This window comes from Aplidium turbinatum, chromosome 11 (assembly GCF_918807975.1).
Source record: "Aplidium turbinatum chromosome 11, kaAplTurb1.1, whole genome shotgun sequence".
NCBI lineage: Eukaryota > Metazoa > Chordata > Ascidiacea > Aplousobranchia > Polyclinidae > Aplidium > Aplidium turbinatum.
Window position 1 is genome coordinate 8,423,137 of NC_137482.1, and position 71,430 is coordinate 8,494,566.

The following is a 71,430-nucleotide window of genomic DNA, read 5'->3' on the forward strand; positions in this document are numbered from 1 at the left end:
ACTGGCGCTGACCAATTGAGCTATCGGGGCGGACAAAAATTAAAAAACACAAAGTAAAAAAGACAAAAAATCCCAAAAACACTCTCAAGGGTTTTTCTCAACTTTGCTTTTGCTAACCCTATGCTTCCCCCTCCCGAACTGGAGAATAATCAACTTTTATGATTTAATTTAGGGTGCTTTTAACAGAACATTTTTGCACGAAAAGCATTAAATCACCACTTTGGGCCCCAAATTCGCGCGCAATGCACTCGATTACTTTTCTGGGCCCTTTTGCTACATTACGGCCCCCACGACTAAAGAATAACAACTTTTATGCTTGAATTTAGTCGTTTAGGATGGTTTTATGCATGGTTAATGATGGTTAATGCAAAATTTGTAAACAATTTTATGACAGAAACAATTCGGAATTAGAAAAGCTACGAGGCCCAGTTAAAAAAGTAGTACAAAATTGGATAAATGGTACTTCAGCAGTAAAGAAAAGTAATGCTTCCGATCATATGACATCGCGCGTTCATGAACGGGCAGTTTTGCGTCTTCAAGCTTAAGCTTCAAGCGTCTTAAGAAATGACGTTGTAGTCATTTCTTATTGGGGATTGTTGTTACGCAATAAGTGGGGTAGTGTGGGTATAGCGTTGCTCGCTTTATCGCTACTTTTTGTATTATTACATCACAACAAATCAAACAATGCGGTCTTGATAGACTACTCTATTATATTTTTTGCTTCTCGTTTTACATGTTGTGGTAGCGTACAATTTTTTCGTAATAAACGTTTACAGCAATTGCCGAGGCAATTTCAACTTTTGCCGTTTGGCCTCGGCAACGTTTTTGCCAAAGTAAAAATATGCTAATTTCGAAGACTGAAGACTGCTTGACAAATCATGTGTCTATGCATAACGTTCCCATCTCCCTCTCTTCTGACAAACTGAAGTGATCAATTATAGAGAATTATCAGAAAAACACTTTTGTAGGAGATGCCTGTTTTGTGTATCCTGCGGTAGATGTTGAAATTTTGTGAGATTTGCCTTTTTACAATCACTCTAATTGAAACATTTCTATTCCAAGTGGGTCAAACCTGAAAGCACCATGACCATTAAATTGGAGGATTGTAAGTAAAAATTTACTTTCTTTTAATATAATGCATTAATGCATGTGCAGCTTTAAAGCAGCCAGTGCAGCCTTAAAGCAGCCAGCGGCCAAGTAGTGCTTGAATGACCACCGGTGCTACCTCCTCAGTCGGCCAAGTTTGGCCGCCGGTTTCTTCTAGCCAATTATTTAATTTTGCATTAGAATGATTGTGAATTAAATGTGGAAAATATGTAGTATCAAAGAGTGATACAGAATTAGGTCAGCGCGGCATAATCACCACTCTTGTATAGCGCGAGAACATTTGCTATTGTATGTAAATGGAATATATCCAGTTGCGATCACCAGCGCTGTAAGTCTTGTTTGCAATTCCCGACGTTTATTTTAACAAAGTGTTAATCCGAAGCGCTAGTTTACATCGGCTGGCAATATTGTCGTTTTTATATCGATTCAAGGTTGTCGGACATTGAATCGTTGTTAAAAAGGAGAACTAGGTTAGTTGAAATCGGAGGGGAAAACACGTGTCATCATAGTTGAGAAATGTTCCCGCTGTGGGTTAGTGACTTCACACCCCCAATGGTGACATCATTCATAACTGGGTATTTCTTTCGGTCATTGACCGATTTTTTTAGCAAAATGTCAGAAAAAAATATAGTCAATTTGTCCAAAATGTCCGTAATACTACATATATAGTCAATTTGGTGCAATAAAAGATGTCTGCGGCCGGGTGTTGCAAGGTTGAGTTTTGCTGATGAACGTTGAAGAAACGTTTGTCTGTTCTAACTTTTCTCAGATAAAACACGACAACGTTTCTCAGCGAAACTTAATGTTGTAGCAAGTCAGGAAGTGCAAATTTTGGTTTGTATCAGCTACTTGAAAGGAAATATTTTCATCAGAAAAAATGATCGAAATAAATCAAAAATAACCGAATTTTTTCAAGTCATTTCGGACAAATGATCGAAAAGTCTCAGCGAAAAAAAAACAGCATCATAACGGAATAAATAGTCAGGTTTTATGAAGGCGGTAGGCTATGCAGTTGAAACAATCTACTGAGCTGCGAGAAGTTGCAACAATTTAGTGTCGTTAGATGGTCCCGCAATAGCAGTTATTGCGTGGTACAGCAATTCTATTGCAGGACGCCGCCAAGACTTCAACAACGCCAAGTGATCATTTTAACACTGTAGCAAGTTTAATTCTATTTACTTGTGCTATCGTTATTTGTATTTTGGCCTCCAAGCACTCAGATTTGGCCGCCGAGAAGGAGCTCTTGGTAGGCCACGATGGCTGCCGGGAAAAAATACGAGTTTTAAGGCTTGTATGCTAACGTACATGGCTCGACTCAAATACTGCTAAGTCACACCACCTGTAGGCTACTCACATGTACCAAGAAACGAATGGGTAGCTCTAAATTATCTGCCTGCACTGGTGTTGGTTTTTTGAAACACAACAGCCATCCCAATAACAGTTGATTAAGCGCTTGACTTTGTACACAAAGAACTACAAAATCAAGCGGTGTTGGTTTGGCTCTCAGGGTGTGCAGTTAAACAACACATTTTAGGACTGTTGTCCATACAGTGTCACCAATAATCTCAATGACTAGGCCTGTGATAGTGGTTTAAAGCTTGTACAAGTATGCAACACTGCATGGATTAAGTTCTCTGCCTTATAAATAAGAATAAGCTATGCTGAGTTTGCGAAATTATAATTTTTTTATAGTTTCATCAATGGTGCGAGACCTGCAAGATTGTAACAATCGTCTTGCAACTGATGTTTCCCATCCAACAGATGCTTGTGGCATTATTCAGCAATTGAAAGAAGTTTTAATAAGGTAAATAATTATATACATAGGTTCTTCACAGGTTTAAATCATCAGGTTTTTCTATATATACATTTCATTTTTAGTAAATAGGCTAGTACATTACCGTACATCATAGGCAACTACATTACATCAACTATAATTGTGCCAACGTTTTTTCAAAAGAATTGACATGTAGAAAAGAGTAGGCTATACTGTATTTGTAGAATAATATTTCACAATCTCTTTCATGAACCACATTTTTATGTGAGGAGCAAACAGTTGCATGCGCTTAAATGCTATAATTGTGTTTTTGTTGTTGCGACTTTTAACTTCAAATGTTATATACGGTATGTGTTTAATTTTCTGTATGTACAGTACTGTTTTTGAGTCAGTACTGTTTTTGAGAATATTAACACATTGCAAAAGTTTTCTGGTGTAATGCCAATGTGAGAAAAGTTATACATCCACAAGATGCATCTATAACACCTTGACTTCTAGATAACCACATTGTTTTTTTGGTGCCTCCATAATGTAGCTTCCATATGAAAAATATTATATGTTAAATTTTCTGCTATTGTAATGAGTGGAGCTATGCTGAAATAAACTTGATTGATTGATTGTAAACTTTCCATATCAACAAGTGGCGTATCATGACCATTTCTTGGGTGTTCGCTTTTTTCAGCAGGCTTTGAACACGCACTTGGTGTGCGCTGTGCAGTTTGCTCAATAACTGTTCAGATCATATCAAAATAAATTGATGTGATATGATACAAAGAGTCACTGTGCAAATCAAGCATGTGTTTGAAACTTTCTAAACAAAGCAAACACTCTACAAAATGGTCACCATACACCACTTATCCCTTTTAAGGGACAATGGTACATATGTGTACCATAAAAGTTTTGGGCTTCCGCAACTAAAATAAACATTTTTTTGTTAATTTTACATTTTTATGGTATTCTGCTACATTGATTGTTCAATATAAAATTAGAATTTCGAAACTCTGGATCATTTTTCACACATTTCAGAGGTTGGTTTTTGAGCAGTTAGCGCAGTACCACGGTGACGTCTGTTCATGGTATGTTTGTGGAAACAACAAGCAGCAGTTTGCTCTATTTCATTCCGAAACATGAAGGATAGTTGTTGTATTGTAATCATAGGCGCCGAGTTTTCAAAATAGCTGGGCGGGCGAACACATACTGACACGTCATAAAGGTTATTTTGTGCGTTTTTCAAAAGGGCGATTTTGCTGGGTTGTTGGGCTAGCCTAGTTTTACATTTAAGTCTATGTCTCTTCTAACACGATTTGGAAACAAGTAATAAATATAATTGGTACGCAACAACGTCTGGTCCTGGTAATTCAGTTCCGCATGTTTTTTTGTAATTGGTACGTGCGGGTTGCAGAACGAAAACTGCAATACTGTACTAGTTCCATAATTACATTACTATTGTTGATACAACACGATAACACACACACAATACATCGGTGGGTTCATACGATAAGTCGCTCCTAGCGGGCGCACAGATACGACACAAGAGATGCTGTAATGCAACGCAGAAGCGATTTTACGGCAATTCAGCCAGTGCTTCCACTTTTACAAAGCTAGATTACCACTTGTATTACCACATTTGTCCTCAGATTACCACATTTTTGCCGTGATTTTTTTCCCGATTTTAACCGTATTTCGACTTACTTTTCCATTAACAAAGTGGCTATTTTTACCCATTTGTTGCCATGGTTACAATCAGGTGTACTGTTGCCAGAGTTAGGATTAACGTTAGGAAGGGTTAAAGTAAGGGTTAGACTTAGGGATAAGGTTAGGGTTTTCATCTCTTTTCCCAGAACTAAAAAAAAATCCAAAATGCAAGTTTTTGTTTTCAACAGCTTTAAACTTTTCTCACATTAGGACAGAATTTCTTCTCTGGCAACGCTATTATTTAGCTATATTTACACTATTAGTGTAAAATATGGTCTAAAGCAACTACCGGTACTCAGTTTATTAACAGTACCGGTTATTAACAGTTATGAAAACGTCCGAAATAAGTATGGTAAGCAAAGTACTGTACTTGACACCTTGAACATGCTAGCCGCATGCTATTATAAATGTTTTTTTGCATATCTGTTTGATTTCGGAAGACAACAGTTTAAATGCTCTTATTAATTGATAATATTTTATGTCAAATTTTCAAAATTTATAATTTCCACATTTTGGCAACATTTCCACACAAAATTTCCATATTACCACTAAAATACCACAAATTTTTCGTTACCACATTTTTACCACAAGCATGATGAAAATTCCACAATTGTGGTAATTACCACAAAAGTGGAAGCGCTGAATTCAGCTCCCGAGAAGCCATCTAGCGATAAACTGCGCTATTGAAACGAGCTTACATTGAATCTACAATTAGAACAGTTATATAACAAAGGAGCAGAATTGCAACTTATGACAATCAACGGTTTCATCCGGCCAAACCAACAGGTGTGCACACTTTAATATCAGTGACGTAACAGACGCAACTGTGATGACTGAGAACACAAAATAGAGCATTTTGGCAACAGAGTTAATTGATAACGTCGTTTGAGAGAAAACTACTCCTTTGAAGAACAATGCTACAGTTTTTACAACGATTTAACATCTGGCGATGTTAAAACGATGTAAAAGCAGTGGAAATTGCGGTCAGACTTTTGCCGCAAATGAAGTTCCTCGCAGGTTTGCGCAATTTACTTGATTTATAGCACTGGGCTACGAGTGGCAGAGCGGAGACAAACGGCGCGGCCGGACACTTTTGCTCGTTTAACGGCGAATCAACGTTGTTTAACGTTGCATGAATGTAACAATGGCAATAATTGACGAAAATTAATCGCTTAATTAGTAGGTCTAGTAGGGCCTATCATATGGCGACAAAACTCTGTGAATAAGGTAAGTAGGCTAGTATCAGAAGGTGGCAGATGGTTACAGATATTTTGGGACTTAAAATTGCATTAATTTTTTTTTTTAAATTCTTGAAATGTCCGGCGGGCGCGGCCCGCCCGCCCGGGACTCGGCGCCGGTGATTGTAATATATAAACGTTTTTACCATTGTTGAAAGTATTTTAGTATTGAAAAAAATCATATAAATTTTATGGTACATATGTGTACCATTGTCCCTTAGGGGAAATATCAGATAACTTTTCAGATCTTATTGAGGTGCTTGTAGGCAGTGTGTTTTCGTGTTGTTGCTGATTCGTAGCTCTTTAATATTATCAAATGTTAATAGCCTATGTACATATATGCAAACATTGCACCAGAAAAACACTCTAAAACAGAACAAGCAATATGTGTATTGAGTGTAGTGTCCACCTGTGCTTTGTAAATGGTAGAAATTGCTTCTCGTTGTACCATGAGTGTGGCTAACTTTACTGAACTGTCACCATTATACTTGGAAGATGTTTCTGTATGAATGTGGGAATTTCTGGTTTCCATCATCAAGTTATTTTGCATGGAAACAACACTTTCATAATAAAAGTGGTGAATATGGGGCTGAGTTGCCCCCCTATGGCCTATATGTGTTGAGTGCAATGTCCACCTGTGCTTTGTAAATGGTAGAAATTACTTCTTATTGTACCATGAGTGCAGGGCCGTAGCCAGACCGCAGAGCAAGGGGGGGCCAACTTTTCGTTAGGGGGGGCCGAAAAAATTTGAATGATTTTGGCATTTTAACCTCTTAAACACCGGTATCCACAAAAATTGCAATATGTCAGTTTAGTGTTAAGACCAGTAGCGTAGCCAGGAATTTTGAAAGGAGAGGTTTTGACGGCCGGCGGGCGAAGCCCGACGGCGTGTTCGCCTAAGACGACACCCAGCGACGGGGGGTCTGGGGGGCCTCCCCCAGAAAATTTTGAAAAATTACTTTGAATTTGGTGCATTCTGAGAGCATTTTCAACAAAAATGTGGGTATGAATATTCCTGTAAAATGGTGCTGTCAGGTGGCATAGCAAAAGGATAAGATCATGTTTTCTTCAGCATTTTTCGGAAATAAAGCTAAGTCTCTATGCTTTCTTGTTGCTAATTCCTGGCTGAGATGTTTGAATGTTAGGTATTGGCACAACTCGCTCTTTTAATGCAGTTTTGTTTAAAATTAGGCAAATTTTTTTAGACTGAAACATCATGCTCAAGCATAAAGAGACTGAAAGCATCATTCTCAATATCGTGACGTCACACGCGTGCCAAAGGGGGGGGGGGGTTGTAAGCCCCCCCCCTTTGGCTACGCCACTGGTTAAGACCAACACTGGTCTCTTATCACGGCAACCATATTACAATGACCAACATAACAAAGCAATTGTTGACTTGTTGTATAAATAGCGGTACTTGTTACGAGCAAAAACTTTAACTGGCTCGAAGAAGCTAGTGCCGAGGATTTTGATATATATGATTACATTCCGCCTATGCAACCGTGAGCTAGTCTATTGCAATTGCAGTCGCGGATGTTTGGATGCAAGCCGTCTCACAAACAAGTCTAAATCGATAGATTTCGATATAGAATGTTCAAAGGCCATAAGCACTAAGTTTGCCTGTCTTGGTTGTAACATGCTCCGTCTAGTGGGAGCGTCAGCCCTTGTTAACACTGAGAATCCACACTCACAAACGGCAGTGCTAGATTCAAATGTAGCAATATCTGCTGCAAGGTTGAACACTTCACAGATCAGAAAACTAGAAACAAAATTTATTTACACTGATTGGATTGAAGAAAAAAAATAAACACTGCTTAACTGCACAAATTTGGTTTATCACTGCACAGATTGGTTATCACTGACCCTTAGAATTAAGTATGGTAAGTAATGGGTATGAATTAAGTATGAATTAAGTATGGTAAGTATTTAAGAATGGTAAGAATTAAGTATAGCCTAATTTGTACCGGTTTGTAGGCCTGCTGGAAATCCATTCCCTCTTTGTTAGGTTATCATTCTTTCCCAAAACATTTTTATTTTACACAGTTTCTGACAATTTTTTTACCAACCTAACACGTGTTGGCCTTGGTTGAATTGAACCTGTTGAGGTTGCCAAAGGAGGAGTTAGGGGGGGGGGCGAAATTGTTTAATCATCATAGCTGTTAACTAAACAAAACAATTGTAGTTAATTGGGCCAGTTGGAGCTGTGCAACGGGAAAATGGGCAAAATCATTATAATTGCAGCTGTTGCTCAACAATGTTGGGATTTTGCCAGGGGGGGGTGAAATTTTTTTCAGGGGGGGCGAGGCCCCCCCTGGCCCCCGGCTGGCTACGGGCCTGCATGAGTGTGACTAACTTTACTGAACTGTCACCATTATACTTGGAAGATGTTTCTGTATGAATGTGGGAATTTCTGATTTCCTTCATCAAGTTATATTGCGTGGAAACAACATTTTCATAATAAACGGAGTGAATATGGGACTAAGTTGACCCCAACATACCTAACATTGAATAGTCGTGTGGGTAAAATCTTTAAAATCACAAGACTGTAAAGCAAAAGTGCTTATGAAAAACAATAGGGCTCCTCATATGAAGCAACTATAATCAAAAGAGCTATCAATAAAATTTCCCCTAAGGGACAATGGTGCACATATGTACCATACCGTTTTATCATAAACAAACAAGCAAATTTAAAAAAAAATTCTTAAATTCAAGTTAAGTTGCCATTTTAAACTACAAAACATATTTATTTGGAAAAAAACTTTCTTAGAAATATTATATCCCTTAAAGCAGTGGTTCCCAACCTGGGGGTCGCGACCTCCAAGGGGGTTGCAGAGCTTTTTATAGGGGGTCGCGAAGCTGTTGCTCATGCAACAACAAAAGTGAATGTAAGTAGGCCGAGGTACCGGTCCGCTAGTAGTATGTGCCAGGCTACGTTTACATGACGTTTTATTGCGCCCGAAATGAAAATTTTCCGTTTCGGTTAGTCTGTCAGACTCTTAGTCTGTTTGCATGCGATGACCGAAATGAGATTCATGGCGGTCTGGATTTCATGTCGGTAGTTTCAACAGAAATGAAACCGAAATAAAGCGGTTTCTGGTGATGTAAACACATCGCAATGAGATCCTACAACGAGATTAGCCCTAGTGCTAGTAGTTTGTGGTCTGTTTTAAGTATTTATTTGTAGTGTAGGAGGAAGAGAGAACTTGAACATAACATCAGTGCAATAGCTTCGTGTTTTTGAAATCATAATGATAGATATTTTCAACTGGGACTGGAATGCTGGTTGTTTAATTTAAGTGAGCAATTAGCAATTGCGAACCAGCAATACAAAGTCACTCTCTCAAGTTTGGTGTAAAATGTATAATTCATACCCACAGATTTCTAAGCTGGCTTTTCAAGTATTATTGCCCTTCGCTACGACGTAGGCCTATCTAAGTGAGAGTGGTTTTTCAAATCTTCTGCATATGAAAACGAAGGAAAGAAATAGAATAGATGTGGAAGACGACATGAGACTGGCTCTGTCTAGCACGCAACCTCGAATTTCACGGTTAGCTGCAGACCTACAAGGTCAACCATTGCATTGATTTGTCAATAAATGCAAGAAAAACATTTTTAGTGCTGCCTTTTGTTGTATTATTTGTTAATAGTATATATACTTGCATTTAGGAAAGAATATAAGTGGGGGTCGCGGCATCTACGAAAATTTTTAAAGGGGTCACCAAGACAAAAAGGTTGGGAACCACTGCCTTAAAGGGTTATAACAACAACAGCAATTATTATGTTACAAGGATAAGTGAACATTGTGCATTGCTATTTAATGGTGCAATAATCTTTTTCTTGTTGTTGTGAAATTGGAAAACTTTTTAGTTCATTGAGAATGATTTTTTATCAATATCACTGTTTAAATTTTATCAAGCCTCCTTGAAACTGTGACACAGCAAGCACAGGGGTCGCCTCATCTAAGAGTAACATCGGAAAATCTTCACACAATTCCTTTGGACAAGCGTTATGTCTTTCCACCAATAAGCTATTGTGGACTTCATGAAACCCTGACTAATATAATGCGTAAACTGCACAAGCTACAAAATCAAGCTATTGGTATGTTTTGACTGGTTATACGGCAATTCATTTTTCAATTAGAAGTCCCTGTACTGGTATAAGTCTGCAATGATTACCTTATTGTTTATTTTTTTAGAAAAACTATTGACAAAAAATGTTAAGTTTTTGTAAATTCTTAAGCTATTCAAAGATTAGGCCTATACAGTATGTGAAAGCATTTCCTTAATTTGAAAAGCAAAATGCACAAAATGTTTCAACATCTGGTCGACCTAAACAAAAATTTGCAACGATTGCTGAATATTAGTTTAGTAGCTTATCTTCATTTAGAGCTCTTTTTTTTATTACATTAAAATATACAAATTTGCACATATATAATAAAAAAAAAAGTTGAACATAATTTAAAACTGAGCACAAAGCTTTGTTAATTGTACAACTAGATATATTTGAAAAAAAAAAGCAACTGATGCCCAAACACAACAAATTTTTTTTTGCAGAAATGACTGAATCAGTGTTGGAATGCCTATGCTTTACTTCGGTGTTTGTGGAAGAGAACATGCGAGTTATTTTGCCACTGCAGATTGCCGGCGTCCTGTCCCAGTTCAATCAGTCTGATTTGCATGATTTTATAAAGGAACGTATCATGAAGGCTTTGTGCAAGACAATCATTCCAGTTTGTTTTGGTAACATGCATTTTTGTATTGCAAATTGAATATTGATGTTGAGAAGCAGTGGTGCCATGATAAAACTACTGAAATAGTATTTGATTGTGTTGTGTGTACTGTGTATATAAAACTGTAAGCACATACCCTAAAACTGAGGAGTGAGGACCGTATCCCAAACATTAGAATATGTGAAGTAAAATGTTATCTTACTAATTTTGATTTGAGGACATTACATGTGTATATTAAAAGTGAAATATTACAATTTCTTTTCAATTAAAAGCTGCAATTTTGAAACTATACTTTATTAAATCTGTAAAGAATAATAATCAACAGTTCAAAGAGATATTTTTCTTGTGTGTTTATTGTTTACCTGGCTGTTACATGTACTCTCTCTGCATATTTAAATAACTGTCATCTAATTTTTTATTTTTTGAGTTTGTTTATGAATTATGCACCGGAATATATACCGGAATTTGTTTTAATCTTTGGGCGTTTAAATGATGTTTCCATGATATTTTGCTATTTTACATGTAAGAGTACAAAGTTGCTCTCAATTTCTGTGAGGTCTATGCATCAAATGCTTCTTTATTCTATATGCTTCTCTTTTATGGATTGCAGGGGTTGTGACAGACGAATCCCGTAAAAGTCTGAGCAATATCCCAGGGATTGTTATGCTAGTATTGGAATACGTCAGTGATGTGTCATTTCATTTTCAATTGATGGAAACACTGATGACTTGCAAAGAAAACTTGTGGAGTGTAAGAATGTTTTATGCCATAATTACCTACAATGTTTAATTGTTTATCCGTTCAAGAAATACAACTTTAATGATTTTAACTTCTTTTTTATTTTGTGATTTCTATTTAGTGAAGCTATCAGATGTATATTTTTGAACCTATCCATCAGTTGGATAAACGCCAGGCTTTGTAAATGAAGAAATGTCAAGATCAAGCAACTATAGTTCAACTCCCCAGGTGTGCGTTGAAATGAACAAATTAATTTAAACAATAGCAGGAATTAGAAACTTCATTTTGTCAGTCTCTTGAATCCGGGCTTACTTCAACGGTTTAAAGCTTCCGTTCCCATGCGATACTGTTAAGGATTAAGGTCTGAAGCGTTTTTTGTACTACCAACATAAAGATTCACACAATTACTCAATTTTGCATTTACTTTTTCTGTATTTTCGCAGGACATCATGATGGTTATTTCGTATTCGGACGGGTTGGCTCGTGTTTATGCAACACAGATCCTCTTCCACTACTGGCCTCATTTGCATTCAGCATTGGCAAATGAGCACCATCTCGCATCACACTGCAGTAAGTCTCCGTTTCATTAGCACAGTGATGTCATGGATGAGGAAACTACGCGTTCACGTTAGTTAATGTGGATTCTTTTCTGTTTTTCAGTACATTTAAGTTTTCCTTGTGAAAATCCAAGCTGTAAGTCGGTGTCAAATACATGCACTGCCACGACGATGATACTGGATGTTACTTTTCCAACTAGAATAGCAAAGAAACCTGCTCTGTTGTACTTATGCCACAATTGCACGCAGGTTAGTTGAGTAAAATGATTGAACATTGCCGGTGGTAAAAGCACCTTGTCTTTGAATGACATAAATGCATAAGTGTAGGTTTTAATTGTACCCGTTGGGAAAAAATTTGAAGTGTGGCCTGACTCTCATATCCGGTTTAACTAAGACAGAAAGCATCAAGTCTTGCCCCAAAATCCACCAAGTGTTTATTCCGCATAGATAATAATAATTTAAGAGCAAAATTATTTGAACCCCTGGTTCACCTAAACCAAAAATAAAGTAACTAAATGTTTGTAGCTCTGAAGATGAAGGTAGTTGAGTTTTCGAAACGTTTACTGAAAATAATCATTTATTTTGCAACAATTGATAGTGAAATAGCGTCAATGAAACGTTTCTACAATTGACGATATTTAACCAGTTCTTTACTGCCGGTCATTGATTGAAATCTTTGTATGAATGGACTTGTCGACCTCTTAACGTTTTTTATCGAAAATTTACGCAATTGAGGTTTAGTTGCAGTAGGTCTATCGGAACTCGTGTTTTGTATCGAAAACGTTAACACATCTAATTCGTTAAAGCAGAGGAGTTTCACCAACGATACTACTGTATTCAACAAGTTAATGTAAATTTACTCAGTTTGTGGGAGTTGAAAAAAGGTCTGTGTTAGTGTAATTTAGAATGGAATCAAAAATTTGAAAATTCTTTTTGTACAGTGAATGTTTTTCAATTGCCATCTGATAACATGTATTGATTTTTGAAAACAGCTTCAGCTCAACATGGAACCCAGCTCGCATATGGAATTTGCAGATGTGATTTTACCGACCAAATGCATCAAACATCAGTGCGAGAATAAGGTTCGAGGCATACGCGTTAATATGATGTCCGTTTGCATTGTCACAACAATGGACTTCACTTCAGCTACGTCTTGCAGAAATTAAAACGTGTATTTTTATGACTTTAAAATGAGCACAGAGTGCCTAAAAGTTCAAATTGTGATCTTTAAAATCAACCAGAGAGTATGAAGAACATAAAATTTGTATCAAACAAAATGACAAATCAGCATGATGCCTTTGAAGAATTAAGATTTTAACACAAAAACCAACTAGTCAGTTGGTGCACTAAAAATCCAGACTTCTTTTTTTTTAAATGGCCATATCCTACCAACTTTAAATGTGAGCTCTCAATGTAACGCTTTTACTCATGATTTCAGCATTGCTTGTCTAAGGATTCTCTTGCTTCTGTGACTGTATTTGGAAGCCACTCTCGGTCAAGTTTAAAAGAGTTCAAACATTCCATGCAAGTTCAAAAGCACACTCTGTTGTGGCATTGCGACCGTCAAATCATGCGCTACTGTGAAGAATGCTACGGCAACTTGGAGCATCTGTTCAAAGACCTAAACTTGGTTGTGCAGCTGCCTCCCTCCTCAGCATGGGATCAAAAAAAATCTCATCTTTCCAGAGTGATGGTCAATGCGATCGTTTGGTAAGGTTTGCTTAATTTTTGCACTTAACTAACGTAAATGTAAGGCTAGATGCACCAACAGCAGATCTTTCAAGCAGCCCATATTATCTACCACTGTCCGATTTTTACTCCACCAAGGGCAGTTGGTGTATCAACGCTGGAGGACTCTACCATCAAGTGGCTGCTCGAAGAGCGCCCGAACATTTGACCCCGATGTAATATAGTCGAAAAAAACAACAACTTCTCATACGAATGAAGAAGAAGCAGCTATCCGTCTGAGTTCACCGAGAATCAGTTGGCAGTTTTTAAGCAGTCAATTAAGTAAAGTGACAGATTAGTTAATCAAGAATTAGTTGACGTTAATTTTGTCTGCAAATCACTAATTTAATCAGCAGATTGCAGGTTTGAGAAGCTGGATATATGTAGGTTAAAGATTTTTTTACGTTCGTGCATGTTTTATGGATTATATGATTATATAATATATGCATGCTGCATGGTTCAGTATTATATGATTTTTATACCAAAACTTATTACCTTTTCACAGTTTGTTATCTGAAGAAGTGGACTTTTATCCGAAAATAGCAGTGAATGGCATTGCAAAGTTTGCTGCTTACGAAAATAAAGAAAGCTTTTCTTCCGCCGGCGAAAACTCGTACACTGAAACATTTGGTAAGTTACTGTGTCTGTAAAGAAATCGCCGGCTTATAGTCTTTCAAAGATTTGATTAAGTTTTTCCCGAGGTACCAAAATAAAAAAAATATACGATTGAATGCATCGCAAACGAAGCCGTCTTGACCTCAGCTTGATTTTAACTGCAGCGTGAACCTAATTTATTTTTAAAATCTTACATGCAGCTAACTAAATGGCCAAAATAGTATTTTGCTTTCCTGGCTAGTCAGATTAGATTACACTGGATAACAACAAGTTTTAATCAGAGACCCGATTAGGCAGTTTTTGAAGGGTTTTTGACGCTGATCCCGAAAATGTCCTTATTTTTTCCCCAGTGCACCAGGCTTTTGAGATATTTGAATTTTTGTAGTTTAAATTTGACCTATAGCGACGCAATTTGACATAATAGTGACAATTTTGACCTCAAGCTTGCGCAAAGCGGATTTTAGAACGCATTATGATGCATTGTGCTGTTTTTTTTTTATAGTAAAATACATAAAAATACCTAAAATATTAAAATAAAAATATTTTCAAAACCTGATGTGCTAGAAAAAAACGAGTTCAGATTTGGAATCAGCGCCGCAAATTCATCTAGAAAACTTTACTTGCGTCTTTGATTAAAAGGTTTAGTTAAAATTTGTTGACCAGTGTTATGTTCAACACTAAGCTTTTTTTAACGTTTCTCTTTGTGAATTGTATGTTGGTGATATAAGCTTATTATGTACTATTACACTATACGTAGAATCTGATTGGTATATCGTTATTCTTCTCTTTCTCGCTCATGTTGATGCGAAAAAACAATTAATAAGTGACACAGGCTTCGTTCGGGGATTAGATGCCCCTACAGATACAAACCTTACCAAGGTGCTGTTCCAGGGGTGTACTCGTGCGGAGGTTGCGTTGAAAACATGGGATCTCAGACTGCTCCAATTACTTTGAGACACTTTGGTGTTTGGCTTCTTGTTTCTCTTTGCCCGCCTCAGCCAGATATCGACCAGGTATTGTTTATTTTCTCTACCCAGTCATTTGCAGTTGAAATGGGGATTGTATTTAATTGAAATAGCCAATGACGTCATCTTACGTCGGTTCACTAAAGCACTACATATTGATGGCATAGAAGGTTTGGCCGAGTTTAGAGGAAAAAACGTCCTCATGCAATGTGTTAGTAACCAGTAGTAAGTGAAATACATTAAAAATATATTTTGGATCAACATAAATTCACTGTTTGTATCTTTGTTGAGTTCATCATTTTTTCTTTATAAGTACACCACAAGAATGTCTAATACATTAACTCTCATAATTGGGCTGATTTGCTTATAAGCATTTCTTTGAGAAAATGGTGTTAACATCATTGGCATTTTTTTTTGCAAGTATTCCCTGGCTTTCATTCTTACTTTTTTATTACATTTCCAGGAGTTGGTATGCCAGCTTATCGCTGCAGTGCTAGTATGGTATAAGAACAGCTCCTTGCTTTCATCAGGTACATTTTCTTTAAGTGCTTCATAATTTTCAATTTTATTGCGTTTTGTGAAGCAACAACACCAAAAACCTCTTGTTAGCGCAGATGACTTTGGGACCAGACTGGAGAGTTTAAAACCGCTGGTAATAGCTTGAATGTTGTATCAACAAATGTTGTTGTCTCACACGAAAATTGTGTTTCGTACACACGTATTGATGTTGCTGTAGCTGATGTGATGCTATTGTCTAATTGATTAAATGCGAAATTGTAGAAATAAGTGAAATAGCTTTCGGCATTTCGAATCGGTCATTGTTGTCATTGTCATTGTTGTAACCACAAATCAAGTTAGTGTCGTAAAGTTACTGTGATGACTTGTTGATAGCGATTGTATCATCTGAGCAATTAAGACAAAGTTTCGAAATGATGGAGCAAACACGTATTTTTTGACTCATTCAGTTTTGCTGAAGCTAAAAGCTCCATAGTGCACATGGTATGCTTTTTTCGGTTCAATTGCAGTAAATCAGTGTTTCTCCACATTTTCGCATGTAGGGCAGATAGCTGTTTACAAACGAAAAAAGCAGAAGGCCAATTGTCTTGTTAGCGTTTGCTTACCTAGTGAGAATCCTGCTGCTGCAGGGAACCAAGCTCATTTTCAACCAAACATCTTGAGCCGATCATAGGGCTGCTTCTGTCGCTGGTAGTTTCAAGAGCGAATATACAGTAGTTTTCTTTCGAAAACTCGAACAACTTGACTCTTACGCTCAGTCGGATGAAGCTAAAGTGAAGCCAACAGCTTTTTGACATTCCGAGAGCGAAGCTTCGCTCTTTCGCGTCACAAATAACCAGCTAGAAATAACTACTTAATGTTCTGGAGCAGTTTCAACTTATTAGTTATGTAGAATTTAAAATATTTCATGGTAAGCGTTCGATAAACATGTTCAGCGACAGCATACGTTTCACTGAATCGTTGTGAAAAATTGTGATATTCAATGAGCGCATATACAACGTAAAATTACAACTCTTTATTGCATTCTTTCTTCAGTATTTGGATGCTTGGCTCAAAGAAATGTGTGGTCTTTACTTCAAGCAGTTTGTCATGTGTCTTTTACCTAACCCACCAACGCAAGCTAGAGTTGCAGGGCATTGGTAATTTCCAAATACATACATTACAACTAAGTATTGCATGATGAACCTGAGTAGTTGATCAACTTGGTGTAAGTTTTTTTCTCTCGCAAACTTTGAAATGTTATTTGTTGTGTGCTGGGATAGTGCTGAGAAACAGTCCGCAGGTCTATCGTTAATGATTGTATCCTACATGAAATGGATCAGGGGGGGGGGGGAGTATGGTGTTAGGTCTGCTACTATTTGGAGAAGCCGATTCGTAGAAATCCGAGTTCGGAGAAAGCCTTTTTCGGAAAATTCTAAAATTCCGCAGCGGCATTTGTTTATTCAAAGGAATTAGCTCTGGGTTTTTTTTTTTCGGTTATTTATTGGTCATTGACCGATTTTTTAGCAAAATGTCCGAAAAAAATATAGTCAATTGACTATTTGAATATTTGATTCTATTTGAATAAGACCTTGTGATGATCCTTTAGGTGAAACAGGCTGTTAAGGCTTCAGATATTAATAACTATAATATATTTGATTTATAGTCAATTGACTGTATATGACCAAAAATGACCAAAATAAATAAAAAATGACCAAATTTTTTTAAGTCATTTCGGACAAATGACCGAAAAGTCTCAGCAAAAAAAACAACCCAGAATTAGCTTATAATAGAGGTTAACTAAGTAAAGTGTATTTCTCAACTAAAAAAAGCAGTTATCATACGGTGTTTCATGATTAACGATTAGAGGTTAATTAAATAAATTCTCAGCCAAAAAAAGCAGTGGTCAAACAGTAAGTACAGTACAGGTAAGTAAAGTGTCAGCGAAAAAATCTCAACTAAAGTCTCAGCAAGTAAAAAAATAAACAGTTATCAAATGTTATATGGCCTTCGAAACTACCGCGCCGGTAGGCCATGTTAGACCGGCTTCCATAAGCCAATATTTCTCCATTCTGTTGGTATTCGAAATTTTTTTTCTCTTTACTCGCATTCGCATTATTTTTCTACCAACAAGACAAAGTGTAAGCGTCGCTTTAGACTAGCTCTATACCGACGTGGGAAGCAGTGCATTTAAATCGGGGATATAGTGAGTACCGGGATATGAAATCACGTGACCTCGCGAGAGCACTTCTGCGCACAGTAGTGTCACTATTTGGCAAGTATTCAAAGTTTAAACAGGGCTGTTGGTGATGATTAGGCTGCACGTGAAGACTAGTTAGTAATGAACTTTCGTTGTGCAATAGGGATAGAAAGGCTAATGAATGTCTATTGCATGCTGGTTTTCTGTAGGCTATCTGCAAATACACATCTAAATATTTTACATGTAGATTTAGGCTAGGTCATTATTTGGTATTGTCCATTGAAGCAAATATCTGTGATCAGTGTTGCTTTCTGTGCAAAGTGGAATATAAGAAACAAAACAGGCAGTTCTGAGATTATTAAGGTTTCTTTTTTGTATTAAAAACATGACTGAGGTCTGAGGATACTTTTTGTACAAATGGTTAGTTTGTTGGCCTACGGTACATTGGATATGTAACCTTGTCATTGTAGTGAGAGCTTTCAAGAGTTAATTTGTCAGAACAAGAGCTAGTAGTAAATAAGTAAGAGTATGGGTTAATTTCAATACATCACACCATCCATACACTGACTAGTATCATTGACTAATCCAATGTAGCTTTGTGCATATTAAATTGTGCTAGGCCATAGGCAGGTGAAGCAGTTGCCCAGGGCTCTATCATCAACAAAGTCACTAATTTTGGCAAAAATGTATGTAATTAAGCAATGTTTGGGAAACTACAAAACTAGCACCATCTGATAAAGTAGGCTATGTTAATTTGTTGTTTGTATGCTACAACTCCATAACAGGATAGCAATATTTGTACCCACAGACATGAAATCATTTGTAAACCTTTGTGCATCTGCCCAAAATAGAAATTTAAATACAACTGTAAATATGTTTTAGGTCATTGTTTGCGTTGTTCTCTGATTGAACGCAAAAATACGATATCAATTAACGGATTTTTATAAAACAATTTTTTAACGGATTTTTTTGTTTTGGCTGCCGGGTGATAGAATTTGGCCGCCGGGAAACAGCTCTGGTACGCCATGCTTGGTCTCTGGAAAAATAAACGAGCTTAGAGGCCTGCAAGAGTAGCTTAGTCACTCCTACATCGAATCCGATTCGATATGTTTCCGCCATAGGAAATGAAGCAAACGCAACTAAAGTCAATGTTTTGTTTGCGACAACAGATTATAGCCTCCCCATTAAAACGAACATTTTTTTGCAGTTGTACACTGTGTATATTTATTTAGGAAACGATATTGTGGAAATAAAATACGGTGACATAACCAACAAAAGGAAAAGGTGGCAAAGCCATAATAGTTTAAGACAAGCATGCAAAGACCCAATTCCAAATTGCCTATCCATACTTGCTACGCATGAATCATTACCACGGTCGACATACCAGTGTCGAATCTAGCAATCGCTTCCTTAAAACATAATAAATTAACTTTGTTAGCCCAGGCAAGTTTGTTGCTGGTGGACAGCTTCATAGAATCAGAAGGTAAATGTGCATCTACTATCCGCATATGAAGCAAAAATTTGATTCAATGTTCATTGTTCAGTCAACCTCGTCTTGAGCTACTTGGTCTAGCACTTATACTGGTTGCAGTCGCTCTTGCCAGCTACGCTGATAACAAAAATACAGCAACTTGAAAGCTACCTTATACAGTTTAAGCTTCCAAAAAATACTAATTTTGACCAAGCATAGCACTGGTTGCGTATTAGCATTAAATTACTCTTGGGCACCAGAATTACTAGGAAATGATTGTTGGTTTTTCTTGTCAAAATTTCTTGTTGACCGGTGTAATAGGTTAAGTTAATTCCCTAACCTTTTGTATGGGTAATTGGGTATGGAAAGGTAAACACAAAAATCGCCTACAAATTCTGGAAAATTCTCCGAATCAGTTTTAAAAGCTATCTCCGAAATAGGATTTCCCCGAATTGGATTCGCCGAAACTTTCAGTTCTTTAATTTTTACGACTTACTCATGAATTTGATTACAGCGGTGACAGGAATAGCTAGTATTATTAGCTTCTAAAACTGCGACTGAAAACATATTTTCGTTTTCTTTCCGCATGTTGTATTTTAAGTGAAAATTTGAATGTGACACTGGTACTTGTTCTGTCTAATCATCAGTGTTTTCTTTAATCCTCATTTGTATGAGGTTTGTGTTAAATCACGTACAGAGTTAATACCTTGCAGGGATTCAATTCACCCTCTTTGGTGGCATTACAAAGAAGGAATCAATCTTCTAATATGTTTAGCATCGTACTCCATCATCAGGTAATGAGGTTGCTTTTTTATAAGTGACGTATCGTTTATTTATCTCACAACGCTTTTAAATCTTATGAAACTGAAGTCAACACTCCATTGTACATTTAAGAAGTGTGCTTTAGTGCAGCATGACACTACGAGTTTCCAAATGCAATGTTGTCACCGGGTGGTAGGCTATTGTAGAAAAGTAAATGAAACTAAGTTGTTGTTCAGCCTAGAGCTGTGGGAGTGTGTTGTTCCATGCTGGATGACTGCCTTGTGCGAGAACCTTACTTCCAATGAACTAAAGAAACTGAAAGATCCTTTAAAGTGAGAGATTCTATTTGAATAAGTTTGAACGACTATGACATGTTACTTGCATAAAAACGATTTCCAACCAAATGAGCTTGAACTAAGTTTCGTGTGAACGAAAACTTCTCGATTGTTGAAACTTCAAATTTAGTAGTTAAGATCCAGTGCAGTTTGTTTTTTGTTTGTTTGTTTTATTATCTTTATCCTGCATTGCGGGAAAGCGGACTTGAGCGCTATGCATCGGTTTACGCCTTCCGACGTACACCTGACCCACGCTGCAGCCGACTGCAATGTCTGTTTCCGGTTGTCCGTGACTCTATTTATGACTTAAATTTGGTACTACCCATTACTCGAAATCGATCACTGGGTATAGGCAATTATCGTAAAGCTTCTTGCCCAGAGAAACAACAGCAAGTGCGGGTGGCTGGAGTCGAACATGCAGGCTCTCGACTGCGAGCCCAACGCGCTAACCACTCGGCCACTGCTGCCGACATCGGCCACTGCTGCCGACATCGGCCACTGCAGTGCATCGCAATTTAATCTTCATTTTCTGTTATTTTTCCAATGGGAGTTACTTAGGCACAAGTAGTTAAGCTGTTGAGCTGGCAGTCAAGAGACCACTGGTTCGATACCTCTCTGACATAGATTGAATACTTTACAGAGCAATAATTCTTTTTCAGCGCATTGTTTGACAAGGATCTATCTCCTCTCTCGTTTCCATCCGAGGACACTTTTGCCTTCCTACGTCACAGTTTTGCGCAGGCACAGCTCATGGACCAAGAGAATGCACTGGAATGGCTTCAGGTGTTTTTTTATGAACATTACATTAAAAAAACAAGATAGAAATGAAGATAGAAATATCACTAAACCAAGTCAAACGTATCTCCTTATGAGTGACTATTGCATCATCCCCACCTGGTCTTTTGATAGTTGCTTACTTTACCCGACGTAAAGACTTGAATTTTTGAAAAGAATGTCTGTCACACTGATGTACTAAAATGTAATCGCAACGGCTGTTTCACCGAACTATAAGCTGCTGTTATCTCTCCACTCTCTTCTGCGGAGCGGTAGAACAAACAATGCAACGCATACTCCACGAATGTTCCATCTTACGGCCCCCAAGTGGAATCACTGGTATTCGACAACTGGACCCAACTACCGTATCTTGGCTGCACGAGGAGACGTTGCCAATCTAAGCTACTACAAGTCAAACGAGAGAAGAAGATCTCTCCACTGATCGATGCGTGGTTCTGTTGGTGCTGTTTTAAAAACAACTTAACATTGACTTTCAGATCCTGTGTGAAGTGGGCGTGTACATCCCTTTCGACGAGATACTTCCAATGCTTAATGAATTACAATCTGGTTTATTCTCACGCTTTTCATCTCATGAAGAATCGGAAAAGGTTCTTTTTCATCTATTTGCTCATATTGCCTTTACAATTGTATTACATAATAAACCTTTAATTGCATTTGATGTTAAATGAATTTTTTTATTTGAATTGCATTCATTCATTTGACATTGATCCGATGATGTTGATGTCTTCTAAAATTGGGACCGAGTCGTCTAGCGACGTTGAAACGATGTAAAAATAGCAACTTTTGTTGGCAAGGTAGTTAAGCGAAGTCACTTTTATCTGTCCACTGCATGAGTGCATGTTCTAACGAGTCCGCTATTTTTGAGTTGCTCACTCAAATCCTCTTATTTTAGTCCAATTGTCAGGGAAAGTACGCAAAAGAAGGTCAACACCGTTTTCCCCATTTGTCAGGTGAGCTTGCTTTCATTTCAAGAATTATAGTAACATTCCTCAATCTTTCCAAAACGTTTAGAATGATTTAGAAGTTCACCTTTTCTTCTATGTTCAACAGACAAAGACTTCAAGAGATTTCTTGCCCGATCCAGCCAGCCTGGTGTGATGTCACTTGATGACGTTATGGATGGACTGAATATCCCATGCACAGGGACTTGGTACTTGCGAATAGACTTTTTTTTACACAAGCTGTAATTCGTTTATTATTTATTTATTTTTTGATGAAGTGATTCTGGAAATTAGTTATCACGCGTGAATAGCCTGCTGAATATTTATCGCAGATAGAGCATTAGAGTCTGTGAATGAAATTATAAAAATAATTAATTAGTGATAATTTAATATATTTCGGGCTGGATGCACTAACATTGCGTCATTCACCGATTAAGCAAATAAGCCCATTAAAAAACTTGTTTTGAGGACTAAGTTTTCTTTATGCATCAACCGCAATCCACTAATTAAAATCCCCAATTACTGATCGTCCGATTAACTTTGCATAAATTAGTTCTCGATTGTCTAATCAGACGATTATATTAACTTAATCGACCGCTTAAAAGATCTGCTGTTGGTAGTGTTGGTGCATCCAGCTTTAAGGATATAATTTTTTTTATAGAATACCTTAAAAATTATCGAAAGACGTGTTTTGAATGCGTTTACAAGTGATACATGCAACGTTGTTTGATTGAATAGCCACGACAAGGAATGCGATTTCCGACCTGTTCGAAGCGTCACACCAAACGAGAACAAGAAGTCGCTTCGACGGGGTGGCTCCACCCGTCAAGCTAAGGCGAAAGTATCCGCGCTTTTCAAATCGAAACGTTCAAGTGAGTCTTCGTCACTTACTCGACTGCTTATCATCTCTCCGTGTTTTCAACGCACGATGACTGCTTGGTTCAAAGCAGATGTTTTATATGTTATGTTGACTGCGTAATTTCATCACCGTCAGTAACTAAACCTATATGGAGATGGTCAGCACGAACAACGGCCCTTCGGCTTAGACAATCTTCTTAGGGCTGTCTTGCTGACTATCTTAATTTGTTTGGCATGTTTCAACTTGCTAAGTCAAGTTTTCATCACAGTTTCAACAAATCTTTTTTGTCATGACATGTAATAGCTTACTTGATCTAGTGATGCGAACGCTTCAACACATCAAAAGACGTCGGTTCGATGACCGTATAGAGCACGCGAGTGTGTTTACCGAGGCACTCATTGAACGCTTTAAAGTACAGATAAAGATCGACCCTCTCGGCTACCCGTCTACTTGGTTCACTTCTTCAACGGTCCTACCCTATCAAGACTCAAGAGCCTCAAAATGACGAAAGTCCATTATCAGGAACACAATTACTTTGTTTACAATTCTTGAACCACTTTTCAGTTCATCGCCGCAGAGAATCGAGTGTGCCTGAAGCGGTGGAGATGGAGACGCTTCGAGCGCCATCTAACGCCTCCCTTCCTGAGGCACATGTGTGCGTTGCCAGCAAAGCTCCCAGAAACGTGAGAAAGTTGTCGCCTGAGTGGAACAAATCAAGGATCATCGCTTGCTACGTTGAAATACTGGACATCATCTACAGCCAGGTGATTTTCTTTGCGTCAACGAACAAGTCAAACAACCGGCATCATCAGTAATATTTGTAAATTTAATTTTCCGTTAAGAACCAGAACAATTCAATGAACTATGAAGAAATGCAATTTACATTTAAATGTTTTTTGTTCTGATTCTTAGTTCGTCATACAAAATCGCCCTCAACATGGCGGCTTGGAAGACGGTGGCTCAGCGCAGATAAGCAAGATCGTTCTTTGTATCTTTTCCCACGTGGTTGGAGATAACGAGAAAAGTGAACAGGATTCAAAAAACAAAAGTGACGTTTAGACAACGTTTTTTTAATATACCTTTAATTGATATATCTGTCTCTAAGTTGAATACCATTGCATGATGATATTTACATAAGTTTCTTGAGATGTGACCGCAGACCGAAGGGACTCTAGGTTGACCCCTGACAAACCAGAAACAAAACCTAACACCGATCAATTCACAATGAACCAACTCAAAGCTAGCTTCGTGATAACGTTCTTTGTTTAAGTTTGTTTCGTTACTGTGTAGTCAAAGTTGATGTTCAGCCATTCTGCAGACGTTGGATCAATGTAAATAACAACTGATTTGCTGCATGGGTGTATTCTGCATTAAATGATTAATCAGCCCCCATTTATTTGTAGGTGGTTGCCTGGAGTGTGTACAGGTTGAACTCCAGCTGACTGGCGAGTTTTTTGAAGGAGTTGCAAAACTGCTTTCTGTCTTACTTCCAAAGCAAGCAATGAACAAGGTAAGTACAGTAGATGCTGAGTAGTGCCAGCGCACTACCTAAAAAAAGGCCTAATGAATAATTTATTGTATGCGTGTAGCTTTGATTTTTTAATTCTTTTGTCTTGGTTGTAATTTTTTTCCCAAACGAAGCATTAACGCAACCCCTGTATGATCTTGGGTGTGAAATGATGCTATTTTTCAGTATGGCAGTGAGTTTGGGACAAAATTGATTGAACTGTCTGTTGTCGACGAGCCGAATACGAAAACGCCACTGACAATGGAGGATTTCGATGACTGCGAGATTTCTGTACAACTTCTGTACAGACTAGTCAAAGTAAGAGAATATGTGAAAATTTTGCAGTCTTTCACCAATTTTTCGTTGACAAAGTCTTCTCAAGCTATACACTCTGTTGCACTTCTTTGACAGTTAATGCCTGATTTCGTTTATAGAAGCGAGGTTTGTGCGTCATTGTTATGGAGAACCTTACACCGTCATTAAAACGTTTGTAGAAGATAACATAACTTTGTTTTTTCTCTAGTTGTTAGAGAATTACTCCAATGACCGAACAGTGACAACCGAAATAATCAGCTGCATATCACCCCTTTGTCTCCGTGGCAATCTCTGCCATGATCTGTCCAAGAACAACCAGCCAGCTGTAGAAGAGTTCATCTCAGAGATGTTCCTTCCAAGGTGAACATGGTCGTGTGTTATTGATTTTTTGTATCAGTTAAGCTTTTACCACAGCTTGCCCAAATCGATATTTCTTTTAAAAGGCTTCAGTCACGTGACTGCGAAAAAGGCATCGAAATATTTGAAGTTCTTTCGTGACGCGTGTATTGAATTAATGCATTTCCATTTGCTGGCTCACTGCAAGTCCGTTTAAAGTGTCAACTCTCAGGCAACGTCAAAATAAAACGTTTGAGATCGTATACGCTTTTGTATTTTTGAAAGTAAACTATACTGAAATTGCGTGTTTAGGATTTATATAGTTTCTCTAAATTTCTTTCAATCGGACATTTGTAATAATTTACACTTGTAACTCACTTGAAATGATCACCGAAACTTACATAAAAAAGTAACTAACTTATGTTTCAGTATATGGAAGCAGTTGTCTGTATATCACTCGGACGCTTCGAAGCAACTGGTTGCAATTCTTCTTAAAGCTATCAATGTTATTGATGGGGCTTTTGAAGCTCTGCTTGCGCTGATAGACGGCGCGTTTCTTCAAGGTTTCAATATTGCCGAAGCATATGCTGCTGCTAAACGTGAAAAGGCGAACCAAAAAGAAGCAAAAAAGGCTCTCAATGAAATAAAGTGTCGGACTGAAGGAAAAACACTTGATGATCAGGGGGACAAGAAAGAGAAGGTTGAGGAAGAACCAATTGAGAATTGGAATTTACAATTTGAAACACGTACGTTTCTTTCCATATAACCTTCTTTTTTGAATTGTTAAAACAAAGTTGGAATAAAAGCTGCCCAATTTAACACAGTTAGTATAAGCTACTAACCGAAACGAAATCTTTATGCACTTGAAATCTGTTTCCAATCCCTGTTATGTGGCCTACCAGTGATGCTGCGGCTAAACTGTTTACTTTTGTATTTCGTAATCCAACGTTTTAATTATAAATGGTCTTATCAGTCTTACAATGCACTTCCAGTGGATCGCATTCAAGCGTTTTTGATCTTCATAAGCGATAACAATCAGATGTTGGAAAAGCGGTCGCCTATAACGCACGTCATCGCCTACATGTTTTCCGTCGTGCTGGCCGCGTTACGTCTTCCCAACCCAGCTTTGTATGTGAAGGCAAAATTTATTATCGATTCTCTGAGCCATGAAACTCTGCAGGTTTGTTTTGTTATCAATGTTTCTTTTTTGACATATGGTTGTGCACTCGATAACTTTTCCTTCTGCTGACACCTCAATGGTGTAATGAAGCATTCTTTAATTTGCTGACGGAGAATTTAAATCATAGTATAACGCACATGTAAGATTGTAAGTTTGAAAAAATGATTTTTAGATTTCCTATCTTTGCCTACAACACGAATTCGACAAGTCTCTGCGGGACCGTACATTTGTGACGTCACAATTGCTTCTGGTTCACCAGTTGCGCCCGCACAGCTCTCCCCTATCGTTCACTCGGTTTTCACACTTCATGGATGTGCTCGCCAAGGAATCTATGCTCCGGAAACGCCTCGGGCTGTCCTTTGCCTTCCCCCCAAGTACGTCTTTTCGTTCTTCAGTCATCTTACAAATAAAAAGAAAAATTGCAAAATGATTGTTGTTTTTAAGTCCTGCAGTCGTCTAGCGTAAAAAGTAACCACGGCGTTAAAGCATACGCCCGTTACAGTTTTTTTCAACTGTTTAATTTCGGAAAATGTGACATTCTCTATGACTAAACTTTTCGTAAAAAAATCGTCAAATAACGTCACTGTCTTGCTTTAGACGCGTGCTCACAAAAAGATCATTTACGGTCGGAACGAAATCAAGAAGAAGATCTGTTGGCAAATCAGAGAAGCGGGACTCTAATTACGTTTTCGCAGAAGCTTGAGGGGGCAAACCTACTTGTTGGTATTGACGATGGTAAGGCTGCCATGTGCATTTTATGATCAGCGTTCTGAAGCGCGAATTTTGTTTTTCTGTGAAATTGGAGTAGTAAATTTACGGTGTGCTGGGTTTTAAATGCGAAAGCGTTTCCACAACTTCTTCATCTGTTTTCAACTCCGCAGATTTTGTCAAGAAGTGTCAAGCTGGCACGGGGGAGAGCTACATGAGCGGACAAAATAGTTTGTACGAGTTTAATTTCGGAAGCCAAGCTGCAGGTATCATTTCAATCTTGCTGTTAGAGTAATATAATACACATTTGATTGCAAAGCGAATATTCACTCTCTGACTGAGAAAGCCTCTTCTGAGGCTTGATCCCCACAATTTTGAATACTCAGTTAGCAAAAGTTTTACATCGTTTGAATGAAAATAAACGATGAAATGATGAAAATAGGTCAATAATGCACGTAGCTGCGCCTCTGTATGGATGTGCTGTTGTCTTTTAAAGCTCTGAGAGCATTGCGTGTCTGCAATGGACCCAGCACTACTGAAACACGCATTCTTATTATTACTGCACACGCACAGAAACATAGATTTCTTCGACTTGCCCAAATCGTTTTCGCTTTGCAAGTTGCATCAATTCCCGCTCATCACTCTTCAATCTTACTTTCATAACACGTTGTTTAACATCTTTAATATTATTCTAAACCTTTCCTACTTTTGTTTCAAGATGGTTTTTGTCCGACAAAGATGAAAGAAGAATCGCAGATGAACAAAGAAACCGTGAATCACGTGATGCTCGTCATCTGCAAAGTTAGCATTGGTCTGCTCCCTTCGTTTCTGTAGTTTTCGTCTTTTCAGCTCAAACTAACGCTCGTTAGCCATAAGCCTTTTTAAATACCTCGAATTGAGTTCTACCATTCGCAGTTCTGTGTCACCCCAACATTGTTCTAGTTTGTGTTTCAGATCGAATTTTCTTAATTGTTTCCTTCTCTTTTGTTTTCATTCTTTTTGTATCAAGGTTATTTAATTTTCTATTCACGGCGCTAGAAATTACTTTCGCGGATATTTTACCACTTTCTGTCGCTTTTTTATTAATAAATTCTAATTTTTTAACCAGTACATGATTGGCTGTGAGGAGGAAATCATAGAAAAGTCAACCACGAAAGAATTTCACGCTTTTCTCCGGCAACTTCAAACATGGCTGAGCTACAACGAACAAATTGGTTATTTCACCAACAGCCCCTCCATGCTACGCTCCACTGTCGGTGTCAGCACCCTGCTGAAGAATTTACCCAAGGTAAGAGTTTTAGCAGGTGGGTTGGCTTGGTTTAAACCAGGGGTTCCCAAACTTTTTTACACCGTGGCCCCCCTATTTTTTTTAACCTTTTGAAAAAATTAAGAAACGTCATATTAATTTAAAAAAAATATATATACAGTAGCCTAACCGGTACCGTAGTTAGAATGATAAAATGATATAAATGCAACACACAATAAACATAGTATAGTACCAGAGCCACTATAGTACATTAATTAGTTATTACATATGCAGTTAATAGGATGGTTGAGCTGTTGTTGTTGCAAAATGTAGGCGTACTAGTATTTTTATTAAATTTTAATTTATTTCTTTTGTTATATAGTGTTGGAGTGGACTTAGAGATGATAAATGTAAAAAAATTATTATTTTTTAATTTTTTTCCATGGCCCCTTTGAAAAAGGCTCATGGCCCACCAAGGGGCCATGGCCCCCAGGTTAGGAACCCCTGGTTTAAACTCTGAATACGTCCAGGCCAGAATCTCGCTTTGCTACTATTTCACCATTCAATTGATGTTAAAGACTTAAAGTTTTTTTAAGTTAATAAGGCCATTGGCTGGATTAGATATCCTTTGTGGTTCAAAAGATTGTCTGTGGCGTATATTATATACTGTGCGTCTATGACTATTTGAAGATCTACTTGTCAAGAATTCCTTATTTTCGAATGTGTGAACTTAATATTTACGACAACAGTTCTGTTTGTAGGTGTTGGACTGCAACCATACCTTGGGAAACATTCTGCTTCCTATAGCGCTCGCTCTGTTGGAGCTGGTGGTGAAAACAAGCGACGCCAATTGCGGACAAACCCCGCCAAGTGATTGTCGCGAGTTCGATCTCGACATTTTGGCTGAAACTGATCAGCTGGCTTGGTTGAAGACCCTGCAAGTCATCATGTACAAGGTGCTTCGTAGAGATAAATAATGAGCTTAAAATTGCGGTTAGTTCTGGTTACATCAAAAATAAGGCGACGAAAGGTGACTGGTAATCTGTTAAGAATCGTTTCATTATTTTAGTACTCGGTGAAGGAATGCATCCAACTGGAACAGCTAACTCGCCTCTTGTACATCTGTTTGAAGACATTGCGACAACAGTTTCACATCTGCAACAGTCACATGGTGGAAATCTTTTCAGGTTGGTATTTACTAAACTCATTTCAGTTAAAAAGCTTTTTAAATGTCACAATGGATGAAAATTGCACCTGAACACGATGTATCGTGTATATCACAGTCGGTGCGACCTTTCATGAACCAGAAGCTGAGCTGGTAGATTTAACCAGGGTTGCCTAAATGATTTTTCATGGAAATGCAGTTCGCTGTCTGCCATCGACAGTTAGACACACTTTACAAGAAAGCGACCACCTAAGCAACGATCTTTATCTTTTTTTCTGATAATGTTTTTTCAAGAATTTAAGTTGTCGACAGCGATCCTACACGTAACTTTGCAACCTCATGTAATGTAGTATTTTCAGAAAAAGACAGAAATGAAACGAAAAGTGGTCCGAATGCGCTGACAAAAAAGAGGTATTGTGTCACAAAAAATTGTATTTCTTTTCGAATTTCTCTCAGTGATGAACTTATGAGATGAAGGGGGGCACGATGGATCAAAAATTACTCAAATCAATAAACAATCTACTTTTTGCAGCGTTGGCAATGTGAATCTCCATGACAGTTACTGTTAGGCGTGTGTTTTACTTCAGTTCCATCCGCGACATTAAAGGAGAGATTTGGTTGTCCAGGATTTTCCTTTTATGGCGCTTCTCGGTTTTCATACGATGATATATAGGTAGTGGGTGTAAGAAAATATAAAGTTGTCTAGTGTTTCACTTTAGTGTGCGCAAAACATCAGTGAAATATTAAAAACTTCACCCGTGTCTATTTTGTACATGTTTTATTTTTAGTATGTTAGTCTTGTGTATAAACGTTGATGTGTTGATGAATGACCCCGAGTGACACTGCATCTTTTCTGTATTAAGCGAATGTGTGTTGTGCGTAGGTCGGACAAGCATTTGTCGTTGGATATGGACAAGTATGGGATCCGAAGCTCTGGGTCGTTTGGGAAAGTAAGTCTCCATTTTGTGTTGTTGTGCCAACTCTCCATTCAGAGCCTTTTTTCTCGTTTCAAAAAGCTGAAAAAGGTTTGGAAGTGGTTAAATTTGCTCCTGCTGATGCTAGTTGTGGCCGTGTCTCTGCTATTTTTCTCGGAAAGTTTGTAAGAAGGATTCACTAAATGTCTTTTTACGTTTTTCAATGCCTCGTCAGCCTTTACTATTGTTTTGTAGAAAATTTATAAGTCAAACATTGCTAAACACTTATTTTCAATGCTAAGGAAAGAGGAGGTGATGAGGACACCTTCCCACTGCTTGGCAACTTAACAGCAGCCTCCAGCCGCCAGGATATAATCAGCATCGGAACATTCAACGGTCATGGCAAGTCCAATGAACGTGTCGACCACAGTAGCAGCGTGGAAAATATTTTTGTAGGGTAAGATTTTTTTAAATTTCGATTGTTATTGTTAATGGGAAGCGATGGAGGGCTGTTGTGGAAGTACGCAGTCCAGGTACTTATATCGCAATTGCTGCTTTTATGTTTACTTTTTCGGAGATTAAGTGAGCGGAGAGGCAACGAAGTCAATCTTCGTGTCCGCCTTTAAGTATCTTTCCAAAGACAGAGCCGCATAGTCATGCTCGTGAGCAGTGTCGAACCGGCGCCGTTTCGAGCGTCGTACAAGAATTCTCACCACTTGGCTATGCACTCAGTATGCAGCCGACATATTGCTCACTGACTTGTATGGCAGTGGGTAGTAAGCATCCTTTGCATGTCGTGATCCTCTTTTGAATTTTAGCAACGATCCCGCTCATTGTAAGTTTATACATTTCAGCGGAGAAACCGGGTCCAGAAACGGCAATGACGCAACTGTTGCAAGGAACTCTTTAAGCAGTAAGTTTTAGTTTACCACCTACCTGCTCTGTTTTTGCTGCACATATTTTCTGTGACTTCACAATTCCTTTGTACTGCAGAAGCACGCAGTGGGGACAACACTATTGACAAGCAGCTTGATTGTAACGCCAACGAGCATCTTTACTCAAGGTCGGTATTTAAACACTGGTTGCTGGTTCAGTTTTGTTGTTTTTATTTGTCATTTTGCTTGTGCTAATTATTTTCCAAAAAACTTCGTGCATCGCAATGTTCCAGGTGTAGTCAGTGCAAGGAGGTCATCAAGGATTTTGGATATGAAGCCTTGTCATTGTGTATTGCCAACCTCTGCCAGTTCGTGAAGTTCAACCCAGCTCTCGCTGTTCCGCTCCTTCCTCGACTCCTCTCGCAAGTAGGCATGCTGTGGAACGTGCACTTTGCAAATCACTTGCAATGGGTTCAGTTTAGCCTGAAAAATTTCAATGTTTTGTGAAAAAAGCCGGAGAAACTCTAAAAAAAAAGAAAAAAAAATAGGTTGAATACTTTAACATATTAACGTCCACCTTGTAGAGTACAAGTCAATTCAAAGAGAAACAAGAGTTTATTTACTAAACTTCCATGTTTGATCAACTACACCATTAATAGTTTTCAAAGTTTTCATGTCCAGCTTGAAATTATCTTGTTGCAGATCGCGATTTCGGGTATTAAACCCTCTTCAGTACAACTATATAAACAGGCAGCATAGTACAGTAAAATTTACAGCAGTTCACTTTAGAAAATGACAAAATTGTTATGTGGTTGCCAAGAAACGAATTAGTCTGCGAAATTAGTCTACGAGCAGTAATAATGACAATTTTTATGCAAATTATGAAGGTAATTGGGTCATACAATGTTCAAAGAAAATACATTAAAAGCATTCCGGGAAGTATTTAAATTCTAACAAAAATGGGGGTCAGTCAAGCTGACATACGCCCAAATCTGAGACCAGTCAAGCCGGCCTCCTGTAGAATGATCCGAGCGAGCCGGATGCAAGACACTTCAAATCACTAATTAAAAAGTTAATATGTTAAAGTATTCAACCTATTTTTTTTCTTAAATTTTCGACGCATAAGTATCTGCTTTACGTGGATCCCTTAACAAACTTTACGTTTATTTAAGGTTAAATGTGTTAAACCCCTTTTTAATTAGAAACTCTAAAACTTTGATATCTGTGTAAATGACGTAGTTATAAAGTTACCCTCAATGTGTTGCTTCCATAGATGGCGTACATCGCGGAACCTCTGTGCGATGAGAAAAGTAACGAGTCGGCGATGTCTTCTGTCGTGCTCACAGCGAAGCAATCTATTCGTTGCATCGTTCACCAATTGGCTGACCATCGAATCTTCAGATGTTTGTTTCTGATTTCGTTCCCGGCCGGTAACTGCTGGTTGATAACCTTACCTGACTACCTTCAATATTTTTTTGGAAATTTTCCGACTTTAAACCAAACAATTTTTACATTTTTTTTGCATCTCCATGCAGATATGCTTCAGTAGTGGTGTGTGTGTGTGGTAGTCCAGTTTTAATCTGGTGATGTCCCCGTTACCGAGGGTGGCCGGGTTCACCTCCAAATGCCGCAATCGCCTTCACACCCTGCCTCTACATCGATCTGTCTAACGCGTCCTCTCTTGTCAAGCCCACCTTGCTGCTTTCTTCCTCAACTTGCCTTTTCCACGTTTTCTTGGGTCTTTCTTGTTTTCTACGACCCTCCACTCGCAACTCTAGCGCTCTTCTCAAAACATCATCTTCATCCCTTCTCAAAACATGCCGCTACCACCTCACTTTATTCACTTTCGCCAACGTATCAACATTTTCATTCAACCCAAGCAAGTTCATGAGTTCTTCAGTATTCCTTTTGTCCATCAGCTTCACACCACACATTGCTCTTACCATCGCTCTCTCAGCTCTTCTTAAAATCACCAATTCGTTTTCCTGTAAGCACCATGTCTCACTTCCGTACAGCATTGCAGATCTCACACAACTAGTATAAATTCGTCCTTTCATTTTGAACGGAAATCTTCTACCACATAACAACTCTCGACACTCTCTGAATTTCACCCAACCAAACCTTACTCTTGCAGTCACTGCCGCTTCACAGGCACCACTTGCATTCAATCTATCTCCTAGATGGCAAAAGGCATTCATCAACTTCGTCATTTAGCTTTTCAACAGGACCAATCATTACTTCTTCAATCTTCTTGCATCTTTCACATTCAAAACCATCTCCGGATCTGCATGCCACTCTCTTCATCTTTGCACACCTTCCATGCACCCACTTCCTGCATTTTGTACACTTAACAGAATTTGCCATCACTCTTCTTCCACATACACCACATGGGTGAATTTTGCTCATTGTGATTTCCACTTCCGTTTCACTTATTAGGACCTTTGTCTTTTTGATGTTCACGCGCGTACCTTTACAATTGAAGCGACTCCTTCCACGTCTCAAATTTCTCTCTCAGGTCTTCCATTGTGTCACTCAACAAAAGAATAAATAATTCAATAAGAATAAATTTTTAACACAGCAACGTATAACTGTGGCGTATAAAATCTTGCGTGAATTAGTCTTGTTGTTACATTTTATTTTCGTTTGAAAACGTCTATTTTATTCAGCTTCGGTAGAGAGTTTGTCTTGTTGAACCATAGGCATACGAAGCCGAGCAACGTTATCAAGTTTAACATATTTAAAGATCAGTATATTTACAAAAAAACACAAAACTACGCAACAATTAAATATCGAACGTTTTCGACATCACAAGATGTCCTCTTCAGGAATAATATACATACAACTTAACTACATCTGAATAAAATACAATGGTTAACTAAATCTATAAACAGAAAAAGACAAAAACTGCACAGTACTTCTGACTAGCTCAAACTCAACGATAGGCTCCACGAGAATCAAAGTTAACTGCATCAAAAGGTGTTAAACAGATCACATGATATGGTAGAAAGGCAAGGTGCGAAAAAACTAATTTTAAAATACAGAGAGCAAGAAAGACGAGCCGCAAGCATACAATTGTCTGTTTAAAAGTGGATTGTGACGTTTTATGTACAAGGCTTCCAAGATCTTAGTTTGATACTCAGACCTGCCTCTGGACATGATCTCAAATTGCTTCATAGAAACGTTGTTTTGACATTCTGTACATGAGAAAATGTGATCTTTAATTGCGCTTTTCTGTACAGAATTCAAATTGAGGTGTTTTGTTTGTTTGTTTGTTTTATCTTTATCCTGCATTGCGGGAAAACGGACTTGAGCGCTATGCATCGGTGTACGCCTTCCGACATACACCTGACCCACGCTGCAGCCGACGGCAATGTCTGTTTCCGGTTGTCTACTCTACTTATGACTTAAATTTGGTACTACCCATTACTCGAAATCGATCACTAGGTAGAGGCAATTATCGTAAAGTTTCTTGCCCAGAGAAACAACAGCAAGTGCGGGTGGCTGGAGTCGAACATGCAGGCTCTCGACTGCGAGCCCAACGCGCTAACCACTCGGCCCAGCTCTAGTCGATAAATGTCTTGTTGACATACCGATGTATGTCAGGCTTGCATCACGCAAACAACTGAATTTATAAACGACATTAGAACATAGAGCAAAGGGCGTAGGCGACTTCAGCTGGAAATATCTGCCTACTTTGAACGTTCTATGCGTTCTATGCGCAATCAAAACAGAATCGCAATGCAAACGTTTACCACCACATTGGGAGCATGTGCCTGACTAATATACGACTTATTGAATCTAGTCCTTTGTTGTTTTCAGAGAGTTTATTCTTTCCTGTCCTGATCGCTTGTCTGAGAGGATACAGCGCATTCAATTGCATCCGTGTGCTCAAACGCACTTTGGAGGTAAATCTTGTCAATACAGTTCTTCTACCACCATAGCCAAAAATAGGTCCGTAGGCATTGTTTTCTTGAGCAGCTTGTTGTTCATAATCATGAGAGAAATTAAGAGTTATTGTCGAAGGGGCGCCACTCCGCATTCGACGGCATGCCTTTAAATGTCTTGCTACAGATCACATGCTCTTGAGCGGCGTCGGACCGGTACCCTATCGAACGTTGTGCCGGGGCTCTCACCACTCGGCTATGCAGCCGGTCTATTGCTCAGCACCAAATAAAGCGTGGTGATGGGTGTTGGTCGGTTCATCATTAAACATGCACCGATTGGTGGCGACACGTTTCACACTTTATTTGGTGCTGAGCAAACGATCACCACCGTGTCATTTGCAAACGGCTTGCCCTTTGACCTTCTGACGTATTCTGCGGTATAGAATTTCTAAACGAGTGGAGTAAAGTTTGGCTGACGTGACTGCGCACGTAGCTTAACTGATCTCTCACACTTACAAAGGTGAACAAAGCATGTTCTGTTGTAGGATCTTCCCGATGATCTGAACACTCTTCATAGAGGTGATCTCAACTGCTTGTTGACAAATCTCGCTTCCTATCTCTTCCACCTCCGCAACGATCCTTCACCAAACTCCCAGTGGCAACCAGTATTAAACGGGTTTTCTTCTCTCTTTCTTCGGCTTAACACATACATCACTAAACAAGGCATGGTACGTTGATGACAATCATGTTATTTTCATATAGTCTCCTGCAATATGTTTTTTGTCATTTGTCGTTTTTTCTATTTGATTTTGTTGGTACCTATGTATTTTCGCTCAGTATTCTTTCGATTCTGTTCTTCGAGTGATGGTCCATCTGTTGAAAAGTCCCGTCCTCACCAACACAAAGGTAGATAAACTTAACACCGTATAATTCTTTCGTTCTACAAGATTTTTTGGAAAAATCTTTTGAATGCATGCTAAAAAACTGAGATGAAAAAGAGGAAATTTACTCAGAATTGATTGTGATAAATAATATTTTCTGTGGTATCTAATACTCTCGGTGGAAAAATCTAAAAAAATATCGGTGGTTACGTTTCAATTTTCAACACCTTGCATTGTTTTCTGCCTGCATGAATTTTATTCTCATATGTCACCGTTTGGTTTCTATTAAAACAGTTGATTTTGTTGGAGCCGTTCTCGAAGATTCTTTCGACCTCAGTTACCAAGTGCACTTTTTCGGTCAACCTCTTGTACCACTTATGCTCTGTCAACAATTGCACATTTAACAAGGTAAGATTCCATAAAACTTCACAATGTAAATCAACGTTATTTTTGCAGTGCGTTTTAAAATGCCCTTTTTTGCAGGATAGAGACAAAATGCATTTGGCAAGATGCGTGGTGTCAAAGTTAGTGTCCGCGCTGAAGATGAACACAGAGATACTAGATCACAATCTTATTCTGCTACTTCAGGTAAACGTGATGTGTAAATACGCCTAGCACATAACAACTTTCCAATATTGTTATTATCAAGCAGGTTTGAATTCTTCCTTTAAAGCCATTATGAAACGAGGCGCAATTGTTGCATTGCGATTGACTGTGAAGATCTTCATTATCACATTATCTACTCACTATCTTCTAAAGCTTGGGCAAGACAGTTTACACATTAATGGAAATTTGAACCAATGAGGCCAGCCGGGTTTCCACAGGTGGCAGGATAGAGTTTTCAATAGTTTCAAAAATGTTCTTAGTGAACAGTGAATTGACCTTGTATAATATTTGTATTTCAGATCGTCCTGATTGACAGCGGCAGCATGGTTAACTCATCCACCACCAACCTACTTGATCGTCATATGCCCGATGTCTCCAAAATTAACGTGAGCTCTTTGAACTGGATTTTTCAAAGCGTTAAAGCAGAAGTATTCGTCATGCATGACACTCAGAACCCTGTGATCAGACATAATGGTCATGTGAGTTGTTTTTTCCAATGGTAATTAAAAGCTATTGTTTTTATTTTTACAGAAAATTTGCGCCATGGAATGCATGAAATGCCACGTCAGTGATTGCCTCGATCTTCTTGGGGACGAAAACTTTCTTAAAAACTTAGAAGTGAGTTTTAGGGCTCGCAAACCTGGTGAAAGCAAATACAGTATGACTGAATCGTTTACGGTGTAAGATATAAGGGCTGAACAACAGTCACAAACTATGCATTCAGGGTGCAGGGGTACAGTGGCTATTTTATAGGTAACGGAGCTCTGATGGGCATGAAAAAAATATTCTATAAACTGACAACAATTTTCACCAGCGTTGCCAGATTCTTTTTGTATTTTTAGCGAAAAGGTGGCGAAGTTGAGTTCCGGCAACACTACACCATTAATTGGATGTATCAGCAACTCTAAACATGACAACATAATTCTTTTTGTTTCTCAATTCTTTTTCCAGGTATTGACCTTTTGTATTTTTGCAGCACAAAGATGGCTCGGCAACAGGGCGCCGATCAGGTGGCTCGGCCATGTTGAAAGTGAGTCGTGGCTCTGACTTGAAACTTGCCATCGCTCAGGTTGTGGCTGGAGGCTTGTGCGCCCTTTCAAGCAACTCCGCTCAGCTTCAATCCTTGCTTCAACCGCCATCGGCCATGCAGCACGGGTGAGTTCTACTCTGTGACCTTTCTTGCTCAGAAACTATCGCTGTCTTGATGAAACAAGCCTTTCTGCATATTAGCGTGTTTTGTCTTTGGCAAACGATAAACTCAGGAGATTGTGATTTTTAAAATTAAGAGGAAATATTTTTATCTTACAGTTTTACTAGTGTTTCTGCAACCTACCTTTCATTGCCTTCATGTTTTTCTTAGCGTTGTTTCAATAAATTTTTTTTATGATTATGATGGTTTCTTCTGAAACCAACTAATTAGAGTAATATCTCATAAAACCTTAATTCCAGACCAAGAGCTTACAGCGAATGCGTCGCCCAAATAACGAAGCTATCTTGGGTGTTGCTTGGGTCTCTGAGTCATCTCGGGCTACAGCAAGGAGCTTGGGAGAACTTGTGGTGTCCGATTCCTTTCAGTCAAGGCCGTAACTTGGCCACCATTGTGCAAGTTATCCTTACAGGATATTTGGAACAGAAGAAGGTGGACACTGGACAGTGCTATTTTATTTTTTTTGAGCAAAGTGTTTAAAAAAATGTATCTAAGCCTATAGTAGTTTTGCATTGTTGTAGGTGGAAATTGAAGAAAATTTGTTGTTATGCTTGGTCTATTTGAGTAAAAAGTGCATAGCCGAAAATACAGAAACTAAACTCATGTTACGAAGACGATACTGTTTTCATCATACGTTTAGATTAGAACATTTTCGTTCGTGTGAATCAATTTAGTAGATTTGATTGACCATGCAGTAGCATCAAATCATGTTTCTGTGACACTGTCTTTTGCTTACAGGATTCAAAAATGACCATGTCATCGCTCTTCCACGCATTCATCTTTTGTCAGGTGATAATGTTTGCTTTTAGTTGCACCAGGCCGTGACTCTACTTTCCTTGATGGTTTGTTTTTGCGACCACTGCTTTACCACATTTGACTTATAAGCCGTTAAACAAAACTGCAGCAGATTGATATTCTATTCTCAGCTTTGGACAGTCTACTGCGAGCAACTTTCCTACTTCACACTGTCGTCCAGTTCCTCGTCACAAGGTGGCAGTAGTGGTTCGATAAGCTTCACAAGTTACAATCCGGTCGGGGACCATCACGGCGCCGATATGCAACTCTTCGAATTTTGGAGCAAAGTGACTCCAAGCGTACTGGTTCTCATGGAACATGATGAAATGGTGGGAATTAAAATTACAATAGTGACGTCATGCTGGTGCATGATTTAACAGTTCTTCAAATTGATTTAGTTTCCTTGTACTTTCCTGGATACTGAAAAAAACGCCTTTACGGTGACGAAAGCTTTGTCAAAAAATTAAAAAAGTTGCTAAAACTGGCGAAAGCATCAAGAATGTTCAATTTTCTCTAATATTATTAGCCTAAAATTCAGAGTTTGCTTGTTTGAAGTTACAAAATGCCATCTTTTTATGTTGTTAGCTTACTGGTAAATCGCTTAGGCTTAGCCTACATGTCATTGACTTTTATGTACGATTAATTATTTTTCAGGTTGCTGAAAACATACGCCGCCACATTGCCAGTCTGATAGAATGTCTACAGCATTACGATTCTTCCACACTTGTCAAAGTAGGTTTGTCTGACAACTTCATTCTTGGGGTATTCTTTTCAGTGTTTCCATTTATTTTTGAATTTTTTTTTATCGATTCTTTGTTTCAGCTTTATCCGATGTGGTCCCCTATGCTCGATGTTTTCCGCAACAAAGATGCAATGGCTCCTCAAGATTGTTTTCATTGGTCAGACACGTCTCGTACAGCCATGGAACAATCCAGTCACACCGGTATGTGAAATCAGCATTGAGGTCGGGAAATTGGCGTAAAATTAAGAAAAGTGTACTCCTACACCGAAATATCAGGAGTGTTGTATTATTTTTTTCTGTTGACTTCGTAGTTAGTTCATCTGATATTTGATTAACATTTTTCGATAACTTTTCACAACCTAAAATCTACTAACCTTTTTTGTCAACTTTAATAACGCAGTATGACGGCTCTCACGAGCCTCTCTGTGGATTTCGTATGATATTTGATCAAAGTATGTGAAGCTTAAGTTGTGTGTCGCATAATCTTTTTCTGCAGCAGATCAAAGTGATCAACCCCAACGTGAAATGACTGGAGTTGTTGATGGCGCTGCCGTTGCCAATGCCCAGCATGTTCTGCGTATCGTTGAGTCGATCAATGGAAAACTTGTTCAGATGGAGAAACACGAAGCATTTTCGATTGTTTGATTTTGATTGATGTTTCATTGAGATTCGTTGCCGCACTCTGCATTTGAACATAGCTAAACGAAGTGTTTTCAGTGTCAAATAGTTTTTTTCACAATGTCGCTATAAACGTGTAAATATAACGCCTATATTGCCATACATCACCTGTTTTGAACTCAAACTGGTCATACTAAGCAGTCAAATACTAATAGACTTTACAATCGCATACCGGTAAATGTTTTAGGGCTTTAGTAGATTATAAATAGTAGCCTACCGGTCATGGGCGCCGATCGCTCTCTAAAATTGGTGGGGACATTTAGCGTACTAGGAAAGGTAGCAGGGGCGACGAGCGAAGCAAGCTGGAAAGATCGGGGATCTGTTCTGACACAAACCAAACACTCGGCAACGAGTCTCCGGCGAATTAAAAACGAAATCCTTGGGGAGGTCATGGAAGTTGATCGAATTCAAAACATTGTTGTGCACATGGCAGACCATTGCATGATTTTGCCGTTTCAGTGTCATGGTAGATCGTAACCACGTTTTCACACGTCACAAAGTTGACAATGGCCGTTCAGCTGAACGCGAGCTGACTGGTGAAATGAGAAAAAGTTCCACTTGCGGAAACATTTGCCGAACAGCGGATGGCATCTTCTTGAATATTATTCAAAAATCTTGCACCGACTTTCCATTGTAGGTAAGCTACGGTACTGCTTTCGAAAGAAGCATAGCCTATATAGTTCTTGTGCAAGGGACTCTGTGTCAGAGAACTTTAGGATAATCGTCTACAACATGTGATTGTAGTTCTCCACTGTGATTCTTGAAGAATTTTGTAATGCTCAAGATCGGTCGACTTGAAATAGTCAATAGGATTTTGCTGAGAGCTGTCATTGACTGCAAATTACTCTGACCGATATTTCGTTTCTGGTGTTTGAAGTTGAGGAGGTTAACCATGACCATGCTGAAAACGATTTCGAATCTTTTTGGGACGTGACAGTTTCAATGACTCAAGATCGCAATCCTCCATTACCCTCTCAGCATTTACAAAGACAAGATTGATTGAATCTTTATCCTCGGACTGGAGAAGTCAACAAGATGAAATTCTTCTTCACTGCGTAGATGGCACCTTCAAGCATGCTAGCCAGTCACCGTACAACCTTGCAAGGCTTTGTAAAAACGTTCCAGACATAGAATGACAGACAATGGCGCTAATTACCCAAGCGTGTGCTAATGGCCCTGGCGTAACCAAAACAAATACAATTTGTGGATTTGTTGTATTTCCAGACGTTTAATAAAAATAAACAATAATAATTGTAGCGATAGCCAACCAAGTGAGAAAACCATTTACCTCTTGTACTTCTTGTTACTTACTGATTCAGTGTATAAAAGCAACGCAATATATAGTAAGAAAGAAACGCAAAACAATCAACTAAGGAACGTGGTACAGAACGCTCAATTGATTACACGCGCAGTGCGGTAGTAATCAATTCCAACGTCTGTACCAGAAAACGCTGAACTGTGATTATGTAGTGACGCTGGTCACGAGTTACATATATTCAACGTAAATAAAATGACGACTATAACACCTCCCCCGATAATTTTTATACACAAAGAAAAATATGAACAAGACACCGAATTAAACAATAAAACTCAAAGTCCGAAACGGGCCGGAGGTCTGCGGCGACGGCTCGACCTTCGGGGGTTGTGTGGCCCGAATTCCGGTACAGTCGGTGTGTCGTCCGAATCCGTTCGAGCTGAGGTGGAGACAGCGGAGGAGTCGACTGTTGGTGCAGGAGTTTCTCCCGGCTCCTGGTCCTCCGATGATGCATAGCGAGGTTGCAGTTGGTCCATATGGCGCCTCCACGTCGGACCATGTGGCAGCAGACGTACCAGGAAGATTCGGCTACCCTGTCGCTTAATCACCTCGGCTGGAACCCAACGAGGATCCTGGCTCCGTCATGGAGTGAATGATAGCGCGTAACAGGGATCTCCCGGTTTGAAATGTCGTTTTGTAACTTCGGAGGCGTCCGTGTTGTGAGGTTTTTGTCGGGGTACCACTTGAGACGATGTGGGGAGAAGCGTGTCGATCTTGGTTCGAATCTGACGATTGTTGAGTAATTGGCTTGGAGAGTAGCCACTCGGAGTTGGCGTGCGTCGATACTGCTGTAGGAATTCCAAGACGGCTTGTTTCGGGGGCAGGGAAGATTTGCGAAGTGCTTGCTTGAACGTACGTACGAGGCGCTCCGCCGCTCCATTGGTTTCCGGATGGTAAGGGGCACCCGTGATGTGTACCATACCCCTCTCCTTACAGAAAGTTTGGAATGCTGTGGATTTAAAAGTAGTAGCATTATCAGTAACTACAGTATGGGGATAGCCGAAATGAGCAAAATCTTCTTCTAGCAGGTTGATAGTAGCTGTTGAAGATAAGGAAGTAGTAGCATGAATACAAGGGTATTTAGAAAAAGCATCAATGCTGAGTAACCAATGGTAACCCATGAATTCTACCGCATGATCTATGTGTAAGCGACTCCACGGTGCTTCTGGAACCGTCCATGATTGGACCTGGGTTTTAGATTGCGGTTGATATTCGCCACAGGTACTGCACTTGTGACAAAGTTCCGCGATGTCTCGATCGATGTTTGGCCAGTAGACGGACGTCCTTGCCAACTGCTTCATTCTCTCAATGCCGAAATGTCCTTCATGAAGCAACTGAAGGACGGAAGGACGAAGTTTGGAAGGGATGACCACTCTGGAACCGTAAAGTAGACATCCATAACAAGTAGAAAGAGAGTCTGCGTACTTACGGAACGGTTCGACCGGGTCTTGTGGAGAAGACTTGGCCGGCCATCCTTCATGAATGAAACGCATTACTGTGGAAATGATAGGATCTTTAGAAGATTCTTTACGCAGTGAGGCGGCATTTGGGGTCTGGACCTGCAAATCTAAAGCATCGATAGCACAGACGATATCAATGTCATCCGCACTTTCCTCTTCATCGAAGACTTTATCCCCTCCTGCTGGTAAGCGACTCAAAGCATCAGCGTTTTGATGATCCTTTGTCTTCCTGTACTCAATAGTGTATGTAAATTGCGACAAAAAGAGTGCCCAACGAGCCAAACGATTTGCTGCCAAAGAAGGTGTCGATTTGGTCAGGCCAAAAAGACTAAGCAATGGTTTATGATCTGTGACCAAAATGAATGATCTACCAAAAAGATATTGATAGAATTTCTTTAGCGCAAAAATTATCGACAAAGCCTCTTTCTGAATTTGACTATAGTTTCTCTGAGAGGCTGTTAATACTTTTGAAATGTTTGCTATAGGCCGTTCTGTGCCATCTGGGTAACGGTGAAACAAAGTAGCACCGATGCCCACACTAGAAGCATCACATGCGATACCTACCGGAAGTGAAGCATTGAAATGTGTAAGAACCTCATCAGTAGAAAGATAATGCTTCAGCTGAACAAAAGAGTTTTCCTCTTGCTTTCCCCATCTCCAAGGAATGTCCTTTTTCGTGAGATGGTATAGTGGTTCTGCTACAGTAGAAGCGTTCAACGGTAGAAACTTCGAGTAAAATTGTAAGGAACCTAAAAATGAACGAAGAGAAGATACGTCAGTGGGGGCAGACATCTCCAGTACGGCGTTTACCTTGGGACCTTTGGAAATGCCCTGCCTGGACAAAATGTGTCCGAGATACTCTACCTGAGGTTGTGCAAACTTACACTTGTCTTTCCTACACCTCAGGCCTTTTGAGTGAAGTCGATCGAGGAGCCGTCTAAGATTCTGGAGATGCTCCTCAGCAGTAGTGCCACTGACAAGAATGTCGTCTAGGTAGACTGCAACCCCTGGAAGGTCGGCTGTAAGGTCGTCCATGATCTTCTGAAAATAACCTGGAGCAGAAGATATGCCAAAAGGTAAAACATTTTGTAAAAGTACGCCACGGTGAGTGCTTAATGCGAGTCGTTTTCGTCTGTCAGGACCAAGTCGAATCTGATTGTAGGCATCAGCCAAGTCTATCTTGTCGTATGACTGGCTTGTCGTATGACTGGATACTCTGTAAAGTAGAATAGTTAGACAGAAGGAATTTATCGATAGAAATTCCTAAAGACGAAATTGCATCACGACCTAGCAAGTTCATTCCTTTGACTGTCGTGACTACAAAAGGAATATTATCTGACCTTCCCGTGGAAGGTCAAGTTACCTGGGCCGTGAAAGAACCCGTGATTGGTACTAGATGCTTGGTAGCAGATTGGAACTGCGACACTGGTGCTTGCAATTGAGGTGCGCCTACCCGAGTCCAGACGTCGTTGGAAAGGAAATTTCCATTTGTAGCAGTGTCCAGTTCTAAGGGTGTGGTTACCGAATTAATGGAGATCGGTACTTCCAACTTTGAATTTCGAGGTTTTCTGCAAGAACTAGAAAGCATGTTAATTTCCTCGATACAATTTACCTTAGAAGGTTTGAACTGTCTAGCTTTCTTTCGACAAACACTCTGTAAGTGTCCCGTAATATTGCAGAAATGGCAGGTGGCTTTCTTAAACCTACAGTCATTGGCGTTGTGGTTGGAATTACCACAGCGATAGCATTCTTTATTTTTAGCAGTAAAGAAAGTACCTGTAAGTTGCCTAGTTTTTGGAGGTTTGTTAATGGTCCTTACTTTCGCAACCGGTGCTGGTGGAGTGCCGTAAACAGTTTCTTTCGCCACCTTGGCTGCCTCTTCGCTTTCTGATGCAACCTCCACCGCACGTTTGAAAGTAAGTTCTTCAGCTCTGATTTTGAATAACGCCTTAAGCACCGCCTCGTTATCTATTGAACAAATAAAACGAGTACGTAAAGCTTCGTCCAATGGATTTGAAATGGACGAGAAGTCACAGGTGGCAGCTGCCTGGCGTATGCGGATGGCTAGTTCTTGAGCTGTTTCACCGGGCTTGCGCTTCATTTCGCTCCAGAAACGGAATCGCTCCCTCACGATGAAGCGTTTTGGGTCGAATTGTTGAGCCATGTAATTTGTAATTTCCGTCATGGTGAGATCGTTGACTTCTTTTGGGTTTGTTTCCTGCGCAGCCAAATTTGTTAACATTTTGTAGATTGTAGGTGATTGATTGGTGAGAAAAACCTGCGGCATTTTGTCTTGTGCGACTGAATGTGCTGCTACAAAGGTGTTAAACCTCTTCCAATAGTCTGCCCACAGTTCAGTGGTGGCATCGAACGTTACGAATTTAGGTAAAGATACCTGCTGTTCAGTGACGATCGGTGAGGGAAAGCAAGGAAAGCAGTGCTTACCTGAGCGAAAACTATACAAAATATAATGACTGAATTCTAGGTTTAACTTCTTATTATTTTTATCAAGTCTATTTTAACTTGAAAATTACTGTGTTCGTGACTAGAATTACTCGTAACGCTTGTGAGTATTCTAAGTCCTCACCAAACCGCATGTCTTGCCTATAAATGCCCATTAACGCAAACGCTTTTGTCAGAAACCATCACTGAAGCTCCAGGGAAATCAACTTTCAAAATCGCTTTCCCACGTTGAAAAACGCCTTCGTTTTATCCAATCATCACTCGTTTTGCAAAACGACACCAGCTGCTTAGCCAATCAGATGCGTTATCTGGTGTTATGGTTAAAGTTGCTTTCCCAGTGATGTCAATGCGTATCTCATAACGGCTGCTTTTGGTTTCAGGCGAAAGGAATACAGCCTCTACGCATGAGTGATTTTCGCGCTTGTAACTATAGGCTACTGAGTACTCTGAAAATAAAGCTGGTTCTCTTACATAAAAAAAAAACATAGATTCTACAAAAAAATATGCAATTCCAAAGGGTACATTAACCAACCAGTACTGAAACAGCACAAGTGTTTTTTATATTCTTTGGGTCAATAGACTGACATCACAAGTTCAGAGCAAATTTACTTGTGTTCTTCAAGAATGGACTAGCTTAATTTATAGGCTAAATATTTGCTCTTTACTAGCGCACCAGTCCAATGCATGTCTTAAATGCTTACAGATGACATTGACAATAAGCTTTTGTGCTCAGTCTAAAAAAGCAGCCAACATTCTAGACTAGTCCCAGTTTGATTGATTGAATCTTTATCCTCGGACTGGGAAAGTCCGAAGATTTTGTTTTGGAAATGCTCTCAGACAGCGCACCAAATTGGAAGTGTTTTTCAAAATTTTCTGGGGGAGGCCCCCCAGACCCCCCGCTGGAAGTGTTGCCTTCGGGCTTCGCCCCACGGTCTACCCGACGGTTACGCCCCTCGTGCCTACTACCTTGCTGCAGCATATTTCCAAGTTGCTTTCCCAATGGTTTAAGCCTGGTCACAGCGGTAAACCATAATCTCTTCTTGGGAAAATTTTAACATAAAGTTCCCTAATCCGTTCGTCTGTATATAATGACCGAAGAAACACACACTTGAACTTCTTTTCAAACAGTGTATTCCTGTAAAATTAGCCCGAGGCTACCGAAAACGAGGGGGTGCAACGCCTACACCACTTAAACTGTCACTACACAACAGATTACTTGGATAAAAGACGGAACCTTTGTCCAGCTAGCAAGCACTAAGCCAACAGTTAAATGTGCGGCCAACTTTCAAACAATCATTTTACGAATGACCAGAATAGATATCAATATCTCAAATTCACGTAGAAAGTAACTGTGACGCAATAAATGAAAGACAATTATGAAGTCATTCCAACAGGTGTTTAAAGCTGATGTAATATTTCCTGTTTAAACAGGCCCAAACAAGTCCAAACAAGTTTGACACAAGTCTATGAACGATGGTGCAATTTTGGCACATTTTCTAGCAACTTCCATGACGTAATATTCAGTAGACTTGAACGGTTTTATATGACGTTTGATTTGTACAGAGATTGGCCGTAACAAAGCCACCGAACGTCACTGCAGTGCTGTTGTATTGTTGTTGGTTGTGGTCTTCAAGTTTGGGCTCGCATTTCTCGTAGTTGCTCCATGAGTAGTTTCGTCTGATCTTGGTGACGTTGTTCTTGTTCTCGGTGACGTTCTTCTTGTCTGGCAATTTGCTCCTTCGTCTGGCGTTCTTGGTTGGCAATTTGTTGTTGCAGGACTTCGATCAGTTTCTCCATGTTTCTAAAATCCTGTAGAAATTCTGTAAAGATCCTGCCGGCGACGCCAGTTAAATGTCTGTTGTATTTCCAGACGTTTAATAAAAATAAACAATAATAATTGTAGCGATAGCCAACCAAGTGAGAAAACCATTTACCTCTTGTACTTCTTGTTACTTACTGATTCAGTGTATAAAAGCAACGCAATATATAGTAGCCTAAGAAAGAAACGCAAAACAATCAACTAAGGAACGTGGTACAGAACGCTCAATTGATTACACGCGCAGTGCGGTAGTAATCAATTCCAACGTCTGTACCAGAAAACGCTGAACTGTGATTATGTAGTGACGCTGGTCACGAGTTACATATATTCAACGTAAATAAAATGACGACTATAACAGGATTGCACCAGGGTTTCCTCCCATAATAAAACATTTCTATTATGGTCGGGGTTTCTTCGCATTAAACAAAAATGTTGTCCCCTCCTTTCAATAGATTTTAAACGTCTGACTAATAAAATTGTGACATTCGGTTATTATTTTCCCTTTTACGTTATAAAAATAATGTAAAAAGATGGCGGGGACATGTAAAAAGATGGTGGGGACATGTCCCCGTTGTCCTATACATAGGGATCGGCGTCCATGCTACCGGTGACAGTCTTAATGAAATTTGGTGTTAAAGTCGTTGTCGATTCAAGGAAGAAACCGGTTCTTTAAACCGAGAAGAAGAGTTAAAAAAACGCAAGGTTTCTTTAATTGAAATAGCTGACTGCAATCCAAAAATTAGGTTGTCTAGCAAGAGGCCAAGCGATTGGGCTTGGAAGCAATTGCCCTAAAATTTATGACCACCTGTCCACACAGTTTTTAGCCCAGTTAGTAAGCCTAGCCTATTTTCTCCCAAAAAAAAGCTTGGAATACTAAAAGATAAATAACTCTTTTCGTAAGCTGCTAATAAGATGAAATTTTGATGGAGCGTTTAATTGATCGTCGTGCTGTGCTGTAATCCTAAAGTAAATTAGGCTAGCCTACGAACGGCATATTACTTTGGTCGAAACGTCAGCCTTTTTTGATACAAAGATCTAGCCTATTTGTTGTAATCAGATGGTCAGACTGAATGCCATTTTGGGCTCTATATACTATAAGGCCTAGTATATAGCCTACTTTTCATGCAAGCTTGAACTTCGTAATAAATTCCAAAACATAAGAGCCAATAGTCAAGTAAATTTATTTTGTTTCAATGGCGCCACATAAACAAACAAGCAGAATAAATCAAAAGTAAAAGCAATGCATTTTAAGTTACAGCTATTGTTTACCTGACTGCGTTGTAATCTAAGCCTTGGATTATGACGCAATCAGGGTGGTAGTGAAAGAGCATCAGCGGTCATCTACTCAGCCACCACCCCATAACAATAAATCCAACTACACATTCGTACACACAAGCGTGCAGATGAAGCCACACCACTATACAGTAGTAAACATAAAGAGTTTTGCCACTGACATTAAAAAAAACTGCTGTTGGTTTTAATCTCCATCCCCAAAGGGAACGTTCAAATATTACGTAACGCTTTTTTTCCAAATTTTTGACCCCCCCTCCCCCATGTAACGCCAACGTAACGCTTTTTTCAATCCTCCCCTCTCCCCCATGTAACGCTTTTTCACTACGAATTCAGCACAAAAAACTACCATTCCGTACTCGAAAGCGTTACGTAACGTTTTGCTTGAACCCCCTTCCCCCCAATGTGACGCTAACGTAACGCTTTGCATAAACCCCCCCCTCCCCCCCGAAGGCGTTATGTAATATTTGAACGTTCCCAAACTCAAAAAAAAACGAAGATAAAGATTCAAACCAGCAATCAAAATTAGACCAATGACCAATCTGTGATTGTGTGCTAGAATACAGCTTTAGCTAACTAATATAGGCTACAACGGGAAAAAACGTAGCCTAAAGGCTACCATCACAATGTAGGCCTAACAATTATGGAAAACAGACACAAATATGATGATTTGGTGTTGAGAAAGGTAGGCTAGGTAGTCCCTTGCATTAGCACTGGTGGTCTGACATTTTTTTAAAGCAATGGAACGGTAACGTCTTAGGCCTATGTCGTGTGAAATGTCACTCCACACTTGCACACACCAGAAATGGAGTGATAGTGATTGTTGCCAAAGTTGATCTCAAATCTTAACCTACTCAGTTTTGTCCAAAGGTCAAAGATATGAGCGTTTCAATTCATTTTGTGAACTGTGGTCCATTGTTACTCCAAGATATTTTACTTGATCAGTTTTGTTAGGCTTTATTGGCCGTTTAAGGTGAGGTGGAACAATTTTGTAACAAAAAGATTTATTTTCTTGATAATCCGTATTTTATTCCAATGTTTTGTCAATCATACACTAAAAATCATTAAAGATTATCACTTGAAACACCTTGTGCCAGTTTTTTCACTAGAAAGATCTTATGTTTTCGAATTAGTGTCTAATTGGTTGGTTTTGAATCCTTATCCTCGGACTGACAAAGCCTTGATTGTGTAAGGTGTTTTATTCCTGGTAGTTTCGCTTAGGCTACTTGTAGACTATATAGGGGCTCTTGACGCAGGCCCGGTTGGCAGAGTGAAGTTCTCCGATTGTTGAAGTGTTGCTGCCGGAGAAGTATTCCATTCACTAAAGTGCTGTTGAATGGAGAGCAGTCCTGAATTGCGTTGCTCAAGCGCACACCCTCAGAGTCAAACTTGCGCCCCGTGATCTTGAGCCGGGCGCGTAACCTCTGAGCTAACGGGCGGACAAACAATGTGTTAGCTAGCTAGGTTAGCAATCTTCTTTAGTTTTCAGCTTCATACTGAACATAGCAGGACCTACAGTAATTAAAGTAGGCTACCTACAATACACATATTAAACCTAGCTAGATCTATTTAAACTTAATTTTGTATTACACTTTGAATAAAGATTTTTGGTAGACCACCATAAATAACCATTTGTTTTCGGTGTAGAAAAGTTGCTTATCTTCCAAAGTTCTTGGTAATTCTACAAACGCACACAGTGCCACACACGGTACTTTTATCCTATACAACATTTTTATTGGCAAGTATTGTTTTTCGCTAAGATGGTCAGAGATAAAAACAAACTGAACTAAAGTTTTCAAAACCTGTATATCAAATCTTGCCCTTGCTGTTTTAAGAATCATAATTTATTACCACATAATGGCGCTGAGGAGTCCTCATACAACTGCAAAAAGCAGTTACCAAATAATTCTAGGAAAAGTCTCAAAATACATATTTTGATTTTTACCTGATTTCGTCTGACAATGTCTGAAGATGACACAGTTGTTGCTAATGGAAATCAAGAAACTAGTATTGATTTGTTGCTCAAAGCAGGTTAGCAATATCTCAATAATCAGTTTGTGTTTTGAGAGGCAACTGGCTTCCCCAGTTCCGTGTGCACCCGGAAGTTCGTTATTGAATGGCGACATGCATAACAACGCGTAGCTTCAGTTTTGTTTGTCCATAACTTAGTTTGTATAAAGACGTCTCAACTGGTTATTTATTCATCTTCTGGCATGGGTATTTCCTCTTAAATCACTTTGCTTTGGAATTCACAGAATTATAAAACAGTGCAACCAAAGAATACTAGAAAATAATCTAGAAGTGCTAATTACTATTTACTGCACCAACTGCACCAGGCACCTAAAAGTAAGGTTAAGTTTTACAGTATAACAATTTTTGGAGCTGGTATACAAGTCCCCCCCCCCCCCTTTGGTAACTCATGACAAGACAGGACTCAACCAAACATGGTTTATATGGTTAATATGGTTTAACGTGTAAAACATACGGTAACCCAAATTTATCATATTACTGGGACATACCACTACTACATCCCAGCTGGCGATGACTGTCTTTTTTGCATTAATTCAACGTTAGCCAACGTTGGATCGGTGTGGAAGTGGCGAGTTTAGCTGACAGGGGTCTAAAATTATCGCTTTATCAACGCAACTTTTATCAAAGCACGCTTGATATCTTTAAGACATAACTTCCCTGGGTAAAATTGAATTTCCGCAAGATGATGATGTTGTTTTTTTGCTAGTTTGATTTATTTGTTTTTTGTCATTGTTTCATGTCGTCAAGTTATAGCCTATCTATTTTGTGAGTCGTGCAAGGCCTGGTGCGTTGCGCTTGAAATGGCTTTGCCCGTGGTAGGATTTCTTTGTGGGGTTTTCTTTGCCTGCCTTGCTCTTTGCTATGAGCTAAACGCATCAAGACGTGTTCCCCTTACGACCATCAGCACTCTTGATAACGCACCATGGCCGATCTTCATAGCAACTGACATTTTTGATACTCGATGACATTTTTCCCGCGCTTTTACAAAGTAAGCAGCAAAGATTTTGCTCTCCAGGTCTAAACATATAAATTGGATTAAAGAAAAACTTAGGCCTGGAGAATAACAAACTTTAGTCAAATTTAGAAAGGAATTTAATTGTGGTCATTTCAGTCCGAAAATTTTCGAAATCGATAAAGAATTCGCAAAGACTGAACAATTCAAAGAAACCCATATCAAGAATCCAAGTCTGCGGTTGCCGCATGTAGCAAACAAGCAATTGACTCGCCAGCCTCAGCTTTGAAAGAATAGGGATGAGGAAAGTAAATTATTATCCAGTGAAGCAATTGAAGTACAGTACGGTAGAAAATTTATCAAACAACCATTAGTAAGCCATGTGGATTAATTGTTTTACATTCTATTGTGTAACATCTTGTTTGCTGCCCATTATCAAATCGGTTCAAAGTTTGTCCTAAAATTTTTTGTTTTAAATTCAATTGTTTTTTAAACTTTTCTGGATTAGTGTGTGTTGTATCGGTATAAATCAATTTAATTAAACCAGCGCAAGAGTTTTTAATGATAATTTACTTAGTTTTTGACATAAAAATTGAACGTTGGCCAGCAATCAAGCCTAGTCAGTTTTTAAGCAGGGCTGCCAGACAAGTCTGGATCAATCGCACTTAGCCTAAATCGACAAAAATGCTTTTTTTTCTTGCTTTTATTTCAATGCGAAGTGTTTTTAAATTTTGTTGCTTTATGTCAGTGGAAAAGTGACAAAAATTGTCATAAATTGTTATTTCGGGCTCAAACTTTGTAATGATACGTCGTCTGGATTTGATTTTTGTTAAATTTCGTCTGAAGAAAACATTATTGACCTATTGTGTTATTCGGTTACACTCAATTATTTCTCATTTACATTCTATTCAATTTGTTTGTCAAATTATATGGTCACATTGCGCTAGTTTCATGCAGCCTAACAGGTACCACTGAGAGTCACTCAGCCATTTCTTTTATGACAGAACAATAGGTCTAGGCTATACCTTTTTTTTTAAATTGTGATTATTTTTGTATTGTGATACTGTTACTGAAAATGTTTTTACTCGTAGCCTTGAACTATTTATTGGCTTGAACTTTTCTTGGTTGCACTGAAGTTTAAACGCCCTTGCTACAAGAGTTTATTGATTTCAAAAGTTTTTCCTATTTTTAATCACCCGGAATAAAGTTTATATTTGAATAAAACCACAGGACTTCACTTAAAGATCGCAGCAGCACATGATTTTTTTTTCTTTCATTAATATTACTGAACATCAGCCTATCTTGTTTCAACGTAATTTGCCGATGCTTGACATTTGTCACATTAAGAACTGGGAAGCAGCTGACTCGATGACTGATATAGTCTTTCGCTGCTTCCTGTCTGTTGTGGTATTTAGATCTTCAATCTTCTTCAATCAATCTTCAATATATCAGCTAAAGTTATGTAGGCTAATAAAGTTATAGCCTATATATGTTTATTTGTTTTGTAACATTTTTTATTTTTTTTTATTTCCCTTTATATCTTAAATTTTTCTGAAGGTGTTGCGACCGTGCCAAATTTTTTTCAACTCAATAACTTACTTCGATCACAAGCACGTTTTAACGTTCGCGTTTTGTCGCTTCTACCTTTTTCTTGACCTTTGCTATGTTGACGTGTATTGTTTTGATATGATGGTCAGAAATAAAAAAACAACTGAACTGAACTGATATAGGGTGAAACTACTTTACCTTTGCTTTACTGTTCACACACTTCAATCCACATGTTTTGGTCAATTCCTCTTTGTCATGAGTTGCCAGGGGGGGGGGGGGGGGGGGACTTGTATACCAGCTCCCAATTTTTTTTGTCAAACATATAAGGAAATACTGTCTTGCACCCAGTGACAAGCAATAGAAACTCGCAATTATTCTCTAAAATCTCAATTTAAAAATATGTGTAGCTACCGTAACTGTGTAAATCACAGTTTCTCTGAACTTTTTGTTACCATCTATTATACTCTTATGGTTTTGTTGATTATGTTTGCCTTTCATTTATTGTGTAGAACTTATTGTTTTGTATGTTATCCTAAGCTAAAGCTAAAAACTGGCAGAGGCTATAGTTAGCATATACATTCATCAAAGCCTCAGAAGAGCTATGGTTCTTTTACCCTTGTCACTTGAGCATGAAGTACGTATATGCACTCAAGTGAACAGTTTCACAATGGATAATTTTGCGCATGCACCAATAAATGGAAAATAAAAGTAAAGGCAAAACCAAATTATAAAGATGCACATTGATAAAATACTGATCAGTAATATTGTCAATTCATACAGCCACCAAACCATTTAAAATAAAATATGTGGCATATAATCAGTCATTTCCACAAAACTGGACTAGTGAATAACTACACTGGAAAAATTTAACTGAATAAACTAAAGCAGTTAGTTGTGTGGTAAAGTTTACATGTGATATACTGATGCAAATGTGGCCTGATCTTCCTTCGCTAATCGACAATTTGCTTAAAAAAATTCTTTAATTTCAACGCAATTGAAAAAGCATAGGAAAAACAATCTTGATCCAGAAAATGTAGAGTAAAACAGGTTTACCTAGTGATCATTGTGATAACATACAGGGCATAGAAAATGCAATGCAAAAAGATAGTTATAAGCAGTAAAATATACAATCATCAGATAAGCTGAGCACTACCATTTTAAATTATGAACTAATTTAACAAAAATACACTTCCAGCCTGTTTTGAACCAAGGTCTTGCAGACTGTGTCAGGGTAGACTATTAAAAAACAGTTTAATTCATAGAACAGTATATTAATGTATGAATTTTATGACATATACTGTATAGTTTAATATTTTAATTTGTTGTTTTTGAAGGGTTAACTTATATAACACATCTTTTGCATGCTTTAATAATAAATATGACTCTATTTTTTAGTTGAAGCAAGCACAACCTCTTCTGGGAATTTAATTCAACCTCCCATTATTGAATCTTCTGTTGTCAGTGAGGACACCACCATCATAGAAACGTTTTCATTGGATAAAGGTTTGAGTTTGTTAATATATAAATAAGTTGCATGGTTTTATCTGTGTATGGTTGATGAAAGTCACCTCTTTACCAAAATTGTAATATAAATAAGTGTGTTGAAATTAAACTTAATAAAACTAGTTTTTTTGTTATTTTATGTTGAGAAGCAAAGTATTTCAGTTCTGGAATATATTTACACAATTAATCATATGCTCAGTTTTGCTTAGCTATTGAGTTGATTTCAGATGACTCACTGTATGTTTAACTTCAAACGTATTGAGTTGATAAATAAATAATTCCACTGTTTAACAGCAATTTCATTCCGAGATGGCTTTATGCAGCCCTCGAAATTAGCTTCCATCTACGACGGCAAAAACATTGCCGTCGCCAAATCAACAAACCTTGAATTGCGGCGGCAAATGCCGTATGCTTTAATCAAACGAAATTTCATGCACTTCATCGTGTCACACGGCGGTAGCCCAGAGTATTACGCAAGCTACTGTATTTTATGCGCTGACAATGCTCTTGTGAACTGTAAAAAGTTTGCAACCTTACAAATACTGGCTTAATTGTTACGCAAAAGTTACTCTTTCATCGAATAAATGGTTCTTTGGCAGTAAAGAAAAGTAATGCTTCCGATGATATGGCATCGCGTTCATGAAAGGGCAGTTTTGCGTCTTCAAGTATTTCAGTGACGACGCGACAACCTCAAGGTGCGTCTACACGACGACTGTTTTCTTGCTTAAGCTAGCCAAACTTCTTGTTTCTTTAAGTTAATCGCAGTTTGTGCCGCTTACTTTTAAGAAAATGGGCGAGTAAGCGAGCCGTCGAGAAAAAATACGCTCCAGAGCGAAAAACTGGCCGCTTAAGTGAGTTCTCTTGCTTAGAAATGTCTTTTCCCGCCAAAATCTCAGGTCTCCTCTCAGCTCAGTATCCAGACAGGGCAGCGCGGTATCGTTAAAGGATTTCGTTAAGTTTTGATCCCAACCCGTTCTTATTAATGTTGTGGGCTGAACTGGCGGTGACCGTACTCGAAATAGCCCATAGAAAGCACAATATTTTTCAATTTCAAATCCAAAACAGGATCTCAGCAGAAAACCATTGCCATTGTACACTGGGTAATAAAAATAGCGGAGGAATGATCTTGCTGGTTGTTACCAGTCACCCACGCTGACACGAAATTCTGTTTCCAACATTTCAACCTCATCTGAGGTGTCATTTCAACCTCACTGAACAGTCAGTTGCTTGGTCTACTCTGCTGTACTTTAGCGCGAACTGCTATGCTTTGGCGGGAACTTTTTAAAACGTGACGTCATTGGGGATTAGATACTCACGTGACCGCGATTCAAGCGAGCAAAATCTTTGTCGAGGTTGCCAGTGTAGACGAAACGACCTTAATCACTAGCTTAAGCAAGAATTTCTAAGCAAGAACACTTTCTCGTGTAGACGCACCTTCATCCTCCGATGATTCCGACTCTGACTAGTTCTTTATCCAACAGACTTTGTGTTGCTCGCAGTATCCTAATTGTGCCGAAAATATGTGAGTGTATACGTAAATCGAGGCAATCTTCTCGCAGAGAGCTATTGATTTGTTACCGGTACCTGATTGAGCAATTAACGTTATTTCATGATAATTCAACGTCGCTAGATCTCGAATTAATGTAAAACAAACGTAAATTTCTTATTGGGCATTGTTGTTACGCATTATAACCCACCGGCAAAATTAAATCGATTTGTGCTGACTCGAACGTTGAACCAACCCAAAATTAACTTACTTCCTCCCCCCCGTGACTTATTTAACGTGAATCACCGTAACAGCGTGCGTATCGCGTTGTTCGCTTTATCGCTACTTTTGGTATTATTACATCACAACAAATCAAACAGTGCGGTCGTGATAGACTATTCGAATATTTTTTTTCTCTTCTCGTTTTACATGTTTTGGTACAATTTTTTCGGTACAAATAAATTGTTTTGGTACAAATAAACGTTCACAGCAATTGCCGAGGCAATTTCAACTTTTGACGTTTGACCTCGTCAACGTTTTTGCGAAGTAAAAATATCCTAATTTCGAAGACTGCGTGAGTGCTCACAGCAAGTAAAATAGTCCGAAGTGAGGTCTTGGTGCGATGTTTCTGCTGATTAAACTCACGCTGCGAGTAAATCAAACAGGAAGAAATTTTGAACAATTTTTGTCCGAATTAAATGCTTGTTTTGCGACGGCATTTTTATTGCCGTAGCAGAATGGCCATTATGACGTTTGCGGCGGCATTTACCACGGCAATTGCCGTGTGCCGCCGCTAATTTCGAGGACTGTTTATGTGACCCTTTTAATGCTGATTGTCTTTAATATCGGATTGCAACATTTTCTTTAAAGATTAGATGTATGAAACATTGTGCAATCTGGATTTCATCTTTAAGTAATTTTGTTTCAAAACACTGAGCATACAGTACAGTAAAGTAAAGCAAAACTATAAAATGATTGTTATGGTCATGGAGTAACTTACACTGTATTTTGAAAAAAACAAAAATTATAAAATGAAGTTTAGCTTTTTTCATAAATATGTAAAATATTAAAGTGCAAATACTTTAGAAATCTGATGTGCTATAAAAAATGAGGTAGATTCAGAATCTGTGCAAAACATCATGTAGAAAAGGGTACTTGTCTTTGATTTTAAAAAATTATTAAAAATATAGTGATCAGTGTTATGCTACATGGATGATTTAAAATGGCTTAGTTTCTTTACTTTTATTTTTAGATTCATATCTTCCAAAGCTAAGTTTGTTTATTAGCCGAGGTATTATATTTTGTAAGATAGGCTACTTCACTTTATTTTCACCTTCTTTGTTCAGTGAGTTAATCACAATTTTGTGATTTACACATATAGATAATTATAACATTGTCATAGATACAATTTCCTTCTAGACAATACAATTGTAGAATCAATAGAAAACAGTGGCCTGAATCACATCTTTGGACTACCAAATGAAGTTGTATCTTCTGAATTTCAAACACGATGTGTTGGATCTTCAACCGTTTCTAGTGAAGAGCATGTTAAAATTGATACTCAGGTATGTCTGTAACTTTAAGTAGGTGCATGATTGATATACCCTAAAGACTAAAGTAGTGGTTTTCAATGTAATTGTAGCGAGGGGTCCATGAACGCAGGTTGAAAGCCGCTGCTCGTGAGGTTTGGAAAGCTAGTTTCCATTCTAACGTCTGTCCCTTCTGTATGCAGTTGTCAATCTATATAATAAATGTTGTGTGTTTTCTTGTAATCCTATAGCTTCTATATATATATCCATTTACACAGCTCCCTTCATCTTTTCAAGTTTTTCCTTACTCTGCTTACGTTAACGGTTATCCTTTTACCTCCATAGACATGTCCTTTCTTACTTAATGTGCAATCCAACAAAAGTGCAATATTTTTGTATCATTAATTTTACTAGAGATCTTGTTTGCAAATCAATTATTCACAATGGTTACTGAATTACCATTTTCTTGTATGACCTGTTTCATACGTAAATTACTTTATGATTATAATACTGTGTCTAATGATGCAAAATTTGTGTTTTACACAATTAATTTATCTGCCTCTATAAACATAAACTTACAGTATAGCCTCAATTAGTTTTGTGTAGGTTGTTGCTTTTTAAATTTTAACACTTTCTCGTTTTTTTAGAATCTTAAGTTGAAATATCTTAGCCAGCATAATCAGTGTGGCTGCTTGTGCAGGACTGTTTGGAAGTACAAGATGATGTTGAAGTGGTTATTGAAGAAGGGGAATCCCACATGTCCAGGCTAGCTAATTTGCTTTCTACGTCACCGCGAGAATGGTCTGAAGATGGAGTATTCGCTTGGATGCATTACGTTATTAACCACTTTAATTTGGATGCTACAAATGTAAGATTTTTTCTTGTTTTGGGGTGTGGAAGTAGAATTGTTGTCTTTGTAGATTGGCAACAAAATCCGGTGCACTTCTTTGGTACAACCAAGTCTCGCGTCATTCGTGTGTTGCGGTATTCGGGTCTTGCATCATTTGTAAAATTGTAAATGGGATAAAGATACTGCAAATTTTATTATACAACTTCACAATCTAGATCGCTATATATATACGATGTCGATCTGTGATCTTTTTTCAAACCTAATCAAATGTGAATATTTTAAAGGTTCTTAGTTGTATTTTAGTTGAAGAATCTTCACATTAATGGGAAGGAGCTATGCATGTTCAGTCAAGCAGAATTCGAAGAAAAAGTGCCACACGGAGTCGTGCTTTGGGCACACTTGCAACTTCTCAACGTAGCACACAAACAAACGGATAGAGACGAAAACCCATACAGTAAGCAATGTCTAAATACAGCACTATAGCATGGTCAGTTTTTGATTTGACCTTTATGAATTTTAACCTCAATGAAAACATTCTAAAGTTGTACGGGAAAGATAGCTTACTGTGCAGGTGTGCTACCTAGTTTAAATTTTACTGTTAGACACTGAAACAGCTTGATTACGACTTTTTTTCAATTGATAGAGCAAGCTAATAAAATTCGCTTATAAAACTAGTAGACAATGTGGAAGAAGTGGAAATCAGTACAAGCATTGACGATAAGCTTCATACGAAAGTTGCCAAAGGTTCAAAATCAGCGAAGTATATTCAGGTGAATGGCGCTCTTATTCCAGTCGAGCCTTCGTCCAAGCAGAAGAAACAGAAGTCGCAACGATCGTATCCTACTTTTGGGACGAGAAGCGCAGGTAGTTACATTTGGTTTTCAATTGCGATTGTCAGCCATTTCATAAGTTTGCTTGGACTTGAAATTTCAGAACCTTTGCATTTCTAATTTCAGGTAATTCCTATTTTCTTTGGGAATTTTTGCTGGCTTTATTGCAAGACCCCATCACTTGTCCCCGATACATACGCTGGGTGGATGTTTCGAAGGGCGTTTTTAAGTTGGTAGAATCGAGGGTGGTTTCATGGCTTTGGGGGGTCCACAAAAAGAAGCCAGAAATGAATTACGAAACAATGGGAAGAGCAATGCGGTGAGGAACTAATACTTTTTTTGTTCTCATTTTGAATCACTCATGTAGAACACTCTTAATTAAACAGTTGTACCACCAGCGAGTATGATTTCTTTTCTTTAATTTTGTGTTCAGACAGACTAACACTTGGTAATTGAAGAGTTAGATTATTGGACAGAAAGGTAAAGAAAGCCATTTTGTGTCCATCTTTGAGTGTCTTGTCAACAACACAGCCGGTTTTTTCAATAGGTGTCGCACAATCTACTTTTTAAGCGTCTTTCTGGGGCCAGTAGCTTTGACAGGGAGTCCAGGGTGTATTATTAGACCTAAGTTGACTTTAAGGGCCAGGAATCCTTCTTTAGAATCCGAAATCGTATTATTTTTTAGAGTCCTATTATGTGTTTGTATTTATTTCTTTTTTATAGAGACATCTCCTTATTGTGAGAAAACTTTCTTCCCTTTTCCTCAATAAACGTAGTGTTAATGTCTTATTTTTAGAGTTTTTATTTGAGAATGTGAGATCTCATTGGTACCGAGCCAATTATTTTTCTCTTTTTTTGCCACAGATATTATTATCAAAAGGGAATAATGCGCAAAGTGGATGGACATCGGCTCATGTATCAGTTTCGGCAGTTACCGCTAAACCTTCGAATTGTTGAAGCCAGCCCGGTAAAGTGTGGTCCGAAGGACAAGCTGTCTCCTCTTAAGCCCGAGCAAGCGAATTGGCCAGAAATGTCTAACGATTCATCCAAGAATTTTGTGTTACCTGACATTCCTCCGCTGTCCGAGGGAGCCCCTGCTATAGCTGAACTAGTTCGTGCAATGCCTGGTACAGTGACTGTGAGGCAGATGAAGCCGCAACCGCAGCAACAAATTGAGCAGAAACTCGTTCATGTAACAGCTGACGGAACTGTCACTGGTGTTACTCTGGGCTCTGGGAATTCAATCCACCCTTGTTCTCCCCGAAACCACCAGTGGTTTCGTCTTGACGCTGTAGGCAATGACATTTCTTCGAAGTCTTACGTGGTAAATGCAATGCCAGAAGCTCCTAATGACGATAAAACAAACCTAAACTATAAGCTGCCGACAGACAACTCTGATCTGACACTTGTTCAAATAGAAGACTGTGAAACACAACCATCTGCGAATGTGTTTGAGCCTGCTCAAGATATTGCTATAGAAGCATCCAGCAATGACGAAAGCTTCAAGCATGAGTTTTCCCAAAGCAGTCTCAGTGCTGCAACTTCGTCAAAGACCCGCTGTCACTTGTCCGTCTCCAAAAAATCAGATACGATATTTTTCGACACCAGAGGAAGAAGAGTTGTATGCGCGGCACAAACTTGGGTGAGATGGTTTTTGCTATAGTATGTTACAACTTCATTGTCTCGTCAACTTTTTATTTGCAAAATTACGATTGCTATTTCAAGCCTTGCAAATATGCGAAACTCAGAATTAGGCTAAGCATGAAATAGTCTTTCCCAGTTCGTGCACAAAACTTTCGTTAAAGCTTGTGTTCCAGTACATAACAGCATAAAGCCAACGCAGGGGAATGTGTCAGGGTAATGTGAGGGAGACTTCTCGCTCTCTTGTATCTGAAACTTATTGCGTTTTAAACCGTTAAGAAGGAAGCTTGGTAACCGATGTATGCGATTAAGCTCGTGTCCCGATTGCATTCCTTCTTTTTTACAGTGTACAACAGTTGCAATATGTTACTTTTGTTTAATCTGAACGTTTTCGGCACAGCACTATGCCCTTGTCATGAAAAACAAATTCAAAAAAGTAATTTAATCAAAACCACTACTTTGTGTCAATCGTATGAAACTATTGCAGCATAATTGCTTTTCTCAAAGTTTCACACGCGACTTTTGTATTCCGATGTCTCTTTTTGTTTAAATGCTGTTTATCTGATAATTTGTCTATTTCTGTTGCAAGGTACCTAATGTTGAACAGAAAGTCTATCAACCTTTAAAGATGTTCAAGATGAATGAGGTAAAATCGGAGTCATTGTTTCTTTTAGACTTTCAACAAAATAAGTCGACCTATGCGTAAGGAATGCTGTTATCTCTTTTATTGACACGTTAAAGTTAATTTTGGCTTTCTTTAACAATTTATTGGTGATCTTGAATGCATGTACAATAAAGACATTGTAATTAATTTGGTTTATTGTTGCACTTTTAGGAAGAACAAAGCTGTCCATCTTTGCCCGTAAATCAATTTCTTAAAACTCTGTTGAGCGCCAATGCTAAGTCGTCAATCATAGCTCTTCCACCAACCACAGTGAAGACTCCGTCGAAATGTGGCAACCAGTCTATACCCAACATTTCACAAACGTCAGCTCTCAAATCAGCAAAAGCTCCAAGCCTCGGTAAAGATTTACTCAATCGTCAAACTAAATCCAGAAAACGCCCTCTCTCGCCATCTAGTAACGAACAATCCGGTCAAGAACGTCCGGATGTGGTCGTCCTTCCGCTGTCAACGACTACCTCAGGTCGTCATATTCTCACTTTGCCAACTTCAGCGCTTAACAAAGCTGGTGTCGATGTGTTGAATTCTTCAGCTGTTGATCAATCCCTTTCCTACGTGGTAACTATTTCAGGCAACCAAATAGTTCTTACGCCTAAAGATGAACACGAGTTAGAAGCCAGTAAAGCTTTCGTTGTGGATAAATCAAAAGCTAACTGTGAAGGCTCTGACGCTTTACAGGAGAACACAGAGGTCGACCTTCAGCGAAGTGGTCAAACTGTTGTCGAGTTAACATTTGAGAAAATTGTGTAATTTGTTTACGTTTTTTACAGCCTTTTTTAGTTTGTTCCTTCATTTTTCTGTTAAAGATTAAAAAGTATTTGCTGTTCTTGAAGTGACAAAAACCAAGTTTGTTTCCACAAAGAATAATTTAATGAAAATACAGAAAACCAAGTTAAAGGCATGCCTATCTAATACAAATGAACATCTAAACAAAGCAGCAGTGACTTAAAACGAACTATTAGGTCGAGATGCGAGTCGTGTGGTAGCCTTGTCCGCAAATCCATTGTTTCCCATCGCAGCCGCAACATTTTGGGAATGCATTCGGATCACCCGGATGCACTTGGAACACGCATCTTCGCTGCTTTGATACAAAACCTAAAAAATGCGACTAAAATTGCAAGTGGCATTTTTTTAAACCTGAGCTACTTTCATCATGTTATCGTTAAAAGATTCATGCGTACTTGTTTCAAAGTTAAAAATTGTAAGACGCATTTTTGCCAACTTAGAAAAAAATTTTAGAAACAGGAATCTTCGAACCTGGCTTGATATTATTACGTCATACTTACTTGGCAGTTGATAGCTCGATGACGTAAGTCTTCACAATCCTCTTCCCGGGAAGACCAGATCTCTGACTTGGCGACGATAACGCCGCGTACACAAAGATCGCTTAAACACAGCGCTGGCAAGCCGCGACATGTTCGTGCACTGGCCAGCGTGGCAAATACCTGCGTGATATGCAACTGTAACTTTGCACAATTAAAAGAATCACAAAATTTGTATCCTTTAAAAAGTAAACAAAGAAACTAGAGGTCGATGTATTCATCTGGTATGGCAAAACTAAGGTTTATAAAAGACTAAAAGTTTAACTAAAATCGATGCAATAGGTCAAAAGCAACAACCAAGGCATAGCCTACAAACGGTTGCCAATTGGGTCGACAATCGTGCGTTAAAAATAGTTTGTGCGTCATAAAATAACAAACTACCCACTGACTGAAATCACTCCTCCGAAATCAATAAGCTACATTTTGATCCGAGATGCTTGTTGACGAAAACAGTTCATAAAATGCAGGTATCTTTTATTTCCTACAATCAGACAGCATTGTTAAACAAAATCTCGCCATTTGTCTTACCTTGGAGACGCTTTCTCTTGTGCGCATCAAATCAACGATTCCGCCAAGATCGTCAGGAAAGACCTTTTTCCCCATCGCGTGAATGGAAACCGACCAATCGTCATATATTTTCAATTCTCGAAAAACACGCTGTCCATCTCGCAACGACTGGCCTTCGAAAAGAATCCACTCTATGAAATTCCTCGGGATATCGTTGTTTAAAGTCGGGGTCAGTGTCCATCCATATCGATGTGCTCCACACAACTACAAAATGCAAGTTCGTTATTTAACTGCAACAGGGCTGCCAGTGCCACCAATAATGGTCTATCTCAAGGCTCTTTACCGTTTTTCAGAATAATAAACTCTTACGAGTGAGTTTCATTAATAATAAAAAGAACTGGTAAAATAACATGCGACAATTCACTGGTTGCAAACTATTTTTAAAAAAAACGGTGTTCTACACTGTAGAATGAATGTACAGTGTACAATACAGCAATAACTGTATTGGTTAAATTCTTATTATATCAAGCTTTAAAATAGTTTTTCTTCATTTGGTCAACTTTTTACCTTTTAACTGTACAAAATCTTACACCTACCATTGGACCTACATCTTGGAGATATTGAGGCAAACTTTAAGATGCTTTGGCGCAATTGCTACTTTTGATTATTATTCGACTGTATCAGAATGACGTCATCAGAAATAGATTTAGTTTGTATGAAACAGAACGAAAATTAAATCAACAAGCTAGTGCGTCATTTAAAGGAAAATAAGATAAGTTTTATTTCACGTGCTTACCGACAGGTCTTCCCATTGTAGAAGTTCGCCCACTTTACTCCGAGCAAGAGGATCTGGCAAGGGATGGCTTCGCCTTCCGTTTATCAGTGGTGGCACGTTGACACCTCTACGAAAGCGTGGCTGCTGTCTCTCGAAATGGGTCGTATCACTGTTCAAGCAGCATGTAGATCTACTTGAGTTTCTAGCCTGCATGTTTTGGTCAGTACACGTTGAAGAATAGTTGTGGTCCATAGAATGAGTGCGAGACTGAGCCCGTTCAGGTGAGAGATCACGACCTTGATTTTTAACGCGATGAAAAGATGGTTCTAGTTTCGCTTGTTTGTGTGAAGCAGCCGAATTCATGTCCGTGTCTAGTGTCTCACTAGATGATCGCTTAGTTGGGGTTCTGCCACGTTCATTTATTGGCATTCTAAGATCTTCTGCTTGGTCAGTGGTAGATGGTGCGACTTTGAGTAATTCTTCATCTCGGGTTTGTCGATGAGCGTTCATGTTGTCGTGATGATCCGAAGAAGTTGCCGCTCTCGTGTCATCTTTTAAGTGATTTGTCTGTTTTTCTAACATCAGCTTTCTTGAAGTATTTACAGTATTTTTTTCAGTGTCGTTCGAGAACTTATCGTTTCGAACGGTAGACTCGCAGTCATTTTCAACTCCCTGCTCATACGGCACCCAATAAGACGGAACCACATCATCACATGATTTATAAAGGTCTTGAAACTCACTCGCTGATTTGAAAAACACGCTGTTTGAATTTGGTGTTGGCGTCGAGCGAGCGGAACCTGACCGGGAATTAAACAAGCTCCCCTCCTCTGATTTAAAAGAATCCGTTTCAGTTTTTGCCATACCACTAGGAGTGCAGTCTCGATTTGTGTAAATGTTTAAAGCAGCAACGCTTTCATCAGTTTCTCTACAGTATGAGTCTTCATCCCCGCTGTTCATAGACTGTTGTTCGAGAGAGAAATGTGAGAAGGAAACAAGTGAGGGCCTCATATCAAGTTTCGAAAACGCTTCATCCCGAGAAAGATTCTTTGTCGATCCACGCCAAACGTCCAGCTCCGTGTAGTCCTTGGGTCGTATGTTGTGATAGACCCATTCTCTTTTTCCACCTTTCAACGACCTGAAAAATAACAGTTTTGCACTCGGTAAAGGGGACATCATCGGATTAAGACTGGACTACTACTACTACTACATGACAAAACCTCGTTAGAAACAAGTTATTTTTTCTTCATATCAATTGCTATACCGGTATGTGCCATAATGGATAGTTAAACAACCGTTAGGCTACATTAGCTCAAAAGTTTTAACTCGGGCTATAACGTGGGCTCCTTTGTATTTACATTGTCATTCAGTCCCAATATCCAAGCCTACGTTGAATCTTTAGCTGGGGTTAAAAAAATTATAAGTGTTCTATTGGAAGTCTACTTTTTCGTTTTTAAATGTGCTCCAGTTTTCGACAACGACAACCATCGTGTATATTAATTTCACACAATTCAACGTAAAAACACAAAAATTTCATCTTTGGTTATATATGACAACTCGTAATCATCTCCTCTATTCACTTAGCTTAGCCTAATGTCAAACCTGCGAAGATGACGCGCATTTGGAAAGACGTATTTGATGACTCTGCCGACTTGACTCAAGTACTTGATGAGCGTTTCCCTTCCGTGGTTGTATTTCTTCAAGACATCAAGACTCTTTACAAAGTATCCATCCGCGTACTCATAGTTGTCGCGAAGCCTAAAACGTTCCAAAAAGTATAAAAGTGAACAAAGGCTTGTTACCGAACCTTGCAAAAGAAAATGTGAAAGACACAAAATGCACAAGACGTTTTAAAAAAACAAAACATAAACCTCTCACACTGACTCAGGAAATTAAGAGTGCAAATGTAATGCTGGTCTCCCAAAGTTGCGCAACCCCGCTTAAACTTATGGAACGTCTGAGCCTTCATACCTCAGTTAACAACAGGAGCGGTTTACAAAAAATGAGGGACACTACTCAAATGACCTTTGCATGAAAAGATAAATGATGTAGTCTGAATATGGCAAAACTTCAGATTAGAAGTGTCAAGAGTATGTCGCCCAAAATTTTTGACAACTCTGCATTGTTTTTGATTTTTGATAAAAAAACATGTTTACTTTATTTAATTTTTGGGGAGACACGTGACCAAATAAATTACTCCCAGATCCTTTATTGACTCCAAGTGCAATCGCAAACCGCTTGAACTGTTCAACATGAATGCAAGAGTATGCGTGACGTTCGTAGTATGGGACTTGTGGCATATGCTAGGCCACGTTGAGCGTCAAGTAGTTTATACCAAAAGTAACTGCTCTGAAGTGACTAAAAGTCCTAGCAGCCTACTATATTTCGAAATATATTCACTAAATTACAGTAAATATAAAATTAAGAATTTTTTCCAGTAATACAGAATAGATGGCTGGATAAGATGAAGAGAATTAAAATTATAAATAAAAATTGTTTAGCCAATGATCAAAGGGACGTTAGTTCGACATCCACTGAAGCACGCGCTGTGTCTTTACAAGAGCCGACTTAACTATATACCAGAAGATAAGGCTAGAAATGATATCCTTGCCTTCTTTTCCACTTAAACCTAGCTTTCACTTGCCAGGCATAAACATAACACTACAAGAAAACTTGTTTATGAAAATAGCCAGGTTAAATTTAACGTAGCCTACCATTGGATCACATTTTCTTCTCGATGTACACTTTTCACAGGGGGATCGTCAGTTTCAATTTCGCGAGAAACAAGTTTTTCAACATCATCTGTAACAGGGCTGCCATTTTCTTCTTTCGACAAGAATTCTTTGATACCACCCGAACAGCTTTGATGCGGGTACAACAGGTTGTACAGAATAGCTGAATGCTTTGCTAGCTTACGCTCGTTCTTGATGTCGATTGACGAGTGGTTTCGGCTGGTGACACTAAAATCAAAAAAGCGTGTCATATGTTTTTAATGAAATCTATACATTTTAAATTTATGCAGCTATAGAGCAAAGTAACATCAGTAACGTTACACATGTGCAAAATTAACGCAAGTAGGCATAATATTATTCTGTCTGCTTCGGTTGAGCTACTAGGGCCGAGGGTATATCGTTTTACCATTCCAAGTTCACGATGTTTCCAAACTACACAGTATTCTGTCAAACAACAATAACGATTAGTAGTCATTTCACAATATTGTGACCAGAAACTATACAAAACAGTACTAAAATAAAGTTTTTGGAACGAATACTTTGTACTCATGCCACTGTACCAGCGCCATGAAATCAAGCTTTACACAGGCTACTAGAAAAAGAAAACCCCCGATCAAGCAGCATGGGGTTTGTGAGCTTTGTGTGATACATTAAGCTCAAACAAATTCGAAGCAAAGAAAACACACTCAAGCGTGGCAAAAATAAATATCCCCACTGACTTAGGCCTGACAAAAAGATTCAAAAATAAGATAATGAAAAAAGTGAAATATAGCAGTTGCTAGGTCGATGGCAGGGTAAAAAATTCATCTTGACAACATTTGCGCAATTCGATTTTGCGTAAAAATAAAACTCTTTTTAATTTCGTAATTGCTTGCTATTAACTTTCTGTTGAGGTGCAAAAATGCAGCAGACTTTAAACGATCAACGGTCATTGCGTCGCTTGCTGACCTTAGCTTTGCGCCAAATGCAAAATCCTCGGAGACACGATTTCTCATTAGCAAAGAATACAATGAGATGTTGTTAACATGTATCTATGTGGTCGTAGTGATGCGTTTGACCTGGGCGCCCTTTCGGCTACTGGCTATTCAATGTCTGTCGCTACATGACCTGTGATAGCCCGTTTTAGCAAAGGCAAAAAGTAGCAAAGTGTAAACAATCGTTGTTTACAACATTGATAGTCTGCTTGTACTGTAAGAGACAAAATTAATCTATCGCAAATATTCGTAGATCAGGTTCAGTATCATTAAACTAAGACAATCTTACCGTGCAGTCGTGCACACTCATGTTGAACGTGGACCAGAACAAGTTACGCAACACCAATAAACAAAATCATTAAATAAACTCGTACTGTGAATAGTTTTAATGAAATGCGTGCTATATCAATTCCAGAAAACGGACTGATGAAAGCATAAGGGGCTTACACTAAAATATCACGAATCAATCTCGGCACACAACAGGCTACGTGACATTTTGTAACTTGCACAAAATTGTAAAATAAAAACCTACAACTGATGCAAGTAAAAACTAATAGGCCTTCACCATGCAATATTGCTGAATCTACAGCATAAGTCACCTTAATTTTCGCTCGTAGATTGAGTTCGTGTTTTTCTCATCCCTATCAATTGCACTTTGTTGCTGGTCTGCGTGAGCAAAAAAATATCTTGTTAGAAATTTTATGACATTCAATCAATGTTGTAACAGCACGCTATCAACAAAGGTGAATTGAAATATAAAATTGATAACATATCTTACAATATTGCCACATCATAAGCATTTTATCTTTCCAAATGCCTGCTTCGACTGCGACCAATCTCTATCCAATCAATTGACATATACTGGCTGCTAATGGTTTGTTGATCACTGATATATCTCAATGAAGACACCTTAGAAAACGGCTGGCTCACTGCATCTAATGGTCTTGCTTTGAGGAAGCTTGTCTTGTCATTTAAAAAGCAACCTTTGCACGCTTCCTGTCAGAGAGACTCAAACAAATCAATCGACCTTTCTTTGTGCTCAACCATCAAGCTAACGACATTAGCGGCTTCAGTAATAATAGCCCTTGGTGTTCTGCCTGGCTAACGGGAAGGACAGTAGTGTGCTCCAATCAATCAAGCGTGATAGTGATGGGGTAAAATACTTCCCCTTTGTCTTTAAATGTCCAATATTAGACTAAAACAAGTAGCTGGATTTATTTTCAAACTCACATCCCCTGCTTGGTCTTCCAGCAACTTGTCGCTCCTGTCAGTCACACGCATACTGTAAATAGGCTCACCGTATTTTAAAGTATGTAGACTCGGAAATTAAATTATAAATTTAGATAAAACTTATCGGCTTCAACATCACTATATAATAATATTATTATTAAATCGCATAAAAAGGTATGTCATTACTTATGCTTGGCTCCATCTTAGATGAGGATGTGTCGTCCTCGTCTAAAATGTAGAGATGCTTGTAAACCCAAACCCGCTTCCCGTTAACAGTGATTTTGCATCTTTGAATATCAGGAAAGATTCTTCTCAGTAACTGTCCAACCTAAAAAAGGTTTTGCGTAAAAATCTTACAAAAAGAACAAAAATCTTACAAAAATAAGAAAGCCTGTGCAAATCTTGATCATAATGATTCATCGATAGCTTCGCTCTTGTATTCTGTCTTTGCCAATTAAAGCAAACACTCCATTTTAACTTGCCTGTTTCTGAAACAGGTTTGATTTTGTAAAGAGATAAGCAAAGGGAAATTTTTGAGAGTCAGCGTATCTTCCGCAACCATCAAGATTGCTATCAAATTAACAGTTTTAGTGCGTAAAATATAAAATATTCATTCCTTATCGTATTTGGAGTTGATCGTAGTCAAACACTGACACTCCAAGGTTGTATTTTTGTAGCACAATCATCAACCGTGGCATTACCAAGCAACCAGCTGAAGTTGCTTTAATGTTTGGCGACGTTAAAACGATGTTAAAAAGACGATGGTTTTTGCTGGTTGGGTATGACTGTGGCGGTCAGGTAAACTGCATATGAAAAGTGATACACTTATTGCCGCCTACGAGTTCCAGAAAAAGCAAATGTACTTCCTTGAACGACAAGGCAAATAAAAGAAAAAAAATCTGCCTTGCTGTGCACGAGTTCGAAACCCAATCGAGTTGTTTATGCTCTGTCATCTATGACTCGGATAAAGGAACGCACTAGTTTTTGCATTATTTCGCCTAAAATTTAAGCCCTAAATTTATGATTTGAAGCATCAAGCATGCGCGCATTACATCTTAACTCTGCGAGTTTTAAACAAAAGAAAGTGTGTTCTGTCAGAAACGGCATTTTAAAAAAATGTTCTTTCATTGCTATCAGGAACCTTTACAATTACAACAATATACTGTAAAGTAATTCTGAGCCTATAAGCTACTATACTAGTAGACCAAAAATCGCAACCGTCTACAGTGGGTTGTTAGTTCTAAAGCTTCATAATCACAAAACAGATAAGCAGTAACACATTAGCTATTGAATCGATGCACTAACGTCATAACCTACTACCTGGATGCTTTCTCGCAACAAAATGAAGCTTCTATTTCTACAAACAGTGTCCAACTACGACAGTCTCTTTTCAAAAGTAACTAAAGATCACAAACGAACTAACAAGGTTGGCAAGTAGTCCTAGGTAAATATGCTATGCTGCGCGTGTTAAGAACCCTGCAACGTTAAGTGACCTTCACTGAGCAACAACCTACTTTGCAATCAATGAGCCTCTAATAAATTATTTTAATTTGTTTAAAACTATACATGGCTAGCCTGCACAGTGCACACTAATGTGATTGCACAAACGACCAATCATTTACCTGATAGCTTTGCAGAGGCACATTAAATTCTCCTTGAAGCTCTTTCTCGTATAGCTTTATTATTTGTGAAGCAGACGTTTTAGCGTTATCTTTGAGTGTAAACCGTTTTCGAAACCTGAGAAGCAACAAAATAAAGAAAATACTGAATTTGGCAGGAAAAAAAGATATCATGAATCTTCAATATAAATATAGCAGCAGTTATCATGCGAAGAAATCGCCGATTTTATCGCGTATTTATTTTAGATAAACGAAGAAGTTTTACCATGTTAAAATATTCGGGTTAAGTAAACCTAAGGATAGTCGGCGGGTCTTGTTTCTCGTTGATGAACGATCTTCCAATATTGTCTCGCATTGCTCTCCTGTCCTTTGCTTATCTGAAAAGGAATCTGGCGTGGAGCTATTAGGCGAGGCATCGTTTTTCGTTAGTGCTTGTTGAGCCAGAGTCATCTTTTTGTCTATCGCCGTTTCGTCGCAGTAATCTTTGCGATCTTTCGATAAGATCACATCTTCCTCTCTTATTTCTTCTTTCACAACGTGCGTCAACGATGAATGCGATAGAGAGCGAGTGTGCTCTATGTTCGCTTTTGTGCAATCTTCCACATCGCTTGAAGGAAAATGGATACCTCTCTTGTTTTCGTCTTCTGAAATGCAAACATGGCTGAAATCAATTGAATGGGTTGACAGACTAGCATTTCAGAAATAAAGGCCTATTGGTTAAATTCGCTAAACTACCGCATATCCAAAGCAATCGAAGCTGTCAAAATTGCAACTGGATAATGCAATTAAAAATAGTGTTGCCAAAATATAAAGTAACCAAAACGAATAAGTG

The 71,430-nt window shown here is 38.6% G+C and overlaps 4 protein-coding genes across 5 annotated transcripts in view; 3 read left to right on the forward strand and 1 right to left on the reverse strand.

The window, feature by feature from the left end:
* The first annotated feature begins 966 nt into the window (after positions 1-966).
* On the forward strand, positions 967-10,582 carry LOC145780155 (uncharacterized). Its single transcript, XM_082591865.1, has 4 exons — positions 967-1,105; positions 2,800-2,911; positions 9,731-9,912; positions 10,368-10,582. The coding sequence occupies exons 1-4, from the start codon at positions 1,084-1,086 to the stop codon at positions 10,580-10,582; spliced, it is 531 nt and encodes a 176-aa protein (XP_082447991.1). The 5' UTR covers positions 967-1,083.
* A 594-nt stretch (positions 10,583-11,176) lies between these two features.
* Positions 11,177-40,139, forward strand: LOC145780156 (protein unc-79 homolog). The gene is given in 52 exon segments (XM_082591867.1): positions 11,177-11,293; positions 11,725-11,851; positions 11,942-12,087; positions 12,831-12,920; positions 13,277-13,548; positions 14,072-14,196; positions 15,073-15,194; positions 15,610-15,658; positions 15,660-15,676; positions 16,698-16,801; positions 20,026-20,106; positions 20,311-20,406; positions 21,069-21,192; positions 21,681-21,791; positions 22,097-22,154; positions 22,255-22,354; positions 22,884-23,017; positions 23,569-23,768; positions 23,917-24,052; positions 24,408-24,514; positions 24,698-24,829; positions 25,035-25,186; positions 25,592-25,908; positions 26,155-26,342; positions 26,515-26,716; positions 26,940-27,077; positions 27,224-27,316; positions 27,769-27,851; positions 28,159-28,338; positions 29,058-29,252; positions 29,366-29,483; positions 29,821-29,872; positions 30,345-30,411; positions 30,678-30,832; positions 31,230-31,288; positions 31,369-31,438; positions 31,544-31,676; positions 32,524-32,680; positions 35,070-35,155; positions 35,680-35,862; positions 35,972-36,040; positions 36,310-36,423; positions 36,499-36,603; positions 36,921-37,007; positions 37,153-37,239; positions 37,598-37,776; positions 38,071-38,260; positions 38,567-38,617; positions 38,755-38,952; positions 39,278-39,355; positions 39,446-39,566; positions 39,862-40,139. Coding segments are annotated over 52 exon segments (6,474 nt in total). The 5' UTR covers positions 11,177-11,206; the 3' UTR covers positions 40,011-40,139.
* Positions 40,140-50,311: 10,172 nt separating this feature from the next.
* On the forward strand, positions 50,312-62,359 carry LOC145779817 (uncharacterized). Its single transcript, XM_082591467.1, has 10 exons — positions 50,312-50,421; positions 54,317-54,424; positions 57,330-57,475; positions 58,140-58,307; positions 58,593-58,743; positions 58,965-59,153; positions 59,246-59,438; positions 59,984-60,761; positions 61,350-61,406; positions 61,596-62,359. The coding sequence occupies exons 1-10, from the start codon at positions 50,352-50,354 to the stop codon at positions 62,190-62,192; spliced, it is 2,457 nt and encodes an 818-aa protein (XP_082447593.1). The 5' UTR covers positions 50,312-50,351; the 3' UTR covers positions 62,193-62,359.
* Positions 62,269-71,430, reverse strand: part of LOC145779816 (uncharacterized) — a 9,826-nt gene continuing 664 nt past the window's right edge. The window contains exons 2-11 of one of the 2 annotated variants that reach the window (XM_082591466.1): positions 70,864-71,239; positions 70,602-70,716; positions 69,166-69,307; positions 68,349-68,415; positions 66,758-67,003; positions 65,646-65,801; positions 64,068-65,181; positions 63,293-63,535; positions 62,729-62,887; positions 62,269-62,537 (exon numbers count right to left, since the gene is read on the reverse strand). In XM_082591466.1, coding sequence (XP_082447592.1) covers positions 62,388-62,537; positions 62,729-62,887; positions 63,293-63,535; positions 64,068-65,181; positions 65,646-65,801; positions 66,758-67,003; positions 68,349-68,415; positions 69,166-69,307; positions 70,602-70,716; positions 70,864-71,239 — 2,768 coding nt within the window. In that variant the 3' untranslated portion in view covers positions 62,269-62,387. Of the gene's footprint in view, positions 62,538-62,728; positions 62,888-63,292; positions 63,536-64,067; positions 65,182-65,645; positions 65,802-66,757; positions 67,004-68,348; positions 68,416-69,165; positions 69,308-70,601; positions 70,717-70,863; positions 71,243-71,430 lie in introns of both variants that reach the window. The other variant, XM_082591465.1, reaches the window with a different exon arrangement.

Excerpts from the sequence above, each read along its gene's own strand:
- LOC145780155 (XM_082591865.1), top strand. The coding sequence starts at position 1,084 with ATGACCATTAAATTGGAGGATT. Across the intron at positions 1,106-2,799 it reads GACCATTAAATTGGAGGATT|TTTCATCAATGGTGCGAGAC; the intron begins GTAAGTAAAAAT and ends ATTTTTTTATAG. Across the intron at positions 9,913-10,367 it reads GCTACAAAATCAAGCTATTG|AAATGACTGAATCAGTGTTG; the intron begins GTATGTTTTGAC and ends TTTTTTTTGCAG.
- LOC145779817 (XM_082591467.1), top strand. The coding sequence starts at position 50,352 with ATGTCTGAAGATGACACAGTTGTTGCTAATGGAAATCAAGAAACTAGT. Across the intron at positions 57,476-58,139 it reads ATGTTAAAATTGATACTCAG|GACTGTTTGGAAGTACAAGA; the intron begins GTATGTCTGTAA and ends CTGCTTGTGCAG. Across the intron at positions 59,439-59,983 it reads ACAATGGGAAGAGCAATGCG|ATATTATTATCAAAAGGGAA; the intron begins GTGAGGAACTAA and ends TTTTTGCCACAG.